Below are 72,089 nucleotides of genomic sequence, written 5' to 3'. Positions count from 1 at the left end.
AACCCTAACCCTATACGCCTACACATACCCAATCCTAACCCAGATTTAGCAATAACAAACCTTAAAACCCAATCCTTACTTTAACCATAACCCAGTCTACATTAAACAACATTGTAAAGAGTTTAATGGTTTGATGATGTTTTTTATTTTTCATTTTTTATTTTCTATAAATAAAATCCAGTTGGACCCCACTGTATTCCATGATTGTTGTTTATATTACCACCTGTTTAAATAAACAATGTTTTCATGTACCGCCGGGTTTCATACCCTAGATGGCGCCATCATACCACAGCAGCTATCGACGTACACGGATCGTAATTCGTACGGGTATATAAAAATAAATGTAAATACTTACCGATGTATATTGTTATAATGGACCTTGAAGGACACTTGCCCATATTATGCATTTTGTGCTGTTTATTTCTATTCTAGTATTGTATTTTGTAATAATGTGATCTCCGGAGAACACGGGAAGTTGTTCCTCCCGGGAGGTCACACGGAAAAAGCTATTACCTATATGTAATGATCTTGTGATGTCATTCCTGAAGAAGACTCCATTAGGTCGAAACGTCGTATCTTTTGTAAAGTATAATAAATATCTTATAATCGGAATACAAGGAATTTTATCATCATTATTATTATTACGTAATAGTTTATTTTTATTTAGGACAAATACATAATGTTTTTTTGGATCTTTTTCATCGCTCCAACACGATGAGCGAGTGGACCGAAGTGCGCTACAACAGACGTCGTGGTCGTTTCCACTCGCCACGAGGTAGGCCCCAATATCCTCGAGCGGAGGAATGGCAATATCCACGGAGCAGAGATGAATATCGATTATCACCACCGAGAGGCCGACGCCCCGATACACCACCGAGGAATTACCTGCAATATGGAGCCAGACGTGCCGACCCACCACCGAGGACCTGGCGTTCACCATCACCACCCAGATATCGACGGCCTTCCCCGCGGCCCAGGGAGAGAGATGACCTATACCCACCCAGAGAGAGACCTACCTACTCACCACCCAGGGTCCAACGTCCCCGCTCACCACGCGGATTCAGGCGTCCCCCTTCACCGTCGAGAGACTACCGTCCCAACCTCAGATCCGGGGGTCGGGACCGCTGGAGGCCCGAGGGCCGGATGGACCGTGCATCCCCTCTCCGTTACCGGAGAGATTACCCTCAGAAACTAAGCTGGCCAGTGCCTCCACCGAGGGCCCCTCAGCGCAACGACCCCAGGATCGACACTAGATCCTATGCGGACGTCACTCGTGGTCCGGACCGGGACCTGGACGGACACGAAATTAAACGAATTCCCGCAGATCCAGAATTAAAGGAATTGGTGACGGACCTATACGCCTTTATAAAGGCGATACACCACCTACACAATGTATCATCGATCGACGAGGGGTCTGCACCCCGCACAATCTCCAGAATGGTGGACACACTGTCCACCATGATTAAACCTGCTGCCCCCACGCCGACAACACGCCTCTTGATTGAGGGAGCGGCCAGAGAATGGGGCCACACAGTATGTACCATCCTCAAGCAGCACTACGAGGACGACATTGAGGCGAGGTTGGAGGGTTTCTCCAACCTTCTGCCGGACAACTGGAAAGACGCGTTCAAGATCGCGACCCGATGGGCCCGCAGAAACCTGCCGCGTCTCACCGGAGAAACCATCGCTGCAGCAGAGGCCCAACTTACAGCCAGAGCGGAGGAGGAGATGGACCCCATACTATCGCGTGAAACCCGACCGCCACCGAGCCGACCACGCCCACAACCCGGACAAGCACAGACCCCGGCGACATCAACCCGACGACGGGAGACGCAAGCCGCCCCCCCCATGGAGAGGAGAGGTCCTAGGAGGGCCAGGAACGCACCACGTGATCAAACATCAGAGGACGCCGGTGGACCACCTGACCCAGAACATCAACTGGCAGAGGAGACACCGGGACCTTCCGCCCCCCCTTCCCCCAACCACGCCCCTACTACACCTGTCCACAGGGGCAGCCTTTCCCTGTTCACAGACTCGTCAGACTCAGAAGGCCAGTCCGATGGCGAACACACCGACGACCACCAACCGGGACCCCATCAGACCTACCGGGTAACAGCACATCCCCACACATCACGTAAACTAACAGATTGGGAGTTAAAAGTAAATAAGAAATGGCTTGTAATGGGAGACTCGAACCTAACACGCATTCCTAACCATAACCATCCCGATCTTCAGATTGATAGTTTCCCGGGGGCCCACTTTCGCCACGCCCAGACTCTGTTGGAAAAAACGATTCCAGTGGAGGGAGTAACGGTAGACAAAATTATTCTGGCGTTCGGAATCAACAGTAGAGCCAATAAATCTAGAGAAACTACATTTAAAAGTGTACAGGCGGCCATCAGAGCGGCCGACAGAAGCTTCCCGGAAGCAGAAATCTATGTACAACAGGTTAACTTTAATAAGGCCCTCCCCCTAGAGGAACGGGATAATTTGATGACCCTTAACGCACTTATGGCTGATACCATGCATACCATACCCCTTCTCCCGGGGAAACTATTCTCCACTTTGTCCGATAATGTCCATTGGACACCAGCCACCGGCAAGGCCTTTTTAGACCACTGGATGGCGACATTAAACCCCGTGTCCCCCTAAGCCCAACACACACGGGGGTCAAACATTTACCGTTCAGAGTAGGACAAACTGTAATCAATTTATCCAAAACTTTTACCCTATCGGAGGCACAATCCACCCTATTGAATAAAGGCCTATCATTTATCTCCACATGTACTTTGGGACGGGACATTAAAAAACAGTATAAATGCGACTTGCAAAATTACCACAGGAGAATTAAACTAATAGACTTCTTTAAAAACAAAGCCGACATGGCAAAACCATTCATCAACCCCTCAGACTGGACACCACCTCCAGATACTGTTCCCATACATATACGCAAACTAATAACTATAGACAAACAAACGGTTAATGACAACTATAAAACAATGAGAGAGGCATCTAATACGTCACCCGGTGAAAGGGAGGCCTTGAAGCAACTACAAAACAATACATCCATAATTATAAAGCCGGCAGATAAAGGGTCATCGGTAGTAATACTTAGCAGGGACCAATACATATTCGAGGTTGAACGTCAACTAAATGATCACACTTATTATCGCAAATTAGATAACCCCATCTATTTAGAAACAATTAAACCGGTTACCCTCATTATAGACTCCCTCCTCAGAAGTAAATTCATAAATGAAAAACAACGCAAATATCTTATTGGGGAGGACGAACCCAAACCCAGACGTTTTTACGTACTACCAAAGATCCACAAAGATCCTGCAACATGGACAGTACCATTTGAAATCCCCCCTGGCAGACCGATTGTCTCTGACTGTGGCAGCGAGACATACTATACCGCTGAATTCTTGGATTACTTCCTGAACCCCCTCTCTACCAAACACCCATCCTATATCAAAGATACATACCATTTTGTAGAAACAATCAAATCACTAACAGTACCACCTGAATGCCTTTTATTTTCCCTGGACGTCAAAAGTCTCTACACTAACATCCCCATACCTGAGGGCATCCAATGTATAAAAAATACTTTAGAAAAATTCCCAGATCCTACACGACCGGACAGACAAATATTACAACTACTAGATATTAACTTAACCAGAAATGACTTCGTATTTAATGACAAGTTTTATCTACAAGTCAAGGGGACAGCTATGGGTAAGAAATTCGCCCCTGCGTATGCGAATATATATATGGCCCAATGGGAGGAGGAGGTTTTCTCCAAATGCCGTATTAAACCATTCAAATACTTCCGCTACTTGGATGACATATGGGGTATATGGCCTGGATCTCAAACAGAATTCCTACAATTCATGTCCACTTTAAATTCCCATAACCCATCGATCCAACTCACCCATGAAGTAAATAATACAATAGATTTTCTGGATACTACAACCTACAAAGGCCCAGATTTCCATTCTACGTCAACCTTAGATATAAAAGTATTCTTTAAAAAGACAGACACACACGCCCTCCTGTTTAAAAGTAGCTTCCACCCGAAACATACATATGAGGGGTTAGTTAAATCCCAAATATTAAGATTCCACAGAATATGCACTAAAGGTAATGACTTTAAAGAAGCCACTCGTGCACTATTCCAAGCCCTTAGGACCAGGGGATATTCTAGATCCTTCCTCAGAAACTGTTTTAAAACATACCTAAACAGAAAGGTGAGGAACCAGACCAATTCCATCCCACTAATAACAACATACACATCTATAGGAACAACACTTGGTAACATGCTAAAAGCTAACTTCAATAATCTTCTGTGCCAACATATACCATTCAAGGATAACAAAGTAATCTTGGCATATAGGAGAAACAAGAATCTAAAGGATATCCTGGTCCGAGCTATGCTATCACCCCTTGTTAACATGGAGGAACCTAGAGAACCCAACGCACAGTTTGTTAAATTACAATTTGTTAAAAATCAAATAAACCACTCATGGTTTCAAATAACCCAACAATTCACTTCTATCTCATACAACTGTGTTTACCTGATTCACTGTTCCCTTTGTTCCATCCAATTTGTGGGGGAGACGGGCATCACATTGGCAACACGTATGAGACAACACAACATAGACTTGAAGGACACTTGCCCATATTATGCATTTTGTGCTGTTTATTTCTATTCTAGTATTGTATTTTGTAATAATGTGATCTCCGGAGAACACGGGAAGTTGTTCCTCCCGGGAGGTCACACGGAAAAAGCTATTACCTATATGTAATGATCTTGTGATGTCATTCCTGAAGAAGACTCCATTAGGTCGAAACGTCGTATCTTTTGTAAAGTATAATAAATATCTTATAATCGGAATACAAGGAATTTTATCATCATTATTATTATTACGTAATAGTTTATTTTTATTTAGGACAAATACATAACGTTTTTTTGGATCTTTTTCATCGCTCCAACACGATGAGCGAGTGGACCGAAGTGCGCTACAACAGACGTCGTGGTCGTTTCCACTCGCCACGAGGTAGGCCCCAATATCCTCGAGCGGAGGAATGGCAATATCCACGGAGCAGAGATGAATATCGATTATCACCACCGAGAGGCCGACGTCCCGATACACCACCGAGGAATTACCTGCAATATGGAGCCAGACGTGCCGACCCACCACCGAGGACCTGGCGTTCACCATCACCACCCAGATATCGACTCACCACCCAGGGTCCAACGTCCCCGCTCACCACGCGGATTCAGGCGTCCCCCTTCACCGTCGAGAGAATCCGGGGGTCGGGACCGCTGGAGGCCCGAGGACCGGATGGACCGTGCATCCCCTCTCCGTTACCAGAGAGATTACCCTCAGAAACTAACCCTAACCCTAACCCTTAACCCTAACTCTATTCCAGAGCTACCGAGTAGGGACTTCACCACGGACAGCGACCACATTCACTGGTCTTACAGCACAGCGAAGCACATGCTGCATCATTGGGTGCAGAGGTTAAAGTGTGTAGCCCCGTGAACACTATTTTGAAAACGGGTTCTAAGAATGTTATAATCCTTTGTAAACATTTTGAATCCTTAACCCTAACCCCTAATCCTAACCCTAACCTTAACCCCTAATCCTAACCCCGACCCCAACCCCTATCCTAACCCTAACCCCAACCCTGACCCTAGCCCTAACCCCAACCCCGCCCCCAATCTTATTCCTAACCGTAAGAGTTTAACACTCCAATCGAACCCCAGCTGTTCTATGGTTTAAAAGGGAAAATAGCTGAGTGTCTATAGATGTATTCATTTGATGCCTTATAGCCCTCTGGTTTGGTTTTGGGGTGGAGGTGACCTTGTTGCCTTTCATATCTAGGCCCGTGCATTTAGTGCCACCACCTTCGGCGTTGGCACTCAGCTTCTCATACCTAACCCTAACCCTAAACCTGACCCTGACCCTAACCCCAACCCCAACCCCAACCCCAACCCTAACCCCTAACCCTAACCCCTAACCCTCACCCTAACCCCTAACCCTCAATAAAATCAATTGCATACAGGTTCCCCCTCATACACACCTCTTCACCATAGACATAGACAGCTTATACACAAACATAGATATTTCATTAGGTCTAGAAGCAATACAGAAAACCTTCAACAATAACCCGGACCCACTCAGACCTGACACCCACCTCCTCCAACTCCTACACATCTGTCTCACCACCAATAACTTCACCTTTGACAATAAAGAATATTTACAAATACAGGGAACCGCCATGGGCCAAAGATTTGCACCATCGTACGCCAACATCTACATGAGCGAGTGGGAGCGGGGAGCACTACACAAATGCACACACAAACCACTTTTCTATTACAGATTTTTAGATGACATCATAGGGGCATGGACACACGACATCTCACTTTTTCCACAATTCATCCACACACTCAATACTCACCACAACACAATCAAGGTCAAATACATACTAGACAGCACACAAGTCAACTTTTTGGACACCACGGTCACACTAGATTCCCACCCAGACCTCACACATAAAACACTCACCACCAGAGTATATTTCAAACCCACGGACACACACTCACTTCTTCACAAACATAGTTATCACCCCAAACATACTTTTAGAGGCATAATCAAATCACCCGTTACCATAGAATCTGCACCCACCATAAGGACCTCCATCACGCCATAAGCACACTCTTCACAGCACTCAGGACACGGGGTTACAGTAAAAGGTATCTCAGATCAATCAAATCAAGCACACTTTCACAACTCGCTCCCCACCCCCTTTACACATCACTTCATGCACTGCGCCCGACTCCACACCAGCTACCCCACCATCATCCTCTATCTTACACCCCACACAACATAAACAAACAGACACCACCAACCAACCTCTGGGCCCTTACCTCAACCCGATCCGCCCCCCTCCCCCCTCCCACCATCCCTACCCTAGCCCCAACCCTAACCCCACACCCAACACCAATCCTAACCCCTCCCCCTCTCCTAACCCTAACCCCTCCCCTAATCCTAACCCCTCCCCCTCTCCTAACCCTAACCTCAACCCCTTCCCCACACCTAACCCCTCCCCTAACCTTAACCCTAACCTCCACCCCCTCCATACACCTCACCCTAAGCCACAGATTCGCCCCACCACCATCCTACCTTTCGTCACCACCTTTTCCCATAGAACCCTCTCCATACACCAAAACATAAAATCCCACTTCACTACCATACAACAACAACACACACCATTACAACAATACACCATGATCTCAGCCTACAGAAAAAACAAAACCTCAAAGATCTCCTGGTCACCTCTACCTTCTCCCGCAAACCCGTTAATTCACCACCATCTATCACACACTATTTTAAACCACACAAATCCATCACCAACCCACACAGCCACACTACTCTACCCATTCTTCATCCCCCAAGTATTGACTCTCCCAACTTAGTCTACATCATCACATGCACCTACTGCCATAAACACTATATCGGAGAAACAAAACACACTATGATCACCTGCTTAAAACAACACCTCCGCAACATTAAACAACAACACTTACAAACCACCCTGGTCACTCACTTCACACAGCACCCCGTCACCCACCTCACCATTTCCGGCTTACAGTCAGACCCCAGTTGGTCCACCCCTCAACGCAGACACATTGAACACCTCTGGATCACCCGCCTACATACACTCACACCCACAGGCCTAAATGACAAATCCTAGCATACATTCACCACAGTAAGCATACACCCATTATGCATACACATCTACCACACCTATTCACCCATTTCCTACTCACGACACACAACACCTTCATCTTTCACTCACTTACATCCATCACACATCACACCCTCATCTACACCTCTCACACACTCGGTACAATAGGCCAGAGCAACAGCGACCACACAGTCCCCCCCAACCACTAACCATCTCACCTAACCCTAACCCTACTAACCCTAACCCTAACCCTAACCAGTGCATGATACACAACTCTATATAGTAAATGATACACAATTATGACCAGTACACGATGCACAAGTATGGATAGTACACGACACACAAGAGCACATGGTAAACAAGTTTACTTAGTACATGATACACTATTGTAGACCTACTGAGGGCCTTAAGGTGCGTTTGTTTTTTAGAGATCCAGGCAGCGGCATGAAGATGAGGCACAGAAGTCTTTCACAGAGAGCCAAAAAAATGTTGCCTCTCTATTGAAGGCTGCCCATCAACACAGGTACCCTCTGTCCACCTGACTGCAGGTAGAGACTAGAGCCTTTATTTAGCGCTCCTCTTAAACCAGAGCATTTGCTACAGTCCACTGGGTAGGCTGAAGAAAACCCTGACTTGTAACGGCTAATCCCACTCACACCCGGTGGTATGTGTGCCCTTTAAACTAGGGCTCAGATCGCTAAATCCAGTAGTCGTTAGGGCGTGACCTCAAAAACACATGTGCCAGGATTTAACAAATAAACCCCAGCAAAAAGTGTTATCTCGTTTATTTTTGGAGTGTTCACGTGTTGCATATACTAAAACAATTATTGATAATTCATCAATAATTGTTAACTGTCTAGGCTGTTCCTGCTCCAGGGGTTCCAGGCGAGAGTGGTGGACCAAATGAGGGACGTGCTTCAAAACATTTCCGACATGGAGACGGAGACACTGGTAGGGCTTATACTGTCTAACGCCCTAAACATAAAGGCCTCGCCGCTCTATAACACGCTAAACATTAAGGTACCGCTTGGTCTTCTCCCCCCTACTTCCCCCTACCTTATTTTGCTGTTAATCCAAAATAGGCACGTTCTTTCGGGATTGTGGCTTTTAGAAACGCTCGCTCCTTTGATTCAAAAATAAAAGGCAGGGGTCGTCCGTCAGCTTTGCGGTATTTATTTCACCGAAAGCAAAAGAAAACATGAAGGATCAACATAAACCTTTTCTAACAAATATCAAAAGAGCTGTCACTGAGCGGTTAAACCATTAACTCAAGTAACAAAGCCAAAACCATGTAGCATATTAATAAATTAATCAAACATAATGTCAACAGAATATGGCTCTAACACTGACTGTCGAGCTGATGTCTCTCTCTTTGCAGAGCCTCTTGAAACTTGACAGTAAAGCTTTGATTAAACACTATGACCGAAAGCGTTGGTGCTTATTTTTCTATATATATATATATATATATATATATATACGTATGTGTGCAAAGATGAGTGTATTTTATGTTAAATACAAATGGTATTTTAGTATCTGCACATATATTCCTTGTCTTCTATAAATTGGTACCTTCTGAATTAATATTCTTTCTAGACTCAAATAGGTATAGTAGAAATATGACATTTTGTCAGAATTAAGTTAAAGATCAATTACTAAGGATTGGTTAACCTTGACCTAAGAGTTTCAGATTGTTGTGTACTTATTTTTCCATGTCATTATTTTAGTAAGTATATTTCTGCTCGAAAAGAGTGGGAAAAAAATACTTGTTATTTTCTATATATGAAATAAATCACTCCTCTGGTCAGTCTGTTTTTAACAGAAATCATTGGATTTGTTTTTTTAACAGATATCATTTCTGGTGAACAGCCCATGCCTGCTACGGCATGGGCTGTTGTTGTTCCAGTGCTTCTCTTCATAACGTCTTCCACAGCCTCAATAACTCTGGAAGTTTGATAGCAGTGCTTCTCTTCATCATAACGTCTTTCACAGCCTCAATAACTCTAAGTTTGTCGGTTTTACAGCATCTTCAGAGCTAAATATAGAACTTTTTTTTCTCAAGCTCAACAATAGCCTGCCCATTTCCCCAACCTTCTGTCTCATGTATTCCATGTTTGTTGTAGAGAGACTGACCAAGTTGCAGTATGAGGAAATCATTTGGAGATGCTGATGATACCTCATCTTGCTTCATATTTCCAAGGACCTTCCACAACCCAGGAGAAATAGCTTGGGAGAATGTTGACTCTGCAACATCAGCCAGAACTAAGACTTTGGCCCTACCAGTTGGTCAGTGTTTGAGACTTCCTATTAAGGACATCCACGTATATGGCGCCAAAGCTCTTTGCGAACAAACATGCCTTTACAATACACACAGTGCACATCCATTTTGGCATTAAGTGAGCTGTTCGATCTTCCTGGTCTTCGTTTTAATTTCAGTGGTCCACTCTGATTCTGCATTGCCTCTTGATTATGTTGGTAATTACCTTTGTTCCACAGCTTCTCAAGTAAAACTTTTCTCTCATTAGAGTGTTTAGGGAACAAGAATGCTTCAGCAATATCAGGCTCTTCTTTTTCATGCTTCTTAAAGTGTCGGGAAATTTTAGATTGAGGTTTCCTGCAAACATAACAGTAATTTTTTAGAGTGCATGAAGAGGTGGATGAAGAGTCAGTTGTTGCCCTCTTATCAGAAGAACAAGACTCTGTAATAACCATCTTCTTTTTCTTCTTGAAACTTGGGAGCCTCTGAGTATTGCTTGTGGTGGGTTCATGTTCAGAACTGATTTTGTTGGAGTCAGAAGCAGTCTTGTCCTCCAGGTCAACATATTTTATAGGTTGTGGCACAGTCTTTTCCCTCTCCTCAGAAGACTGAGACAGTTGGACTTGCAATCTTACAATGTGATTCATTGACGGTGGCAAGGTTATGATCCCAGTCTTCATCAGAGCTGCATCCATCACTACTTGTTGCAGTTTCAGGAACGTCTTCATCACAGATGGAACCGTCAACACTGGAAAATTCAGTGACCTTCATATAAAAAGACAGAAGAAATCTGGATCAACTTTTTTTCCATTATCCAAACAGATCTCTCATTCATAGTTATATGATAACGTACCAGTGATTCGTTATTCCTGGTGAAGCAGGATTTGTGCCATGATGTTGAACATACTGAAACAAATTTACAATGGAGAATTAGCTGGTTATATTTTTTAAGCAAAGGTTTTAAACATCGAATAACTAACAAAAATTAAAGTAACTCAAGTGAAATCCTAGGTATGCTATTGAAACGATGAGGAAGTGTCTGAAAAGAAAGAAAAAAAAGCTGTTTCAGTAACAGATACTGACTTTTACATGTCAGACCAATCCATTTTAGGCTTGAGACGGGTCCTCTACAGTCTTGACAGTGATCCAAACTGGAGACAACTGCACTGGTTAATACATGGTGGCACTGAGGATTCAAAATGTAACATAAAAGTAAGAAAGTAAATATATATTGATTGTAAAGTTTGTTTTACGATTGAAATGTCCCGATATACTTTTAGGGCATACTAATAATAATAACAATGACAGAAATAATACAGTGTTTGTGTGTGTGTATCATTCCAAGTAATCTAAAACATTCCACCAGTTACTATTTGACCCAAAATGTGGAGGCAATGTAACACCCTCTTTAAGACACTGAACCAACATCTAAAAACCTCAAATGGCCAACATTATATAAAAGTTCAACTTGCCTTCTTGGTTGTCGACGAGGCTGGAGCTTCCTCGTTGGACTCAGGGTTCGATGCTCCTCCACAAGGTGTCTGAAATTGTAGAGAAGAAATGTATATTGTAGTCATAACGTCTGTAGAGATTTGAGGAACACTTGGATGAACAAAATGTTTTGCAGTTATGGAGGACGTGCGAACATGCTTGATAAAGGCGATAGGCTAGTAATGTTAGCGGCTGTCTTTACAAGTCACACTATTAGTAGTACAAGTCATAATGCAACCAGACGGCTGTGTATCTTTCCAAATAATCTAAAACATTCCACCAGTTGTTACGTATTTTAAACACATAGCTACCCACATAACCACTAGCAAGTAGGATAGAACACATAATCTGTAATTACCACACATCGCCACTATGTACTTCCTAGTGGCTATGTATGGTAATTACAGCTTATATGTTTGATCCTACTTCCTAGTGGCTATGTGTGGTAATAATAGCTTATGTGTTCGGTCCTACTTCCTAGTGGCTATGTATGGTAATTACAGCTTATATGTCGGATCCTGCTTCCTAGTGGCTATATATGGTAATTACCGCTTATGTGTTCAACCCTACTTTCTAGTGGCTATGTATGGTAATTACAGCTTATGTGTTCGACCCTACTTCCTAGTGGCTATGTATGGTAGCCCATGTTCTTAAAATGCGTAACACTACCAGGAACTCCTCGACCATAAAACCTTTAGTTCCTGGGCTGCAATGACCGTGTGCTTTTCCACGGGGGTCTGAAGTCCCTCCAGACTGTACACAAACGGCTGCTTTAATCTTAACATGTTCGCCGACAAAAAAACGAATCACACACAAGCGCTGCAGACGCATGATGTGTGGCAGGGCGATAGTATGGTGGGTGCTCATGTTCTGCTGTGACTGTTCGCTTCTTAAGTCCCAATCCCCCTGTCTGCATCAGTACAGTGCTGACTTCTGCTACAGCAATGTTTCACCCAAACTCCTTCTAGTGATTGATATCCATCTCCATAAGGTAGTGTCGTGTTCTTGAAGAAAGTAGTCTAATCCGGATCGCTTTTAACTCACTTTATTTGTTAAAGTATTTCGGTATGGTAACTATGAAGCAACAGGAGGGGAATTGCATTTGACACACGTGGAGTTACAAACGGCTGGCCCTCGTCTACCTCAGGGCTGCCATGTTTCTGACCTCATCTCACTCCCGCTCCCGATTTGTATCAAGTAGGCGTGGCCTATGTGAAGTAGGCGTGGCCTATGTGACGTAATGGCTCCGGCTTCCTCACCCGTCTAAAGGTGCTGCCATCTGTGGCTGGAGTAGTTATTGCAGCTTATATGTTTGATCCTGCTTCCGTGTGGCTATGTGGGGGCAGCTTATGTGCTTAAAGTACGTAACAGTAACAGACAAACTACAGAAGTACCTCATACAACACCATTGAACTATCCCTAGACAGTACTTTGACATTTGTACCCCTGAAATCTTCAATAAAGAAGTTATAAACAAGCCTCAAACTATGCTCCCCATATTCTTACAGTGTGCATAGGGTGAGTAGTGTTGTAAAATAACGGGATTCTGCAGCGGGAGCATTATAGAGGCAATTTACATATCAAATAAGCTCGTGACGTAAGGTAGCATTTTCTGATAGGGTAGCATGATTTGATAGACTCTACCATCGAGTCGTACTACGGTAGCAAAATCTGAAAAGGGAGCAGAAATTAGCAGAACACCGGTGCCCAGTATATTCCACTTCTCAGCAGGATTATGACACCATGTATTAAATATTAACATGCCGACATGATTTAAACAAGCCGAGGAGCCGTGTCGCTGCCGTAGCTACCATTACGGGTCTGCCATATGTCTCTGACCTCGTCTGACTCCCGCTCCCCGTTTGTATCAAGTAGGCGTGGCCTATGCGAAGTAGGCGCGGCCTATGCGAAGTAATTACAGCTTATATGTTTGATCCTGTTTCCTTGTGGCTATTTGGAGGTAATTACAGCTTATATGTTTGATCCTGCTTCCTTGTGGCTATGTGGAGGTAATGCAGATTGTGTGTTCGATCCTGCTTCCTTGTGGCTATGTGGAGGTAATTACAGCTTATATGTTTGATCCTGCCTGTTACGAGAGTGGCGTATGTGTGTGCGTGAGAATGTCTGTGTGTGTGTGTGTGAGTGACGTCAGCGAATGAGTCGACGAATGAGTGAACGAGCGAGTGAGCGAGTGTCAGTCTAGGAGGAACTAAATGAGTCCGGTTGTGTTTTTGGAGCATAGTGTACTGTTAAATAAAGTACCAAACGCCAAGAATCCGTGCCCGTGTCTTCCGACCTATGAACCGACCCGTGAACAGACCCACTGCCGGTCATAGTGAAGGGTGTTACCCCCGAAAGGACATCGGCCCTGGAGGGAACGTCTCCCCTGTGCTCCCCGGCTACGGTCTGAGAGCCAAGGAACAGGAAAGAGGTAACACTGCCTCCTTGTGACTATGTGGAGGTAATTACAGCTTATATGTTTGATCCTGCCTCCTTGTGACTATGTGGAGGTAATTACAGCTTATATGTTTGATCCTGCCTCCTTGTGACTATGTGGAGGTAATTACAGCTTATATGTTTGATCCTGCCTCCTTGTGACTATGTGGAGGTAATTACAGCTTATATGTTTGATCCTGCCTCCTTGTGATGTGTGGAGGTAATTACAGCTTATATGTTTGATCCTGCCTCCTTGTGGCTATGTGGAGGTAATGCAGCTTGTGTGTTCGATCCTGCTTCCTTGTGGCTATGTGGAGGTAATGCAGCTTATATGTTTGATCCTGCCTCCTTGTGACTATGTGTGGTAATAATAGCTTATGTGTTCGGTCCTACTTCCTAGTGGCTATGTATGGTAATTACAGCTTATATGTCGGATCCTGCTTCCTAGTGGCTATGTATGGTAATTACCGCTTATGTGTTCGACCCTACTTTCTAGTGGCTATGTATGGTAATTACAGCTTATGTGTTCGACCCTACTTCCTAGTGGCTATGTATGGTAGCCCATGTTCTTAAAATGCGTAACACTACCAGGAACTCCTCGACCATAAAACCTTTCGTTCCTGGGCTGCAATGACCGTGTGCTTTTCCACGGGGGTCTGAAGTCCCTCCAGACTGTACACAAACGGCTGCTTTAATCTTAACATGTTCGCCGACAAAAAAACGAATCACACACAAGCGCTGCAGACGCATGATGTGTGGCAGGGCGGTAGTATGGTGGGTGCTCATGTTCTGCTGTGACTGTTCGCTTCTTAAGTCCCAATCCCCCTGTCTGCATCAGTACAGTGCTGACTTCTGCTACAGCAATGTTTCACCCAAACTCCTTCTAGTGATTGATATCCATCTCCATAAGGTAGTGCCGTGTTCTTGAAGAAAGTAGTCTAATCCGGATCGCTTTTAACTCACTTTATTTGTTAAAGTATTTCGGTATGGTAACTATGAAGCAACAGGAGGGGAATTGCATTTGACACACGTGGAGTTACAAACGGCTGGCCCTCGTCTACCTCAGGGCTGCCATGTTTCTGACCTCATCTCACTCCCGCTCCCGATTTGTATCAAGTAGGCGTGGCCTATGTGAAGTAGGCGTGGCCTATGTGACGTAATGGCTCCGGCTTCCTCACCCGTCTAAAGGTGCTGCCATCTGTGGCTGGAGTAGTTATTGCAGCTTATATGTTTGATCCTGCTTCCGTGTGGCTATGTGGGGGCAGCTTATGTGCTTAAAATACGTAACAGTAACAGACAAACTACAGAAGTACCTCATACAACACCATTGAACTATCCCTAGACAGTACTTTGACATTTGTACCCCTGAAATCTTCAATAAAGAAGTTATAAACAAGCCTCAAACTATGCTCCCCATATTCTTACAGTGTGCATAGGGTGAGTAGTGTTGTAAAATAACGGGATTCTGCAGCGGGAGCATTATAGAGGCAATTTACATATTGTTGGGAAAAACGGTCTGGCTAGTTACTGGACCAGATGAAATGAGACGGAGAGGTAATAAAGTCTATCGGCACGAGGACCTTGGATTTATTAAGTAAAGTGGCAACGGTTATACAGAGTCATAAGCGTGAGAAATCGAATATGTCTAAGTCCCTAATCAGCGCTGATGGTTCGTCCGGAGCTTCGCCTCCGTGGAAGGTCTGCTTCGGAAGAAGGTGAAGAGTCTCAGAGTGATACAGTTTTATGCTGTATCTCCTCGTGATGAGGTGTGTGCGTTTGAGATGTGTGTGGTTCTGTGTGTTTTTACTTGACCTTGGTTCCCAGGCACTAGTGTATGCATGTATATCTTCTTGTGTTCCTCCTTACGGGGGAGAGCTTCAGAGCATTCATCCGTTGTGGTCCTCCCGTCCTTGAGGATGACTGGTGCATTGTCTGAGTGTCTACTATCTGCCGGGAGGAGATATGGGGCCCTGGCTCCGGCCCTGACCTGACTATATTCTCATGTATGTGTTATGTGTTAAAAGTTGACTATATTATAAGGTGACTGCCATGTGATGTGCTCAGCAGGTTATTTTGCCCCAACATATCCCCCTCAAGTCGTCGCAAGACGACTTTTACTCATTAGGGGTACGAGGGATAGGACTCCAGCGCGGGACTACCATCATAACATTATTAAACAATAACAATATAAATGCAACAATCACCCAAATACACTAACGATCACAGGAAAGAAATGTAACCACGAAACGTGTCCCTAAATAATAGCGAAGATAGCGAATGGCAATCCCCCTCAACCCATCCCCAGAGGACCACACACTAAGGATGTGAGGAGGAGTTGACTGGTCGTGTTACAACAAGCAATCACACGCATGGGGCATCCAGGGTAGGCCCGGGGCACGGGAACAACTGAAACCATGGAATAGTCCTGAGCGTCATCATGGGCAGGAGGTCGCAAGGCGCCACCTGAGCATTAGACCCTTTTATTCAACTGCGCTCAGGACCTCATCTGATAAACGGGCAATCAAGGCCCCTGGAATCTCGCCCGTGTGAATCCCCGAGCTCCATCTAGTGGGACAGCGATATAAACAACAACATTTACGTTCCCGGCGTCGGTTGCGTAGACGCGGGCATAGATATGGGAGCGGCTAAAAACAGTGAAGCGTACAGAAGCGAATACAGCCAGGGGTGCCCTCAAGCCGTAAGGGAGCGGGCCGCAGCCCCTGGTACCGGAACGCAGATCCCTGGTCCGGGCGTCGTGGGTGCTTCAGGTGGGAGGGGGGTGATGCCGTTGGCGGGGACGGGAATGGGGCAGCCCACCTGGAGAGGTTACTAGCACGTCACAGGCGGGGGGGGGGGAAGAGGGAAGGGGTGTTGCGGTGGGGTGTCAGCCGACGGTGATGGAAACAGGACGCCGGGGCCGTGCATCTGGAGAGGCCACTCGCACTCACGGGTAGATGTCCGGCTCGGCGGGGACACAGTCGTCGGCGGGGGCTGGGAGTGTCTCTTCGGAGGCGTAGGTTGGGAGTGTGTAGGGGAGCTCGTCCTCAAAGTCAGAGGCTGCAGGGCGAGGGAGGGTCCCTTGGAGGTCTGGTCGTGCTCGGAGTTCCGACAGGATGCGAGGCGCGCAGTTGTGGGGGGTGCCGTCTGTGTCTGCGGGATACTCTCCGGTCATATTTACTCCTTTCGTTGAGTAGCTCACCGAGGGATCTGTCAGGGCCTCGGTCAACCGGATCAGGGTAATGGCGACCGACAGGGTGAAGAGTGAGCTCTCCACTGCAGCCTTGACTCCGTGGGTGGTGTGCACTACCGTGAGGTTGTTCATGGTGAGGAACTGTGTCTTCCGTAGGGCGATGGCGATGGCCATGAGATGTCTGGCACAGTGAGGGAGTCCTAGGCCCGGAGTGGGTAGGGCCGAGCTGTGATAGTGGAGGATCCTTCGGGTGCCGGGCTTTGCCTGCCAGAGGGTGGCCGCTACATTTCCGTTTCTCTGTGTGACGTCCAGATGGAAGGGGGCCGTATAGTCGGGGGCTTGGAGGGCGGCGGCTGAGTGGAGGGCCTGTTTCAGCTGATGGAAGGCGGTGTCTTTTCCTGAGTCCCACTCCAGCGGGGCCCGTAGGTTTCGGGCCCCGGCTGTGGTGACCATCTGGCGGAGTTCGGACGTTCGCTCTGTGATTTCCGGGAGGTACTGGCGGCTGTAGTTGCACAGGCCCAGGAAGGCCAACATTTGCCGTACCGTGGCGGGTTTTGGGTAATTCAGGATGGTTTCTCGGGTATCCTGGGTCATGTCTCTGGTATCTTCTCCGATCAGCCTCCCCAGGAATTTCACCCTGGGCCGGACAGCCTGTAGTTTGGGCCGCTTGACCTTGTACCCTGCTTTCCCTAGGGTTTCGAGCAGGGTCTTGGTAGCATCCACACAGGTTTGTCTGGTAGGCGCGGCGAGCAGGATGTCGTCTACATATTGAACCATAACCACTCCGTCGGGAAGTACAGTGTCCTTGAGGTCCTTCCGCACACAGTCGTTGAATATGGTGGGGGTCGATCGGTACCCCTGTGGCATTCGGGTGTAGGTGAGTTTTTCTCCCCTCCAGGTAAAAGAGAAGATGTCTTGTGAGTCTTTGTTCAGGGGGATGCAGAAGAAGGCGTTGGCCAGGTCTATTGCAGAGAACCAGAGGTGGTCGGGGTTAACCACGTGGAGCGCCACCTGCGGGTTTGGCACCCTCTCGGGGGGTCCTTCCGTGGCGTCGTTTATTAGGCGGAGATCATGGGCCATCCTCCACGTGAGTCCGTCCGCCTTCTTCACTGGGAGAATCGGGGTGTTCCAAAGGGACTGAGAGGGCCGGAGCACTCCTACCTCTTTGAGTCCCTGTATGGTGGCAGTGATCCCTGCTTCTGCCTCGGGTCTGACCTTGTATTGGGGCTGATGAATCGGGGTTTGATCGGGTTTGAGAGGTATTTGGATGTTGTGTTGGGGGGTAAACCCCATGTCGTAGGCGCCGATGGCCCAGAGATTCTGAGGGAGGCCGTCTAGCATGATCTTTACGTCGGGGTCTTCGGCTTCCAGGGGGCTGGGGGTGTCGACCTCCTCAGGGGCGAGCGGTCGGTCGCACTCCACTCGTTCTGCCACCCCCCAGGAGGCCGTTTGGGGGAAGGAGACCCGGATCAAGCCTTTGTCAGGGGCTAGGTGAATGTGTGGGTTGTCGGTGGGGGCCCACTCTCGTACTTGAGTCGCTCGGCAGACCATGGGCCCCAGCTTCATAGCCGTGTGGTGCTTGGCTACTGCCAGGGTCACGTGTGGTCGGGACTCGGGTTTGAGGCGGTACCAATATTCTTGATCCGGGGTGAGAAGGGTGAGGGCCGCCACCCCCTCAGGTCCGATGAACATTGTTTCGTAGAGGCACTTCTGGCCGGTTCCCTCCATGGTGCGTCTCCATTGTTCGTCGTAGCTTTCGTCTGGGTCTCGAAGGACATTGAGGGTCGTGTGGAGGGGGTCGTGCGGTGGGTAGAAGTCCCCCTGTTGATGGATCCAGGGGGCCCACTCTCGGTATGTTTCTTCTAGGGGCTTGAGTCCGTCCGGGGTAGTCATGTTCCGGATCCAATATACGTCTGACGGGGGGCTTCGGGGCGGGGGTTCATGCACCAGCATCATCTGGAGCGGTTGGTCGGCTTTTGTCGTCATTGTAGTCCCTTCGGGGGAACAGCTGATGAGGCAGTTGATTTTGCTCAGGATGTCTCTACCCATGAGGTTGGTGGGACACTTGGGGGCATATAGGAGGGAGTGGTAGAAGGTTTGTCCCAGGATGGTGAGCGGCAAGGGGGTGGTGAAGGGGTTGGTCTTTTCTATTCCCGAGAACCCCATGGTAGTCAGGGTTCGAGTGGAGAGGGGCGGGATTTCATGGTTCAGGTCCCCGATGGTGGATACTGTGGCTCCGGTGTCGACCATGAAACGAATTGGTGTTTGGTTTACGAGTCCGTCCACCATTGGGGCTCCCGTTCCCAGGTTCACCACCTGGGTCCCTCTCGAGGCTCTCGGGTCCCGTCAATATTGGCCGTTGTATCCCGGGTCCTCCCAGAGAGGGTACATCGGGGTCCCGGGGTTTGAGGCATGTGTCGGTCCATTTCCAGGGTTACCGCGGGTCGGGCCGGGTTGCTGCTGATGATCCTGTTGGTCGTGTTGCATCGCTGGCTGTCCCGTTTGGGGGCACTCCTTCGCCCAGTGTCCCATGAGCCCACAAATGAAGCAGGGGTAGGACCGGGGGTTTGTGTTTGGGGTCCGGCCTCTTCCTCTCCATTTGAATCCGCCTCTTTGTTTGGACTGTTGGTTCTGATACATCCCGGGTCCCGTCTGTGTTGCTGGGTTCGAGGGTGGGTGTGTGGGGTATGGATACGATGGGTACGGGTACGGGTACGGGTACGGCGGGGACTGGGGCCCCCATGCTTGAGCGGGAGGGGCTTGCATCTGGGTCGGAGGGGGTCCGCTGGGCTGTACCAAGGGGTTGGGGGCAGGCAGCGGGGCCGGAGGCGTGGCCACTTCGAGGGGCATGATCTCGGAGGCGTGGTCTTTGTTGGACTCCTTCTTGTCCCGGTTGTGTTCCTGGGTTGCTTTCTTGACGTCCATGCGCAAGAGTCGTTTCCTCAGGTCGCGGTCTTCTTTGACGTCCTCGTCCTCCCGTTCTTGCTCCAGGTTCACGTGGTGTGTAATGGCCTCCTCCCAGTCCATGGCGTTCATTCTTCCGAGTCCAATCACTGTTTTGAGGCCTTCGCGGGTCTTGGTGCAGAGACCCGTCTCAACAGCGATCCGGAACATGGCCTCGGTGGCGGCGGAGGCTCCTGGTCGGGTTCCGAATCCGTCTTTCCATCGTTCAGTGGCTCTCGTGAGGTATTCGCCCGCTGATTCACTGGGTTTTCTTTTCAGGCCGGTCATGCATGCTGCTGAGTTCTGAGGGGGGTATAGGCCCCTCAGGGCCTCCCACCATATGGGGCGGAAGGGGTCGAAAGGGGAGTCGTCCGGTTCTCTGGTGGTTCTGGCTGCGGTTTCCACGTCGTTGACTGCCCGGGGTCCTTCTCCTCTCATGAGGACCGCTCGGATGTCCCCCATGGTGAGCCGGTCAGCTGTAGTCAGTCGCTCGAGGTTTCTGATCCACTTGCCCGCCCCCTGTTTGATCGGGGGAAGGTCTTCCACTACTCCCTTGAGGTCGCGGTGGGTCCAGGGAACGTACATCGCTCGTCCTGCAGGGGTGTCCATTAGCGGGAACATCAGTCCTGGACCCTCATCCAGGTCGCGGTTCGTCCGGCGGTCGAGGGCTTGGCTCCGTTGTGTCGGGGGGCCAGCTTGTGGAGTGCTGGTGATGGCCAGGGTCGCGATCGGGGTTGCGGTACTTCGGGCTTGTAATCTGCCCGGGCCAATTGTCCTGTGGATTGCGCCTCTTCCCCACCTCTGATCTCTGCCTTCGCTCCTTTCCCGCAGCTGTCGAGACAGGAGATGGACTTCTGTCTCGATGCCGAGGGACATTCTTTCCAGCGCTTCTTCTTTCCATCTCGTTCCCACTGGGTCCCACTCCACGGTGTCTGCGTCTTCTTCACCTCTTTGGTCTCTTTCCTCGTGTCTTCCGTGTCTCCCCTGGGGAATCCCGGAGTGTCTTCTCATTTCTGTTGTTGCTACTGTCACTTCCGTTTCTTCTTCTTTAGACGATAGGTTGATCAGGAAGGAGGCCAAGTCCAATGTGTTGGCGCCAGGTACGCCGATCCGCGTACGCATCCTTTCTGCTTCCGGTTGGGCTTCCCCTGGTGTTGGTGGCCTGGTTTCGGGGGCCTGGGCTTGGCTGTAGCTGGAGGATGGGGGTGTCCAGTTCTCGGTGCTGGATGGTTCTTGCCCCAATGGCCCGGCCCTTCCCGGTATCATCGGGCATGGGGAGGGAGCTGTTGTCAGCTTCGGGCTTTCCTTGCTTTGTGGGTGGTTTGTCCTTGTGAAGTGGACCCCTTCTTTGGCCCGTTCCGGTTCCGGGGGGGGGGGTCTTTGCCAGGTCACCGTGACCGGGGACTGAGATGTGGCGTGGGTTATTTCGATAACTGGGCACATGAGATGGGGGGACCCGGGAACCTGGAAGTCGGTCGGGGCATAGGGGAGGGAGTGGTTGTACGGAGGTGGGCGGGCCTGCTCATCGGCCTTCGGTAGGGAGGGATAAGGTGAAGCTGTCAGGCTCGGTTGGGTAGGGGTTACTTGGTCCGTTAGGAAGGGATTCCTGGAGGAGGGGGCTGGTTTTAGGGTGTGGGGCGGGAGGCAAGAGGCCAATGCTTTTAATACTAAGATTCTCTTTTGTCTTTTCCGGTCTTGGGTTTCGAGTGCATCCGTTCGTCCCGTCTTGGCTCCGGCGTTGTCGCGACGGACCTTTGCCCGCTCATACTGGCTGCCAATGTACGCGTGTATGGCGGCCCGGCCGGTGTGGTCGAGGGGTCCCATTCGGATCACGCCCTCTTTCTGCCAGGTTTTAATGTAGACATCACATCGGTTCTCCCATTTCTTCCGGTCTTGGCCTTTCAATATTTTTCCCGGTTCAGCGTTGAGGCACAACCAGCCCACCGCTCTGGTCCGTTGCTCGTCCGACATGGTGGGTGTGTTCGCCGTTCCTTAGCAGCCTGGTGTGGGGGTGGTCGGGGTCGTGGACGCCTTTGCACTGGAGGCCGGGTGCGGGGAGGTTTGTCTTTTTATCTTTATTATTCACCGGGATAATTCTTCTAGCAGGGGGTGATCGAGAGTCGGGGTTGGATTGGTATTGATGTTGTCCAGTGGGGGGCGCTGTAGTTGGGGAAGGGTAGAGTTGGAGTTGTCCAGCAGGGGGCAGTCTTGTTGGGGAAGGGTAAGGTTGGAGTGGTCCAGCAGGGGGCAGTCTAGTTGGGGAAGGGTAAGGTTGGAGTGGTCCAGCAGGGGGCGCTGTAGTTGGGGAAGGGTAGAGTTGGAGTTGTCCAGTGGGGGGGGGGCGCTGTGGCTTGGGAAGGGTAAGGTTGGAGTGTTCCGGCAGGGGGCAGTCTAGTTGGGGAAGGGTAAGGTTGGAGTGGTCCAGTAGGGGGCAGTCTAGTTGGGGAAGGGTAAGGTTTGAGTGGTCCAGCAGGGGGCGGTCTAGTTGGGGAAGGGTAAGGTTGGAGTGGTCCAGCAGGGGGCGCTGTAGTTGGGGAAGGGTAGAGTTGGAGTTGTCCAGTGGGGGGGGGCTGTGGTTGGGGAAGGGTAGAGTTGGAGTTGTCCAGTGGGGGGGCGCTGTGGCTTGGGAAGGGTAAGGTTGGAGTGTTCCGGCAGGGGGCAGTCTAGTTGGAGAAGGGTAAAGTTGGAGTGGTCCAGCAGGGGGCGCTGTAGTTGGGGAAGGGTAGGGTTGGAGTGGTCCGGTGGGGGGCGCTGTGGTTGGGGAAGGGTAAGGTTGGAGTGGTCCGGAGTGGTCCAGTAGGGGCGCTGTGGCTTGGGAAGGGTAAGGTTGGAGTTGTCCAGTGGGGGGCGCTGTAGCTTGGGAAGGGTAAGGTTGGAGTGGTCCAGCAGGGGGCAGTCTAGTTGGGGAAGGGTAAGGTTGGAGTTGTCCAGTGGGGGGCGCTGTAGTTGGGGAAGGGTAAGGTTGGAGTGGTCCGGCAGGGGGCGCTGTAGTTGGGGAAGGGTAAGGTTGGAGTGGTCCGGTGGGGGGCGCTGTGGCTTGGGAAGGGTAAGGTTGGAGTGGTCCAGCAGGGGGCAGTCTAGTTGGGGAAGGGTAAGGTTGGAGTTGTCCAGTGGGGGGCGCTGTAGCTTGGGAAGGGTAAGGTTGGAGTGGTCCAGCAGGGGGCAGTCTAGTTGGGGAAGGGTAAGGTTGGAGTTGTCCAGTGGGGGGCGCTGTAGTTGGGGAAGGGTAAGGTTGGAGTGGTCCGGCAGGGGGCGCTGTAGTTGGGGAAGGGTAAGGTTGGAGTGGTCCGGTGGGGGGCGCTGTGGCTTGGGAAGGGTAAGGTTGGAGTGTTCCGGCAGGGGGCAGTCTAGTTGGGGAAGGGTAAAGTTGGAGTGGTCCAGCAGGGGGCAGTCTAGTTGGGGAAGGGTAAGGTTGGAGTGGTCCAGCAGGGGGCGGTCTAGTTGGGGAAGGGTAAGGTTGGAGTGGTCCAGTAGGGGGCAGTCTAGTTGGGGAAGGGTAAGGTTGGAGTGGTCCAGTAGGGGGCAGTCTAGTTGGGGAAGGGTAAGGTTTGAGTGGTCCAGCAGGGGGCGGTCTAGTTGGGGAAGGGTAAGGTTGGAGTGGTCCAGTAGGGGGCGCGGTAGTTGGGGAAGGGTAGAGTTGGAGTTGTCCAGTGGGGGGCGCTGTAGTTGGGGAAGGGTAGAGTTGGAGTTGTCCAGTGGGGGGGCGCTGTGGCTTGGGAAGGGTAAGGTTGGAGTGTTCCGGCAGGGGGCAGTCTAGTTGGAGAAGGGTAAAGTTGGAGTGGTCCAGTAGGGGGCAGTCTAGTTGGGGAAGGGTAAGGTTTGAGTGGTCCAGTAGGGGGCAGTCTAGTTGGGGAAGGGCAAGGTTGGAGTGGTCCAGTAGGGGGCAGTCTAGTTGGGGAAGGGTAAGGTTGGAGTGGCTAAACTTTTGGCGGAGGGGGAGGTGTGGCTTCGGACTGAGCGAGAGAACTCAAAAAATGGCGGCCCTGATGCTATAACTCTGTGTGGCCTGTCTAACACACAAGAGCGGATGAGAGACTAGGGGGTAACTTTTGTCACTCTTGGAGGAGGAGAACGAGAAAAAGGAGGAAAAAACAGGGGGGAGGGAAGCAAAAAACAACAACAGGGCCTATAGACGTTATTCAATACATCCAGATATTCTTTATAGCCAATAATCGTTATCTATCTTTATTGATTAATCTGCGTCAATCAGACTAAACCGTCAACCAACGCGGCAAAGAGATGTTGTTTAGTATTGTGGTTTATCTATGCGACAGGTCCGGCAGTAATTCAAAGAAACACAGTAAAAGAGATATCATTTATCCTTGTCAACTTGTCTAGGTCTAGTTTTAACGGTTCAAACAGTAAATTGAAGCGACACAGTAAAAAAGGTTATTTATCATTGTCAATTTATCTATTTCCGCTGGTTACGCCATAGAGCAACGCAATACGTCAGAGAGACATTTATTCATTATTATCAATCTATCTATTCCTACATTTACCCGTTTTAACGGACAAAGATAGAGCGGATCACGCATACACACCCACTGATTCACTCACAGATTATCACGCATACACACCCACTGATTCACTCACAGATTCCCTCTTTCTCGCAGACGCACCCAGAAACATATCGACAGACTTCTCATTCTGTGTCCCGCACCCACAATCATCAGACACAGCAGAATAGCGTTAAGCATAGCAAAGCAAGCAAGCGTTGCACACATATTTCCATATTTTAGCCGGCCCAAAAATACGCTCGCTCTCTTTCTTTCTCTCTCTCTGGGCCTCTTACACACACACACACACACACACACAGCCACTCCGTCTCTCTCTCTCTTATTCTCGCGCATACACACACTGTTTCCTTTGCAAAGGGACTTTAACCCTGATAAAGGACTCTAAACTTCTCACCACATAGAATTATTTAATACACAGATTATTCCATCTGGGTTCCGAACCCGGCCCAGGCATCCCTCTGAGTCCACTCAATGGCTCAGGCATATATTCCATCTGGGTTCCGAACCCGGCCCAGGCATCCCTCTGAGTCCACTCAATGGCTCAGGCATATATTCCATCTGGGTTCCGAACCCGGCCCAGGCATCCCTCTGAGTCCACTCAATGGCTCAGGCATATATTCCATCTGGGTTCCGAACCCGGCCCAGGCATCCCTCTGAGTCCACTCAATGGCTCAGGCATATATTCCATCTGGGTTCCGAACCCGGCCCAGGCATCCCTCTGAGTCCACTCAATGGCTCAGGCATATATTCCATCTGGGTTCCGAACCCGGCCCAGGCATCCCTCTGAGTCCACTCAATGGCTCAGGCATATATTCTTTTGGCCATCGGTAGTCTTGTATCACTGACCGATTCTTATAGGCCCTATGGTCTCGAGGGTATTCTTTCACCATGCAACGAGCCGATATTCGATGTGTCACGCATTCGGGGTCAATCGGGTTTTACGGGGAAATGCTGGGGTGCAGTCCTATTAGTCCCCACGAGATATCCCGTAGCGAACCGTTCTCACAGTCTCATCTCCTAATGTGGTTCCTATATAACTATGCAGAGTTTGGATTTTATCAACAGGTTCTGCCTACCTTTTGTTGTGCGATCGCGAGGTGAGACTGCAGGAATCGGTCCGGTTCTCCGGGGTCCCGAGGCCGTGCCGCTCTCCGTCTCTCGTTTCCCAGTTGCGGTCCAATTCAGAAAAAATCACGTCGGGGTCACCAATTTGTTGGGAAAAACGGTCTGGCTAGTTACTGGACCAGATGAAATGAGACGGAGAGGTAATAAAGTCTATCGGCACGAGGACCTTGGATTTATTAAGTAAAGTGGCAACGGTTATACAGAGTCATAAGCGTGAGAAATCGAATATGTCTAAGTCCCTAATCAGCGCTGATGGTTCGTCCGGAGCTTCGCCTCCGTGGAAGGTCTGCTTCGGAAGAAGGTGAAGAGTCTCAGAGTGATACAGTTTTATGCTGTATCTCCTCGTGATGAGGTGTGTGCGTTTGAGATGTGTGTGGTTCTGTGTGTTTTTACTTGACCTTGGTTCCCAGGCACTAGTGTATGCATGTATATCTTCTTGTGTTCCTCCTTACGGGGGAGAGCTTCAGAGCATTCATCCGTTGTGGTCCTCCCGTCCTTGAGGATGACTGGTGCATTGTCTGAGTGTCTACTATCTGCCGGGAGGAGATATGGGGCCCTGGCTCCGGCCCTGACCTGACTATATTCTCATGTATGTGTTATGTGTTAAAAGTTGACTATATTATAAGGTGACTGCCATGTGATGTGCTCAGCAGGTTATTTTGCCCCAACAATATCAAATAAGCTTGTGACGTAAGGTAGCATTTTCTGATAGGGTAGCATGATTTGATAGACTCTACCATTGAGTCGCACTACGGTAGCAAAATCTGAAAAGGGAGCAGAAATTAGCAGAACACCGGTGCCCAGTATATTCCACTTCTCAGCAGGATTATGACACCATGTATTAAATATTAACATGCCGACATGATTCAAACAAGCCGAGGAGCCGTGTCGCTGCCGTAGCTACCTATGTGGAGGTAATGCAGATTGTGTGTTCGATCCTGCTTCCTTGTGGCTATGTGGAGGTAATTACAGCTTATATGTTTGATCCTGCCTGTTACGAGAGTGGCGTATGTGTGTGCGTGAGAATGTCTGTGTGTGTGTGTGAGAGACGTCAGCGAATGAGTGAACGAGCGAGTGAGCGAGTGTCAGTCTAGGAGGAACTAAATGAGTCCGGTTGTGTTTTTGGAGCATAGTGTACTGTTAAATAAAGTACCAAACGCCAAGAATCCGTGCCCGTGTCTTCCGACCTATGAACCGACCCGTGAACAGACCCACTGCCGGTCATAGTGAAGGGTGTTACCCCCGAAAGGACATCGGCCCTGGAGGGAACGTCTCCCCTGTGCTCCCCGGCTACGGTCTGAGAGCCAAGGAACAGGAAAGAGGTAACACTGCCTCCTTGTGACTATGTGGAGGTAATTACAGCTTATATGTTTGATCCTGCCTCCTTGTGACTATGTGGAGGTAATTACAGCTTATATGTTTGATCCTGCCTCCTTGTGACTATGTGGAGGTAATTACAGCTTATATGTTTGATCCTGCCTCCTTGTGGCTATGTGGTGTTACGTATTTTAAACACATAAGCTGTAATTACTATACATAGCCACAGGGGGTAGAACACATAAGCTGTAATTACTATACATAGACACAGGGGGCAGAACACATGAGCTGTAATTACTATACATAGCCACAAGGGGCAGGACACATAAGCTGCAATAACTATTTCAGCCATAGAGGGCAGCACCTTTAGAAAGGTGAGAATAGCGAAACCGGTGCGTTTTATAGGCCACGCATACTCAGTATAAAAGCAAGAATTGAAGCCCGAGGAATTTGAGAAACATCCGGCAAGCCATAGAGAGAGATAGGTAGAGTGGATTGCTGTTTGTCGCTCCGCACGTGCGTAATACAATTCCCCTCCTTCTGCTTGGTAGTTACCATACCGAAATACTTAAGTAAATAAAGTGAGTTCAAAGCGATCCTGATTAGACTACTTTCCTTTAAGAAGAACGCAACATTTGGCTGACCCCGACGTTCTAGGAAATAGCCGAGGCCCGGGGCTCGGAGGCACGCGGCCACCGTGACACTCTACAACTCTTCACAGGCGCCACAAACAAAGGTAAGCAGAACCTGTTGTCGTAAAGACCGAATCTGCATAGGATTAGATATAGCAATATTTAGGTGTAAGAGTTGTTGGAGCCACCGTCTGGTCGCGGCGCTCTCTAGTCCCGGCCCTGGGATTACAAAAGCATACGGACATAGTTAACCGATCGCGAGAACTCAGATAGAAATTTCTTTAAATAATACTGTACAAGAAGCAGAGGGCCAGAAATGTGTTACTGGGTTGGTTTGATTTGGTATCCATCCCATATAGGCCTAATGTTTGTACCGCGAGGGGACTTTTCCTCCGGTTTTTTCGTTTGAAGAGATTGTACCGTGATGCTGTCCCACGTGCAATTCTCCCTCTCTTCTTTATATTGTGACGTGATGCTGTTCCACGTATAATTATTTCTCTTCTCTATATTGTGACGTGATGCTGTTCCACGTATAATTATTTCTCTATTCTCTATATTGTGACGTGATGCTGTTCCACGTACAATTATCTCGTTATTCTCTATATTGTGACGTGATGCTGTTCCACGTACAATTATCTCGTTATTCTCTATATTGTGACGTGATGCTGGTTCACGTGCAATACTTGCTTTGTTACTACCGCATGGTTTCACGCGCCATCTTTCTCCCTTCCCCCTTCTTCACTGACAGAAATGTATTACTGGGTTAGTTTGATTTGGTATCCATCCCATATAGGCCTAATGTTTGTACCGCGAGGGGACTTTTCCTCCGGTTTTTTCGTTTGAAGAGATTGTACCGTGATGCTGTCCCACGTGCAATTCTCCCTCTCTTCTCTATATTGTGACGTGATGCTGTTCCACGTATAATTATTTCTCTTCTCTATATTGTGACGTGATGCTGTTCCACGTGCAATACTTGCTTTGTTACTACCGCACGGTTTCACGCGCCATCTTTCTCCCTTCCCCCTTCTTCACTGACACAAATGTGTTACTGGGTTAGTTTGATTTGGTATCCATCCCATATAGGCCTAATGTTTATACCGCGAGGGGACTTTTCCTCCGGTTTTTTCGTTTGAAGAGATTGTACCGTGATGCTGTCCCACGTGCAATTCTCCCTCTCTTCTCTATATTGTGACGTGATGCTGTTCCACGTATAATTATTTCTCTTCTCTATATTGTGACGTGATGCTGTTCCACGTATAATTATTTCTCTATTCTCTATATTGTGACGTGATGCTGTTCCACGTGCAATCGTTATTCTCTATTTCTCTCTTCTCCGGGTTTCTTCGTTTGACGGTATTGGGACGTGATGCAGTTCCGCGTGCAATACTTGGTTAACACTACGCCGGTTTTTTCGTTTGAAGAGATTGTACCGTGATGTACTTCCACTGCAATTCTCTCTCTCTTCTCTATCTTGTGACGTGATGCTGTTCCACGCACAATTATTTCTCTATTCCCTATATTGTGACGTGATGCTGTTCCACGTACAATTCTCTCGCTATTCCCTATATTGTGACGTGATGCTGTTCCACGTACAATTCTCTCGCTATTCTCTATATTGTGACGTGATGCTGTTCCACGTGCAATACTTGGTTTGTTAGTACCGCATGGTCTCACGCGCCATCTTTCTCCCTTCCCCCTTCTTCAGCGACCAAAATGTGTTAATGGGTTAGCTTGATTTGGTATCCATCCCATATGGACCTAATGGTTGTACCAAGATAAGACTTCTACTCGGGTTTTTTCGTTCGAATGTGTTGAGACGTGATGCTGTTTCGCGTGCTATTTTTTGGTTATTTGTGTGTTATTTGTACCGCAACCTCGGATACATAGTTGCATATTCTCACGTAGGCGTGGGACTCAGTTCCCCGGAGGCCATTACACATGCTTCATCGGCAACGATCCAATGCATTGTGTTTGTCTAAATACTGATTAGGACGCTTTACAGTAATTCAATTTTGTCTACAGACGCTGTCCTGTCTTGGGTGAAACACCAAGGACTTTGTGTTCAGAGGGATTGCACCAATTTGAACGAGTAGGACCTCTTTGTTTAAAGCAACACCGCCATTTTGTAACGTGAGTGCATGTGACAGTGTTCTGTAGGACAGTAAACGCCATCTTGTTTTCTGTAAGCACCGCATGGTCACTTACCTGAAACGATAAGGACAGGCAACCCAGTTGAGGTGTTGCACACCCCCCTCTCCCGAACCCCCACCCTCTTGCGCTCTCCCCCCCTCCCCCACCCGCGCCCTCTCCCTCCCACACCCGCGCTCTCTGCCTCCCACACCCGCGCTCTCTCCCTCCCACACCCGCGCTCTCTCCCTCCCACACCCGCGCTCCATCCCCCCCACCCGCGCTCGCTCTCCTCCCTCCCCCACCCGCGCTCTCTGCCTCCCCCACCCGCGCTCTCTGCCTCCCCCACCCGCGCTCTCTGCCTCCCACACCCGCGCTCTCTGCCTCCCACACCCGCGCTCTCTCCCTCCCACACCCGCTCTCCCCCCCTCCCCCACCCGCGCCCTCTGCCTCCCCCACCCACGCTCCACCCCCCCCACCCCTGCGCTCGCTCTCACCCCCCCCCCCCACTCCCTTTCCTCTCGCTCCCCGTTATACAACCCCCTGCCCTTCTTACAGGGGTACCTGCGCGTATGATTACACTCAATGTGTATATATTGCTATTAACTACTTTTTTACGTCATCAACTACCAGACCTTTCACCCAAACAAATAGAGTTTGTTTAGTTTGTTAATAATTACGTTTGTGGTTTCGAACACCACCATATTAGTCGTGCTTCGTCAACTCGGTAGCTGAACACCCCACCTCAACGCCACCACTACTGGTCTACAACCGACATCTGCACCAAGAATACCGTAACGCTTCGTTGCTCTCCAAGGAGCAACTCCCACTACACACCCACACCTAGCCCCAGTACATACACCCCATAAGAAGACATTCATGGCCTCGCCCGACGTGCAGCCTCCCCTAAAGAAAGCTAAGCCTACTCCAGACACCCCGGCCCAGATGAGGGCAGCAGTGGCCAGGTATTTGGCAGCCAACGCCCTAAAGGACAGACCGCTGTCCACTGAACAACAGCGAAAATGGAAGAAGAAAGAAGAAAAGTACAGAAAAGAGTGGGAAGTTGTTGGAATATGGGCCGTTGGAGCAAAAATTACCACCGCCCTAACTGCGGCGGCCTGGGACTATGCCCAGAAGGAGAGCGAATGGGCTAATACGAGACGCACTACAAATCAAAAAGTGTGGGAAAAGGATTCACCAGACTACAGGAAGAAAAGAGAGGGGTACACCTTCACCCTACTCAACGCGTATAATGCGGCAATCAACGTGGAAACGCGGAGGAGGGAAGGACTAACAACCGACCTTTCGCCCCCACCGCCTGTACGATTACTTGAACCATCTCATAACATGTTACCTGCGACTCCACTCACCCTGGAACAAGCGGATGCCGAGGACACGGGAACACCATGTGAAGCAGGAGACACCAGCCTCCAACCCTGCGCGTACCCCAGCCTCACGACTGACCCACCTTTCCAAACCATCGCAAAGGCACCCCCCCCATACGGGTGCTATGACCATCTAGCACCACAAAAGTCACAAAACCTCGCCCTTCAATACCCAGTACTCCATATAGCAAAGGGGCCAGTGGATGTCTCATACAATGGCCAAATCCAACCGTCATGCCCGGAGGGACGTCAAGAAGACGATGGTAAAGACGGGTACAAAGCCTCGATGACGACGATGGGTTGGACCAACCGAGTGATAAGTGGGAGAAGTGGCCCGGGGGCCATAATTAGTCGAGAAGATGACTACCTCCCAAACTCAACCTACCAAAGCATCCAACAACCCCCTCCACACCAAGTCGACCAACAACCCTCTCCCCACCAACACAACCAACAACCCCTTCCCCACCAAGGCGACCAACAACCCTCTCCCCACCAACACAACCAACAACCCCTTCCCCACCAAGGCAACCAACAACCCCCTCCACACCAAGTCGACCAACAACCCTCTCCCCACCAACACAACCAACAACCCCTTCCCCACCCAAGCAACCAACAACCCCTTCCCCACCCAAGCAACCAACAACCCTTTGCCTACCAAGGCAACCAACAACCCCTTCCCCACCCAAGCCACCAACAACCCCTTCCCCACCCAAGCAACCAACAACCCCTTTCCCACCCAAGCCACCAACAACCCCTTCCCCACCCAAGCAACCAACAACCCCTTCCCCACCCAAGCAACCAACAACCCCTTCCCCACCAAGACAACCAACAACCCTTTCCCTACCAACACAACCAACAACCCTTTCCCTACCAAAGCAACCAGCAACCCTGTTCCAACCAAGGACCTCAGGGACAAGGATACCAAGGGACCCATGGTCCCTATACCAACAGCGAAACAACGCAAGACGGCACAAGGAACCCCATGAAGATTGAATTAAGTACAGGGGCCACACAGCAGACCCACAACGCTCACCGAGGATCAACCGGACCGGAGTCAAGTCAACACTCTTACGACCTTACCCGACACGACTCACCGCACGACGCCGGGGACACTAGGAACGAAAGAGGATACAGACGCGACACAGAAGACAGCCGCCACGACGAAGAGTGGCGGCCGGCCCCCATACCCGACCCCAGCCGCAACAAAAAACGCCGAACCAGGGGGGAGCCCCATACTATGAGGACCAGGTCGAAGGATCCCGGTACCCGACGTCAACAGACACCGACCCAATCTGATGTGGGATCCTCTGACGACGATGTACCCAAACCCAGACAATTTGACTTTCCGAGCCCGAACAACAGCGATACACCCCGACCCAAACAAAGCGGGTCTCGACCTCCCCTACAGCCGGACTTCATGGCACCCCTAACCACAGACGCAATGGGGAGGGACACGTATACAGCATGGGGACACCGGGACATGGCGGCCCTTGTCACACGCTTGCCATTACTTACGGCAGGGGCGGCTGCCTGGATCAGGACGTTCGAGAAGGAGACATCAGGGGATGTCCTAGCCATAGGTGATATACGAGCCATCATCGGCAGGTCTCACAGCTCCCTTAAAACTGTCGAACTGGAAAATTTGACCCAGACCACTCAACTGCCTGACAGAACCTCTTTCGACATATATCGAAACATCTTCTGGAGGAGCTTGAAGAAATTATATCCACCCGACGTTAGCAAAGTCGGAATCGCCGGCCTGACCATCGCACCTGGAGAATCCGTCTATGCATACGTTGAGAGAGCCGAAGGGCTGTGGGCGGACAGGAATGATTGCCACCCACACAGTAGCACCCTGGCAACAAGTGTTTTCCAGAAGGCGATCATGGATGGACTACCACGTGAGGTCCAGAAGGCACTTAAAACCGTGGTTGGACTGTCCGTCAAACCAAAAGCAGAGTGGATGGAACACCTAGTTCACCACTTCAATCTTAGCGAGGAGAAAAGATCGACCAACGACGAGGATCATGAGGATATACGAAACCAATTAGCAAAGATGCAGCTAAAAAAAGAAGTGGAGGAGTCTCTGCTGCGCAAGAAAGCCAAATGTGCCCAGGAGCCCTTAGCTATGATGTCCCTAGTACCCCAACAAATGACACTGGTACCTCAGAAGACCCTGGCACCTGTATACTCACACCAAGAACACCAACCCCCAACACGCCCTGCAAACAAGACCGCCGCCCTGCAGCAACAACACCAGGGTTACGGAGGTAGACGAAGAGGAAGAGGAAGGGGGCAACGTGCAATTCAATGTTTCCATTGTAAACAACTGGGACACTGGATCGGGGATTGCCCCTCTTACCAATCCGACAGGGTGCAACGTACATCTCAATGTTTCCATTGTAAACAACTGGGACACTGGATCAGGGATTGCCCCTCTTACCAATCCGACATGGCCCAAGTACGAACCACACCACACCAACAACAGCGACAAACCTACGGGTCTGCGACCGGACCAGGTGAACCCATGTTCAGCTTACAGCAATAGGGATGCCCAGAGGACGATCGGACGAGAACGGAACTAGGCCTTGGACTACCTACAGTGAACGCATATGTAGGCGGCCACCGATGCACGTTCTTAGTGGACTCGGGAGCATCCGTATCAACTATCGGAAGTCTCGCAGGAAGACCACCTCCACTATCTCGCCGCTCACTAAAGACCATGGGGTTCTCTGGGAAACCCATGGAACAACCTTTCACAACCCCACTCGACTTCGACATACTGGAACAAAAAGGATCTCATTCGTTCTTATATGCCCCATCCTGTCCCATCAATCTATTTGGCAGAGACCTAATGGGTTCCCTACAGATCACTTTGGCCTGCGACTTGGGAGGCATCACCTTGTACCACCCCACAAACCCGGCACCGGCAGATGCACACATGTTCATGTTAATAGATGACCCAAGGCCGGAAGCTCATGACGATACCACCATCTACTGGCAGGAACTAACAGAGGTAGCACAGACGACTCCGGGACTGGGAAGCACATATCGAGAATGGGAGATGTGGATTCGAGAAATCGGGGAATACAATGAGCTATTAGACCCACTGCACTGCACACTCAATATCACACACGAACAAGATCTGACCTACGATGAACCATGGTACGATCAGAAGAATGGGAAACTGGAAGACCTAAGATGTGGAGATATATTCCTGGGACCCGAAGGAGTGGCAGCAGGAGTCGACCTCACACAAGAACAACTATCGTGGTTCCAACTGGACCCAGAAAGCGTCCCTCATGTCTCCCTCTTGGTCAGCACAGATCATCAACCCAAACAACTCGGACCAATGGTAAAGAGAGCACAGGCCATCCGTGAGTGGCACTCTACGGACAACAAATACCTTTTCAGGAGCCCGAATGCGGAGTTCTGGAGAATATCCTCAAGAACCACAGACAAGGTCATTGGTCGAAAAATGGACGGACATCGGCTAGTGATCAAGGACGACACCACCAAAGACGATCCGGAAGACCCAAAAGTGTCCAATATGCTCTCACGCATAAATGAAACGGTGTGGGCTAAAGGCCCATATGATGTGGGACACACCCCACAGCACAACGTTGTGGTGAACGTTGAGAACCCTCATCGACCAGAATGGAGACATCAATACAGAATAAAGGACGACGCTGAGGAGGGAATCAGCGACACCATAACAGGACTACTGGCGGCAGGAGTGCTGGAGAAGACCACCTCGGAATGGAACACACCGATCCTACCGGTGACGAAAGCGGATGGACTGACCTGGAGGATGGTGCACGATTTGAGAGCCATCAACATGCGGACCGTGGCCCCGCCGGAAAAAGTCCCGAACCCATATGTGGCCCTGATTCTTGTAAGCTCTGACCACCGATGGTTCACGGTAGTGGATCTTGCAAACGCTTTCTTCTGCCTCCCCCTGGCAACTGAGTCAAGGCCCTTCTTCGCTTTCACGTATAGAGGGCAGCAGTACACATACACGAGAATGCCACAAGGTTTCCGATGCACCCCCACCATCTTCAACGCCTGCCTCAAGGAGGACCTCATGGAATTGGACCTCCCTCCTGGGACAGTCCTCATTCAATACGTGGACGACCTCCTCTTGGCAGCTGAGACGAAGGAAGCTTGTCTACAAGCGACCGAGGTCTTACTGCAAACGATAGCGGCCAAAGGCTACAAGCTGAAGAAAGCCAAACTACAACTGGTAAAAGAAGAGATTACTTTCTTGGGGAAAGTAATAGGAGGGAATAGTAGAGAAATCAGCAAAGGACACAAAAGCGCAATCGGAAACTACCCAAAGCCAATCAGGGTCCAACAAATGCTAGCATTCCTAGGACTGACAGGATACAGCCGGACCTACATCCCTGATTACACCGGCGAAACAACCAAACTACGACAGCTCATCACCAAAGCAGGACACAGGAATCTGAAAGCCCCCTTGGAATGGAACCCTGAAGCAGAAGAAGCATTCACCAGACTAAAACAAAGCATGTACAGTGCCGCGGCCTTAGCTGCCCCAGACTACAAAGAACCCTTTCACCTGGATGTATCAGTAAGAGACTGCGTGGTCAACGGAATCCTGTGGCAGAAACACAGAGGACAACGAAAAATCCTGGCATACCACAGCTCTGCTCTAGAACCACCAGAAAAAGGACTCCCTGAGTGTGGAAAAGCTATATGCGCCATCGCCAAAAGCCTGGAAAAGACGGCCTACATAGTAATGACACACCCCGTGGTGGTCCACACCATCCACGGGGTAAAAGCATACCTGGATAGTTCAGACTACACAATCACCACAGCAACCAGGAACGCTAAACTCCAGAGAATCTTGGGGAATCCAATGGTCACCTTCACCACCCAAGGTGTCAACATGACAGACACCATGCCCGGACCCAACGATGGAGAACCCCACGTATGCTCAGAAGAAATAAAAAAGGCAGTGAAGATCAGACCAGGATTGAAAGCAGAACCCCTACATCCGGTGGACGTGACCTTGTACACCGACGGATGCTGCTACAGAGCCGCCAATGGAGAAAATCTGGCGTCTTGGGCTGTAGTGGAACAAACCAAACAAGGAATATGCAGCACTCTGGCCAGTGGCATATTAGAACAACCCGCTTCAGCACAAAGAGCCGAGCTGTATGCCATGTGTGAAGGACTACGAATAGCCAAGGGGTGAACACTAAATCTATACACCGATTCCAACTATGCATACGAACTGGCCCACCTAAACGGACGACAGATGATGGACAGACAGATGACCACCAGTGCTAACACCAAAGCAAAACACACAGACTTGATCTTGTTGTTAGCCAAAACAGCCCAACTACCTCGAGAAGTCGCCATAATGCACTGTCGAGGACATCAGAAGACACAAACAGCAGAGGCAAGAGGAAACCACGCGGCGGATGAAGCAGCTAAGAAGGCAGGCGGATACGTCCCAGTAGAACATCTGAAGGAAGGAGGATACACCCCGGTGGTACACCTGATGATACTCAACGAGGAACCAACCCTGGACCCAAATGAACAAATGGTCAAAGAAATGCAAGAAGGAGCAGGACCTTATGAGAAATCGGCATGGAGAGGAAAAGGGGCCAGGGAGAGCCCGGATGGAATACACTACTCCTCCAATGGAAAGCCGGTTATCTCCTCCAAGGCCCTGTTGTTCCTCCTAAGAAAAGAACATGGATTGGCCCACGAAGGAAAAGCCAAGACCCGGGAAAGGATTGAAAAATACTGGTGGCATCCAGAGCTCAAAGCTGTATGCGACCAGTATGTCCAAGACTGTCAGACGTGCCAAACCTGTAACCAAAGACGGGGATTCAAGATAAACCAAGGACAATTCCCCGTGCCCCAGCTCCCGTTCCAAGAAATCTACATAGATTTTACAGATATGGGACAAGAGAACAGAGTAGACGGAAAAAGGTTTATGTTAGTAGCCGTCGACAGGTTTTCTAGATGGGTAGAAGCAATAACAGCTAAGAGGGAGGATGGAGACACAGTGATCAAATGGTTAACACAAGAACTGATTCCCCGATGGGGATATCCAAAGTTAATCTGCTCAGATAATGGAAGCCACTTCGCCAACGCCCACCTTCAGGAGGTAGAAACATACTTAGGACTAAAACACAGGTTCGGCTCAGTATATCACCCCCAATCACAAGGCCTGGTAGAACGTGCAAACCAGACAATTAAGAATCAGGTGACCAAAATACTCAAGAGTGACAGACAGAAGAAACTCAGAGACAGCACAGAGGAGGTAGAAACCCGAAACTTAGGTCGCATGCAGGTGAATCTGTTGACAGGGAAAGTTAGAGAGAGGATAGTAGGAAAAAAGATGACCTGGGTGACAGCTCTGCCATTAGCATTAATGGCCATACGCTCCTCCCCCTCTAACACCACCCTTCTCAGCCCCTATGAACTAGTCAAAGGACGTCCCATGCAAGGACCATACAGTCCACCATCCAAAGGACCCCCATCAGACAGGTTTGATGAAGTAATGCAAGAGTACCTACAAGCACTAACCCAAGCCTCGTTAAGATTGTACTCCCAGATCACAGACCAAAAGCAGTCCGACACAGAGGACCCCTCACCACCGTTGGTGACACCGGGCGAGTGGATCTGGGTGAAAAAGCTCCACCGAAAGAACCTAGAGGATCGGTGGGAAGGACCATACAAGGTACTCTTGGCAACACCCTTTTCTGTTTCTGTAGAGGACCGACGTGGGGCCCAGTGGCATCACCTAAGCCGGTGCCGCAAAGCAGATACCCCTGGCCGATCGTGGACAGAGACTTTGACCGACCTAGCTGCACTCCAAGCCAAGGACAAACACGTCCCACTCCGAGACGATGGGCCGGAATATGCACCTCGGGAAATACCTGGCGGGACTCATACTGATGGTCCTGTTCCAGGAGGGAGCAGGAGATAATCCCGCCCTACATGAGGACCCCGTCAGGTACCCACCGTACAAACCAAGAATACCAGGTCATGTCTTGCTAAAGTACTGTCGGGGGGTAGAAACTATCTTTGAATTAGATTTCTGTCAACTACTGCCCTGTGGGACCCGGACGGACCGGGTCTATTTGGCAGAAAAGTACATGTGTGTAGGAACCGGACCAGGTGGAGACTTCCAAGGAAAATATGCCTGCCAGACGTGGTCACAGGCGTCGTGGCTTACTCACCCTGGGTACAAGGAGGGTTATTACCCTCTGACGACCAGCTACAACATACTCCAAAAGGGAATCTCCCTGACCAGAAGGACATATGGATATAAGGAAACCTGGACCAGTGATGGTCTAGCAGTCAAGGGGGAGACAATATTCATAAGGTTAAAGGCAGAATTAATCGTTCCTGAGAACAAATCGCAAGAGAAAGACAAAGGCCTGGTCTTTCTAGTGTTAAGGGTGGATACAAGGGGAGAGGACCTAAAAATAATAATCCTTCTTTCTGGATATTCATGCGGGCCCAATAAATAACCACCTAAAGGAACGCATTATTTTTTAGAAACGTCACATCTCTCACCCACCCCGATATTACAAACTGACGAGGTGGCTCGAGAAGAATATTGGGAGGTACAGACGGGTGAGCTTAATCAGAACATGTGGTTGAAATGGATGAACTATACGGCCCGGGCTCAGGGTAAAACCAACTGTATTATTTGTGCCGCAGGACGTCCCACCTTAACCACAGCCCCCGCTAGGATCACCCCTCTCAACTCACCACAAGGTTTTGCTTGTCTATTGGAGCTGTTCGTAGACGGCCACATCCCGGGGTGCTCGATTCCAATAAAAACCAGATTACAGATCATGTATCCTCAGACCCCGATTAGAGCTATTCCCCCCAGATTCGAAGTTAATCTAACTCCAGACTATCATTGTATCACAGGGAAGGGAACAGGGAGAAAGGTAGGATCCCTTCCCCCTGGGACATGTAATACCACTAGGGAAATAGAAGAGTTGTCCAATATGACCCATGCTCGTAGTGATATTTGGTGGTACTGTGGAGGACGGACCCTCAGGGGAGTTCTCCCCTTTAACTTCTTAGGCACATGCGCAATAACACAATTGGTAATGCCCATCTACATTTTACCCAATAGCAAGACTGTAATGGATCTCAAATTATCTAGGAGTGGTGATTTCCCGGATTTGACCCGTCGGAAACGGGAGCATGTAACCGTCCCGGGTAGTTTTGATAAAAACATATATATAGATTCAATAGGAGCACCCCGAGGAGTCCCAAACGAACATAAAACCCATAATCAAATAGCGGCAGGATTTGAAACGATTCTATTCTGGTGGTCTACTATTAATAAAAATGTTGACTGGATAAACTACATATACTATAATCAACAACAGTTTGTGAACTTTACAGAAGAGGCAGTCAAAGGACTGTCCGAACAATTAGATGCCACCTCTAGGATGATCAGAATAGGCTAGCCTTAGACATGTTATTAGCAGAACGAGGAGGACTGTGCGGAATGATTTTATGATTTTATCCCAAATAACACAGCTCCTGATGGGTCAGTGGCCAGGGCATTGGCCGGACTACAATCCCTCAGGTTAGAATTGGCTGAGAACTCCGGTATCAGTGACCCTTTCACTGGATGGATGGAGAACCTGTTTGGTAGATGGAAGGACATGATCCAGTCAGTGCTCATCGCAGGAATAATGGCAGCTGCCGTGTTAATTGTGGTCGGCTGCTGTTGTATTCCCTGCGCACGAGGACTACTACATCGATTGATCACCACAGCAGTGGGCTCTACGGAAGGATCAAGTGCCATTCAGGCATACGTAGGAGTCAGATATGATTCGGTGAACATGGACGAGATATCACCTGAGGGGCCCGACCATATCCCACTGCAATAAGTAGAATAGTCAACACCAGTAGTAAAGTCTAATTCTAAGATAATTAATATCCCGAATATACTTGAATAACAAATTGTTAAAACAAACAATGCGGGATTTGTTTGTTATTGATAGTATTGTTTGGATGTGAGTGCAACCCGTTATTTCTGTATCACTGCACTGCCAATGGGACTGTTGATTTTTTGAGTTAGTTGTTTACAGGTTTCTTGCTGTTGACATGACCGAGTGGATGAATGAACGCCTGAAGGAGGCTCACATGATGTGCTAGTAACCTCTCTATGTGAGCCGCGCCCTTGACAAGGAGGGACAAACGTTGGGCACATGAACTACAAGTCCTGAGGACAACTAAGGAAGATCACCTGAGCCATTCACAATGTCCAAAACCCCCCACATGTACCAGCGCACCAATACATGAAGATCACCTGAGCCATTCACAATGTCCAAAACCCCCCACATGTACCAGCGCACCAATACATGAAGATCACCCGGGCCATTCAAATCTATGCAAGCCTACAGACATTTTTGAAATTTTAATTGACGTAATTTTACTTGTTTTTGTATGCTACTTGTTTTTGTATCTTTTACTTCTAATGTTTTTGCATGCTACTTGTTTTTGTATCTTTTACTTATAATGTTTTTTACATGCTGAAAATTTATATTACCAGGAAGTATTACTCCAAATTTCTATGAATACATTTATCTATGTGCCTTTTGACCATATGATTGTATGATAACCAGGTTATATGCTTCCTATTGTGTTGTTGACAATAACCTGTATTTCCTATGAGACCCACCAAGGTAAATTCCGTTTCAGAATTAGGGGGACGCGAGGTGGTTTCTCTCCCCTCTGGAGTTTTTTCCACCTCGGTTGGTGGTATTGATGATTTTCCTACTTTGACTATGTTTTCGGTGTGGTAAATGATGTTTATGACTTAAAATATCGTATAGTATGGTCATCTGAGATGACCAAGGAGGGACTGTTACGTATTTTAAACACATAAGCTGTAATTACTATACATAGCCACAGGGGGTAGAACACATAAGCTGTAATTACTATACATAGCCACAAGGGGCAGGACACATAAGCTGCAATAACTATTTCAGCCATAGAGGGCAGCACCTTTAGAAAGGTGAGAATAGCGAAACCGGTGCGTTTTATAGGCCACGCATACTCAGTATAAAAGCAAGAATTGAAGCCCGAGGAATTTGAGAAACATCCGGCAAGCCATAGAGAGAGATAGGTAGAGAGGATTGCTGTTTGTCGCTCCGCACGTGCGTAATACAATTCCCCTCCTTCTGCTTCGTAGTTACCATACCGAAATACTTAAGTAAATAAAGTGAGTTCAAAGCGATCCTGATTAGACTACTTTCCTTGAAGAAGAACGCAACAGTGGAGGTAATGCAGCTTGTGTGTTCGATCCTGCTTCCTTGTGGCTATGTGGAGGTAATTACAGCTTATATGTTTGATCCTGCTTCCTTGTGGCAATGTGGAGGTAATGCAGCTTATATGTTTGATCCTGCTTCCTTGTGGCTATGTGGGGGCAGCTTATGTGCTTAAAATACGTAACAGTATATGGGTCATTCTACGAGACGGTTGCCTTTTCCACTTTGTAATTTTCATTTTTTTTTTTCAAGGAAAAACTGTTTTTTAAACACTCACATTATGAAAGACAAAGTAGACCTTCAACAAAACATGTTTGCCCACCTCAGGTATTAAATCCCTACAAATTATATCTATTTTATTACATCCCGGCAGTTGTTTTTTTACCACCCCGTAACGGACAAGATACACACCATTTAAAACATAAATCATGAAACAATTTTCAAAAATGTCATATTTTCCTATCAGAATAATGTCCTTTTTTTGATACTGAAAGATAAAGGCTTGTTGTCTTATTGTAGTTTTTCATGATATAGATTATTTCCCTTGAGATATGAATTTCGCCAATCAATGGCTTACATTTTTGAGCAATATATGCTATTATACTTCCCATAGTCAAATAAAAGTAGCATGTATTAATTGATCCACATAAAGACATCACAATCCCACATTTATTTATAAGGCATTTCATTGCCTTTCAATGTTTTTTTAAATAAAAAGAGACCGTTATGGGGTGGTAAGTCATGTTACAGGGTGGTAAGTCATGTTACGGGGTGGTTGACTTTGACTATTCCTATGTAATATATTGTGTTTTTACCAACAACATTATTAATTTGGAGTATACATGTGAACATGGGATGACTTAATAATGCAATATCCAAGTTATATATAAAGGTATTTATTAAAACAACACATAAAAGTGCAAATATGCTAGTCAACAGGACTGTAGGGATATATTCAAGAATTCAACAATCAATTCGTCAAGACAATCTCATAGTCATTAGTACATCAACATTTGATGACCAAACTGGAACATTAATTAAAATAATCAAGTGATAAAGTAAACATTTAATAACTCAGAACTCATCTTTTCTCAATAGAAGTCATCAGAAGTAAATTAAAGAGAAACTTACATACAAATTTGGTCTGATCCATCAGTTAATTAGAAAACAGTATTTCTCAATCAATTTAATTACCACAAAATTATCACAAAATGTATTATCAGAAAATGTATCATTGCACGAGAATCTCGTTAGCATTGGATCACTGCAGTGTTGCGGAGAGCCGCTTCCATACCTCCTTCTCGATTCCAACATGACGGGATGTCACAGGCTGTGGTGGTTGAATCAGTTCCTGTACATCATCAAACAAGTACCACAGGATATCATCAATTAAAGGCCAGAAGAATTTGTTATTTCCTCCTTTGTGCAGGCATTTCACCTGTGCATGCGTCTCATCAGTATTTAAGATTATGCCTGGATACAGGTCACTGTCATACTTGATCACGCACCAGCTCCCAATGACATTTTCACTCTCCCAATCGATGCCTTCTCTCGCCACCTCTCTCTCCACTGGTACAATTGGGGCATTTGGGGCATTTGGGGCAGGCTTGTGAAAACTGAAATGCAAGGTGTTAAAGCACTGACAGTTTAGCTGCTTCTTGGTGGAGCACATGCAGCTCACCTCTCGATAGAGGACCTCACCTGGAATATATGTCACAACTTGGTGACACTTCATTATAGATGGCACTGGGGGAATCTGATTTTGCATCTGCTGCACTGCATGATCCACAGCTTCCGCCGGAATAAAGAACAACTTAATGCTTGTGGTTGTGTTTGAGAGGGCCAAGAATAATGTGTGTGCATCAGGGATGTCACTGCCAGTGTTGACCAACTGGTCTGCCGTTCTTTTCAAGGCTCCTCCCACGCCATCAGGAGCCCCCTTCCCATGACTGGCTTCAAAAAAGTTCCACGTACCACCTTTCAGCCCTCTTCTTGCAAGCTCAGTACTGAAAAGGTACAGATTCCTTTTCTGTTTATATTGAGTGTATGGCCCATCACTAAGAAAATGAAGGACAGACACCAGAGGGTAATTCGTTTGCACATGATCCAGCACTGGAGCCATGTGCTCCCATATAGCCGGAGGACCCTTTTGTTTCGAGGGTGACACAGAGCAAAAGGGCACGACCTCTTTGTCTCCACCTAGATAGAGCACACCAGTGTGTAGCGTGGCCTGATTTTGCGAGGCGCCAAAGCGAACAGACTGGATCTCTGAGCTGTATTTGCAAGAGTAATTCTCAGAAAAGTCAATGTGAATTATTGCCTCTTCTTTTGTCAGGTTTTCTTTTAACTTTCTGCAGTAAGAGTACTGCTGAATTATGTTAAAAGTGTGCCTCTTGAATTTGTGTAGAAAGGCATGGAACAAATCCACCAGATTTCCTTGGGAATCTTCCACCAGCTTCTTCAATGTGTACCTAACAGTGGTTCCATCCTTCATGTCCTCTCTTTCTTTCTGAGCTGTGGCCCACTGAGGGAAGGTAACTGTCTTCACAGCATCAAACTGAGGGAGCTGGATAATTTTGTTTTTGCATTCCACACACTCATCGTACATGCAGGCCTTGTTAGAGAAATCACATGTAATCATCTTGGTTAAACTCTCAAGATTGGTTGTCTCAATTAGTTTCGAGTGATACATCTTCATGACCACAAATTCAAGATTCTCATGAATCTTGCACAAACAGGTTTCACGATCTGACAGAGTGGGATGTACAACCCAAAATGGACGCAGTCTACAGAAAAGGGAGTAGGAAATGAAGTGCTCCTGTTCTGCAACGAATTTTCTGTGCAGGTTCTTCATTGTATCCATTAGAAACCTCTTTTGTTTTTTCACCTTGCCTCGGGTGATGGTTTGCTTGCGTCCAGTAGTTATCCGGCTGACATCGTCTCTTCTGTAAAAGGAATGCACCTCTGCTTTCAAGCCAGGACGAAGTCTACTAGTGGGTTTTCTTGTGGTGCTGCTGATGGTTTCACCTTGGAGAAAGCGGCGCTTTTTTGAAAATCCTAGTAGCTTTTCTGCAAATGTTTGGAGTCGGTATCTCTTCACAATCCCTCCAACAGTTACCTTTGCGATAAGCTGTTTTTCGCGTTCTTTTCTTGCTGTCTTGTACTTGTTTTTGATATCTTCTATTAAAGCTTCATGGTAGAGGAGTTTTTTCCTGATTGTTGGTGTTAATCTTCCACTTTTTGTCAATTGTTGCACTTTTGAGCGTGGAGACTCACTTTTATTTGATCGTTTGTATTTTTTTCTGTATTTATCTGAACGCTTCCTCTCCTTCTCCAGCAATTTTGTTAATTTCTCTACTTCTTTCTTGAGGCGATCTTTATTCTTCCTCCACAGCCGCTTCCCTGCTTCATGTTGCCTAAAAAATAGCAAATTCAGTATGTCAGTCAATATACATGGTGGCTTTTTATCTAGGCTACTCACCACTTATATTCCCCCTATAACTGAATGCTACCTTGAAGGTCCTGCCTGCTGCCTGTCTGCAGATCCTGGCTGTACATTCTCTGGGCTTTCAGGAGGGGTATGGAAAGCCCCCAACATTGCCTTTTTCTGCTTTCTCCTTCCATTCTGTTCCCTCCACTTCTTTCTTAGCTCTCTCTGGTCTCTTTCATTTAAGTTTTTAACTAACTTCTTCTGCCCTCCTTCTACATCTCGTCTCCATCTCTGCTGCTCACTCTCTAGGTACATCTGCCTCCTCTCTTGATCTGCGTCCCGGCGGGCACGGAATCGTCTTTGTCTTTCTGCATTACTTAGTGGAGCCATGATAATCTGCAAATTATGTAATGTAATTATTCGTTATAATATATTATTATAATATATAATATGATATAAATGATATAAACAATGAATTTTCATATTTAAATGGCAAAAATAACCCCTCTACAACTCCCTTTACCACCCCGTAACAATATACAGTGTTACGGGGTGGTATGTTACGGGGTGGTAAATTTCACCTTAAAATGGCTGCCGCTTACCATGTGGTCAACTAGCTGAGCTAGCAACTACACTAATCAGACTTAAATATAATTTTCTAAACATTACAACTGGATTTAAAAAAAAATTAAAACAGTTTCCCTATCTATTATGCGTTACGGGGCTGTAAGACTAAGCTTGACGGACCCTGTCTAACACACAAAAACAGCAAATAAACAATTTAAAATAATGTGGGAACTTGCCTGCTCTTGACCTTGACTCCTGCAAGGGTTCGAATGATGTCACTTCCTCTCTCTGATATCATTTAAAGCAACAGTGCATTCTTAATAGGCAGAAACTGTAAGCGTTACGGGGTTGTAAGACAAAATGGGGACATGACTTTTAATGACTTTATAATGACTTTTTTTGCATATAATAATGTTTTATTTTGAATAAATCTATTGTATAGTGTCAGGGGCATAACTTTAATCCTTAGTATAATAAAGGTTTTGTTTAGAAATAATATTTTTTAGTTAAAAAGGTTAATGCAAATTCCATGTTGGTCATTGCGGACATGGCAAAACCAGCCATATCCTTACTAATAATGTCTAAAAAGTGTTTGTTTTAATTTTGCAATGTTATTTAAACATTAATCATGTAATTAAAAACAGTACCATTTACAACCTTGAACTTTTGGAACACATTTTGACAATGTTTTACATCCTTTGAAGATCATGAAATGCTGTGGACTCAAATGGCACCCGTTTCGTAGAATGACCCATATGTCTTATCAATAAAATGCGAAGTAAAAGTGTCTTTAGCTAACTTATTGGCTGGTCAAATGGTTCAGACGTTAACTAGAAAGGTAACGTTTGCTAACATAAATTCCAACACAGTAGTTTATTAAGCTAACATTAGGTTAAAGATATGCATAAGATCAGTGGAGCAAAAAGTGGTTATGCACTATATGCGACGCATAGGGGCTAGAAGCGGTGGGGGTGAAATTATTTGGAGAAGTCTTTTTTCTGTATTTAACAGCGTCTGTGTAAATAATCAATAACAGAGGCATGCCACTGATTAGGCGCCCCCGCTCCTTGTTCCCCACCCCACAATGGAGCGTGTGACAGGGTGTTAAGTATATTACTGAATATAAGTGCAGGTGCAAAGCCATGTTAAATAGCCTACACATAGACGTGATTATATGAGCATGCGTGCCTGGGTGCACTGTTTAATGTCATGTGATCATGCGCAGAATAAAACGGTCCGAGTAGTTCCCCGACCAAAGAGTTGATGGCGGCTGTGTGTGTTTTTCTCCGGTGAATATTTGAAATGTCTAACGTAACAGGTTATTGGCCCAGTCATGCAGGCCAAAGATGGTTTAGACTTTCATTCGACGGCGATGAGAAAAACTATGAGCTGTGGGAAACGAGGTTCCTCGCGCACATGGAGTTACGCGGCCTCGGAGAAGTCATCACGGAGGACCCGAAGATAGACGGGGAAGACGAAGAAGCCCTCGCAGAAGACGAGACCAAGAACGGAGAGGCATATGCAGAGCTGGTGCAATGCCTAGACGACAAGAGTTTATCCTTGGTAATGAGGGACGCAAAACGTGATGGAAGAAGAGCGCTGGAGATTCTCCGCGAGCAATACGCGGGAAAGGACAGACCGCGCGTTGTGAGTTTGTACTGTGAACTTTCCTCGCTCCATAAGGCTAGCAATGAAACGGTAACTGATTACATAATTCGAGCAGAAACTATATTCACGTCATTAAGAAGAGCAGACGAGCATATTAGTGATGGGTTTCAGATAGCAATGGTAGTAAAGGGGCTACCTGATACATACAAGCCATTCGTCGTCCACATCACCCAGACAAATGACATTGTAACGTTCAGCGAGTTTAAAACAAAACTCAAAAGTTATGAGAGCACTGAAAAATATGGGCAGAGTGATGGAAATGTAGAAGAAGACAACGTGATGAAGACTGGCGGCACAACATGGCCACGTGGAAGAGGAAGAGGAAAGAAAATGAACCTGGCTGATGTCGAGTGTTACACATGTGGTAAAAAGGGACACATGGCAAGGACATGTCATGACGGATTCCAAGCGAGAAGGGAAGAACGAAAATGGGACACACCACAGCGAGGCAGAGGGCGCGGCCGAGGACGAGACCGTGAGTATGTGAAGAAAGCTGATGGAGAGACGGAGGCAGAGCCGACATCGTTCTGTTTCTTTAAAATAAGTGACTGTCCGACACAACGAGGAAACAAGAAGGGCCTCATGGTCGACTGTGGCGCCACAACACACATGATCAACGACCCCAACAAGTTCATGACAGTTGATGAGAGCTTCCGACCCGAAGACCACACGATCGAGCTTGCCGATGGAACCAAGGTGAGCGGGATGGCGAAGATGAGGGGAGACGCCGAAGTCTACCTACTGGACAGCGTGGGACGACGGGTGAAGACGAGGCTCAAGCAAGCACTCTACATCCCATCTTTTCCTCAGAACATCTTTTCAGTCAAAGCGGCGACAGCCAACGGAGCTGAGTTTCGTTTCAAGAACAATGATGACTGGCTGATCCACAAAGACGGTACCAAGTTCAAAATGGATTTGTATGGTAGGCTGTATTACCTTAGCACAGTAGAAGATGAAAACAGTGATGAAGTGAAGGGGTGTTATGACATTCAAACGTGGCATAAGATACTTGGTCATTGTAATTTTGATGATGTTTCAAAACTAGAAAAGGTGGTAGAAGGGATGGTGATAAAAGGGAAACATGACAAGTCCAATACAAATTGTGAAATATGCACACAGGGCAAATTTACACAAAACAGAAACAGACAGGCAGACGCAAAAGCTACAACTGTACTAGAATTAGTACATACAGACCTATGCGGTCCAATAGAACCAGCTGATAAAGATGGGTACAGATATGCTGTAACATTTACTGATGATCACAGTGGGATGATTTTTCCAAACTTTATCAAAGTAAAGAGTGACACGACAAAAGCTACTGAAAAATTCCTAGCAGATGTAGCTCCATATGGAAAAGTAAAGTGCATAAGATCTGATAACGGTACAGAGTTTACCGGGCAGGAGTTCCAATCTTTACTTAGGATTAAAGGGATAAGGCACGAGACTAGTGCACCCTACTCTCCTCATCAGAACGGAACTGCAGAGAGGGGTTGGAGAACCCTATTTGAGATGTCACGATGCATGCTATTGGAGAGTAACCTCCCAAAGCAATTATGGACATATGCTGTACAGACAGCAGCTCAGATCCGTAACAGGTGTTACAGTAACCGACTAGAGCAGACACCTTACCGTGTTTTCACAGGAAAAACACCTAACCTTTCTAATATGAAAATATTTGGCTCTGAATGCTACACATACAAGCAGGATAAGAAGAAGCTGGATTCTAGGTGTGCAAAGGGAATCTTTGTAGGCTATGATAAATATAGCCCATCATATAATGTCTATTTTCCTGAGACAGGAAAAGTCCTTAAACATAGGCTGGTGAAATCCATCAACAAAGGTAACGCAGATAGCCAGACTCAGACAGATCATGACATGGGAGACAACATTGAGTGTTATGGAGATACACCACCAAAGATAGCCAACCAGGGTCAGGAACAACCTAAGGGGTGTAAAGAACCCAGTGTTGAGACTGCTGAGACAAGTCCCACTCAGACAGATAATACTCAGATAGAACAGGAAGAAAGCAGGTATCCTACCAGGCAAAGGAAGGCTCCAGACCACTTAAAGGAGTACCAGTGTAAAGCTGAGTGTAACAATGATGATGATGAAAATGTTGATTATTTCTACAGAGTGACTTATGGTGTACCTAAAACACTTAGAGAGGCTATGGACTCTAAGAAGTCAAAAATGTGGGCTGACGCAATGGAAGAGGAGATGACCTCTTTAACAGAGAATGAGACTTTTACTCTGACCCCACTGCCACGGGGCAAGCGAGCAGTGGGAGGTCGCTGGGTATATGCAGTAAAAGAGAGTTCAGATGGATCTGAAACGTGCAAAGCCCGATATGTCGCAAAGGGATATAGTGATGGTGATTGGGCAGCCGATCAAAATGACAGGAGAAACACAACTGGATACTGCTTCAGCTTAACTGAAAATGGTCCAGCTATATCTTGGAAAAGTAGAAAACAGCCTACAGTGGCACTGTCAACTTGCGAAGCTGAGTATATGGCACTAGCAGCCACTACTCAGGAGAGTATGTACCTTGTACAACTACTAGCAGGAATAGACAGCAGCAACCAGCATGTACCAGTGAAGGTATACGAAGACAACCAGGGGGCGATAGCTTTATCAAAGAACCCAGTAAGTCGACAGAGAAGCAAACATGTAGATATAAAGTATCACTTTATAAGGTCTGCACACAAAGAAGGGAAAATAGCTATAGAATACTGCCCTACTGCAGACATGGTAGCTGATGTCCTTACCAAACCAGTGGTGAAGGCTAAGCTTGAGAAGTTCAAGAGGTATTTGTTTGGAGAGTGAAGGGTACTGACAGATGTAAAGTTTTTATTTTGTTATTAACATTGTCAATGAGCCAAATGTTTATTATATATTATTATATTCTGGAGTTCTGTAAAAAAAAAAATAATAATAATAATTGTTTTGTTTACTATAAGAGGGAGCTATAAACATGTCATTGAGTGGGAGTGTTAAGTATATTACTGAATATAAGTGCAGGTGCAAAGCCATGTTAAATAGCCTACACATAGACGTGATTATATGAGCATGCGTGCCTGGGTGCACTGTTTAATGTCATGTGATCATGCGCAGAATAAAACGGTCCGAGTAGTTCCCCGACCAAAGAGTTGATGGCGGCTGTGTGTGTTTTTCTCCGGTGAATATTTGAAATGTCTAACGTAACACAGGGACCTAAAGGTGGAGAGTCAGAAAGGAAAGCTCTCTGGGGTAGAAAACGGAAGATTGAGAAGGAGAAAGATTGCCTAGGGATGAAAAATAGCTCTTCAACGTGGTTGAATAAATAAATACACAATAAATAAATTTACCGACTGTTGTTTTATATGGCCGATTGTATTGATTCATGCACGCTGATAACGGCCGCGACTCGCGGATTGTTACTGCAGATTAACGTGTCACCTCAAGTTTTTGAGAGAGAGAGAGAGTGTGTGTGAGCGAGAGCTTGAGATAAACTATGGGTGAATAGAGAGTGTATTTCTATGTGTTTGATTGATAGTTGTGTAGCAATGATAATGAAAATCCTGTTTGCCACAATCTTTATAGTTTATTGTAAGGGAATTGGTGTGATAGATTTGAGGCTCTATTTTATTTTCTGTCTTATTTAATGTATTTTCTCTCTCATTCCCTTGAAAAAAAGTTGTATCAACAAGCTGGTTTTTGCCATTTAACCGTTTTCTAAGCTGTTTTTTAACGTTTTTCTTGGTAAATACCTACACACTTTCTATGGGTAAAGTGAAGATGTTCTGATGATCAAATTCATAGTCAAGTTTTTTCTCGAAAGTTTCTGAAAGCCATGAAATGTAGGCCTTGTTAAGAGTCACTTAATAGCATACATATACACAATAATAATCATCAGCTTTGTAAATGCTTAATTTTGAATATGTATTATAAGCTATTAATACATTATTACCTTACATTGTAAAGAAAGAAAGGAGTGAAGAATATTGATTTTGTTAATGTTATAAATGGAAAACTTAACTCGGATTTTAATTTGACTTGTCATAAGCCCTATAAAAGTTGCCTCTCACATGGCATATTAACAGATTTTGTTTTCATGTATGAACATTTCAGTGCATTTTAAAACAGCCAATTCACAGAAATTTAACAGACTGAGACCTAGCTATATGGTCTGCAGTTCCAAGATTACAATTAATCATATTTGATTCTTGCATTCATAGAACTAAACTATATTTCTAATGATTTACTATGCAATGAAGATCATAATGTGGGCTGAATATATTCCTCTTTTCTTTTTACTGTCTACAGATATGAAGAGTACATCCATACCAAAGTGCTTTTGGATCTTAAACAGCCTTCAATCTCCCAATTCATCGAACCGAGAAGTGTGCAACTATACAACTGCAACCATCCCAGCAGAAAGGCATTACACACTCAATACTGTCGGACCTAATTATAAATTGCAACATGCCATTGTCCATCGTTGAACATCAAAGCTTTCATCAGTTTTTGTCAATAGTGGACAACAAGTACTCTCTAGTCAGTCGAAGAACATTTACTTCAAAGATTGACAGTCTGGTGGAAGATAGACAAATCAAGCTAAAAAATGAACTAGCAATGGCAGAAAATGTGTCAGTGACTGTAGACACATGGTCAGACCGCAGGATGAGAGGCTTTCTTGGAGTCACAGGACATTGGATCAACATCGAAGATGACAGTCTTCAGTTGAAATCTCAGTTGCTTGCATGCAACCGCTTCAGAGGTTCCCATACAGGGGAAAGAATTTGTGAAGAGTTTGAGCAAATATGCGAAGAATATGAAATCAAAAAAAAGGTCGACCACATCATCTGTGACAATGCTGCAAACATGAAAAAGGCGTTCTCTACATGTTTTCCTGGACAGGAAGATGAAGATGACGACCTTGGTGATTTCAACATTTGGAACGACCTGACTGTGGAAGAGCAGGAGAGGGTTGAACATGTCTTGCGTGCAAAGTCCCAGACAAGACTTCAATGTTTTGCACACACCCTTCAATTGACTATAGGTGATGGCCTAAAATACACTAAAATAATCAGTGCAGCTCTCTCCAAAGCTTCAAGGTTGAGCTCTTTGCTCCACACGAGAGATTGAAGAGAAAAAGATTGTCACTATAAGTGCTGTGGTATCCTGCACCCTTTCTCTAAATCACCACTTGGAAAATCAAAAAGAGAGAGTGCACTATTTGAGTCGCTTGATCCGTAGCCTGCAAGGATCCCTCCAAAGAAGATTCAGAGGGATCTTTGTACATGTGAGGATGGCAGATGACCAGAGTGATGGAGCAACCTTGCCCTTCTCTGACCCTCTACACCTAAAAGCTGCTCTGCTGGATCCTTCATTCGGCACCATATGGTTGGCCCATGATGTTTTGGCCCCTGAAAACGTCAAGGAGGATGTGTCTGTGATGATAAAAAGTATGTTATTTTTTCCGTAGTAATCCAATTTTAATGTCAGACCTAAGAAGAAATAGGCTGTAAGAGAAATGTTCAGTATGTTGATATATACACACTGAGCACTTCAGTTTTTGTTTACTTTGTCAGAAAGGTGATAATTCTACTTTATAGTTATTATTGAGGTTGTAGTGGGTGATAGTGGTGTATTGGAGAGTGTTATATTGAAAAGTGTTCCTAATATTTTCCCTCCCACATTTATGTTAATGAATGACAAAATTGACATTTTGATAGAAATATTTTGTGATTATTGTTTTTGCTTGTTTATCCGACTTGATTCTCAGAGATGCTGGCACGACCACGACCACAACCAGTCCAACCACCGATGAGCAGGACCAAATTACACGTCAGAGCCAGAGCGTCAGACTGGGCTGTTCTCAGCATCCCGCAAAAAAACTTAAGATGGATTCAAATTCCAGTCCCCAAATTCAGTTGAACCACTACTTGGACATTTGTGATGGGAAGAGTCGCCCTCAGTTTTGGGCCATGAACAGGCGCACCCTCCCCTCTTTGTTCAAGGTGGCGGTAAGTGTTATGGCAGTCCCTGCATCCAGTGCACCTGTTGAACGTGTGTTCAGCCATGGTGGGGTGATAATGCAACCCAATTGTTTCCAACTCAGTGACAAAGTACTGTCAGATTTTATTTTTTGCAAATGCAATGCATTGTAAATCGATGTATGTTGCGAGGCAGCAAGATCGCTACCAGCTTTCAGGCTTGTGTATTACTATTTCCCCTTCCTACAGTATGTGTATGTGATATTACTTTTGAAATATTCATTTTTTTCATTTCTTTTTTTTTTTTTTTATCACTTAGATCTTTATTGACAGTTTTTCACAGTAACATGACAACATTATATCAACATCAACAAATGGAATGGCTATAGAAATAAAAATACAAATAAAATAAAATAAAACAAGAAAGAAAAACAAAAAACAAGAAAACAAGAAAAACCTGCCTGGGATGTACCTTCATATTCTCATATCCTGAGTTTGTAATTATGTACTACTGTTCCAATCCGATGTCTTCATTTTGAGTCCTGTAAAGTGCCCATTTTTCCTATTTACAGTTGAATTGTGTTTCTTGAAGTCACAGTTTGTGTGTCAGTTTCTCCATTACAGCTATCTCTTCAACAATAGTAAACCAATGAGTCTTCGTTGGTGGTGTTTCTTTACACCAATGTCTGGTGATAGCTTTCTTGCTCGCTACCAGCAGTATTTTGATCAAATATATATCACTCGCAATAATATTCTCTTCCTGAAATTTACATAGATAGAGCACCAAACTACTTTTGGGGACCTCATATCCTAGTATTTGCTTTAATACTTTACAAACCATCTCCCAAAATACAGTTATTTTCTGACAATTCCAAAAAACATGTGCATGGTCCACATTATAAGACCCACATTCCCGCAAACATTTCTGACTCTTGTTAAGCTGCTTACTTTTCACTTTCGGTGTTATAAAGAAACGAATGAGATTCTTCCATGAGAATTCCCTCCAAGTTCGTGAACTGGTGGACGAGTGATGTGCCCTCCACATGTCATGCCAATCTTCATCTGAAATTTGTACATTGAGTTCTTTTTCCCAGTTCGTCTTAATATATTTAGTTGAATGTTTGTCGTTAGTATTCAAACCTCTATACATTGCCGAAGTTATTCTTATGTTACTTTCCTGATATGCTTTTATTATGATTTGGATGACACCGTTCACCTCCTTGGGAGAATCTGACTCGATTTCCCTTTTGAAATAGTCCCTCATTTGAAGGTATCTATAGAATTCATGAGCTCCCAATTCATATTTTCTTCTTATACTTTCAAAACTCTCCAGCCTCCCGTCTTTTACTAAAACACACCAAGTTGTTATTCCCTTTGTAACCCAGTGCTTGAATCCTGGATCATACATTGCAGGTTTGAAATTTCTATCATGTGCTACCCATTTTAATATATTAATGTCATTCTGAATCTTATATTTTTTCAAAATTTTAAACCATAGACCTAGCGTGTGTACTGTTGTTGGGTCCATTTTATTTTTGAGTTCTTTGTATAGTTTGTTATGTTGAATTGGGATTTGGTTTACTTCTCTTTCTATGTCTTTCCATTTTGCTCTAAATTCTGACCTACACCAACAGTACACAGGTCTCAATTGAGCAGCATAATAGTATTCCTTTAATTTTGGGAGACCCATACCTCCTCTCTCTTTCCTTAGCTGAAGAGTTTTGTATCTGACTCTAGGTCTTTTGCCCCCCCAGACAAATCTGGAAATCATTCTGTCCCAATTAGCAAATTGACCCCTGGGGACCTCTATTGGTAAAGATTGGAATAGATAGAGAAATCTGGGCAATATATTAAGCTTAACTATCTCAATTCTTGAGTTTAGATCAAGTGGGAGGGTAGACCATCTTGCTATATATTTTTTTATTTCTTGATCTAAATTGTTATAATTTGCTTTATATAGGTCGGTGGAGTTCTTAGTGATCGTAACGCCCAAATATTGAATTGACTTTAGGTTCCACTTAAGGTCATATATTTCCATGATCTCTTTTGGTGGGGTATAATTAAACGATAAAATCTGTGTTTTGGAAACATTAATTTTATATCCTGACAGATGGCCATACGTGTGTAGTAGCTTCATCAAATTAGGGAGCGACGTGTTGGGTTGTTCGAGGAAAGCTATTAAATCATCCGCAAAAAGTCCCAATTTATGTTCTACACCCTTAATCGTGACCCCTTTAAGTTCTTTATTTTGTCGGATTGCTTGAGCTAAGGGCTCAATAAAAATCGCAAACAGGGTCGATGACATACAGCATCCTTGTCTGGTCAATCTCTGCAGATATATTTTCCTGGACAAACTTCCATTAATTTTAATTCTAGCAGGGGGTTTTTGATAAAGTGTTTTAATCAATTGTACTGATTTAGTATTAAATCCGAATCGTTCCAACACCTGATAGAGGAATTTCCAATTCACACAGTCGAATGCCTTCTCTGCGTCAATGCTAACCAGTACAGTGCTTTGTTTCTCTCTTCTGGCATTGCCAATTATTTGTAGAGTTCGGCGTATACTATCTTGGGTTTGGCGGCCCGATATGAATCCTGTTTGATCTTCGTCAATTAATTCTGTAATGAAGGTATTTATTCTTTTCGAGATAATTGACGTATATAATTTATAATCTATATTCAGTATTGCGATCGGTCTATAATTTTCGCATCTATCCTTATCTTTGCCTGGTTTTGGAATGACTGATATAATTGCTTCTGCCCATGTTGGTGGTGTTTTGTTTTCTTTTAGAGTCCAATTAAAGGAAGTCTGGAGAGCTGGTAGCAGTTCCTCCTTAAAAATCTTGTACCACTCTGCAGGATAACCATCGCTCCCTGGAGATTTATTGTTTTTCAATGATTTTATAGCATAAATAATCTCTTCCCTTGTAATGTCTGCTGTTAATCTTTCATTTTGGTATGTGCCAATCGACGGTAAATCCAATTTGTTTAAAAAGGTTCTAATTTCTTCCTCGTTCGCAGCAGCCGGTTGTGTATATAATCTTTCATAGACCCCCCTAAATACTCTTTCTATATTTTCCGGCTCGTCTATCGTCTCATTGGTGCATGGATCCTTAATTGTATGTATGGTATTAACTGCTTGTTGTTTTCGTATACGTTTTGCTAGGAGTTTAGTTGCTCTTGGGCCAATTTCATAATAATTTTGTTTCATAAATATGTTCTTTTTTCCATATTCGTCCATTCATATATAATTTATCTTAGTTTTGGTATCCCTAATTTTTTTACATATATTCGGGTTGTTTGTCTTTTGATATTGCTGTTCCAGTTCTCTTAACCTTAAAGAGTGGTTCTGGAACGCCTCTGCTTTAAGTTTCTTTATTTTAGAGGTTTTAGCTATTACTTCCCCTCAAACAACCGCCTTCAGGGCATCCCAAACAATGTGTGGGTCAACTTCTCCGTTACTATTGTCTTCCATATATTGCCCAATTTCTTTCTTTAATTCCTCCACTAAACTTTTATTATTCAGCATTCCCACATTAAGTCTCCAGATTTTTTGTCTTTTCCTGGCATTAAGATGTAATTTTAGAAACAGGGTATTATGATCTGATATATCTGCCCCCCCAATGATACACTCGGTTACTCTGTATCCGTCAACTTTATTTATAAAAAAATAATCAATTCTTGTGTGCACATTGTGCATTGCCGAATAATGTGTGAAATCCCTTTCAAGAGGATTGAGGTTCCTCCATATGTCCATCATTCCCATCTCTTCCAAGGATATCTTTACAAATTTTGATTTCTGTTTTTTGCTCCCTTTCAAACTTGTATCCAGACATTGGTTCATGGTTATGTTGAAATCCCCCCCACAAATTAAAACTCCTTCTGATTCCGTCGCTATGACATTAAATAGTGTTTTAAAGAATTGCTTATTGCTTTCTGGAGGAGCATATACATTTATCAACGTTACAGTCTCCGTGTCTAGTTTGCCCTTCACTATTACATATCTTCCCTCTTTATCCTTAATTACCTTCTCAGAAACAAATGTAGTTGAATTTGGAATTAATATTATAACTCCTCTTTTACGACTTTGTTTATATGTACTGTAGTATGAATTTTTATAGCCTAATTTCTTAAATTTCTCATGTTCTGCTTGGCACAGGTGGGTCTCCTGTAAAAAAATAACATGTTTTTCTTTTTTCAATTTTGTCAAGACCAGTCCTCTTTTCTTAGGCGAATTTAGACCATTTACATTTAAAGACATTATCTTTAATTCATGACTTACCATATTGCTACAGTAATGTGTGTACATATTTTCCCAAGCAGCTAAAACTTACGTGAACGTGAACATAAACAGAAATAAGAACAATATGAACATTATCGAACTTCCAAATGGGGGTCATTCCTCTCCTCTCCCCCAAGTCCCTGTTGGTGGGTGGATGAGAAATCCTCTCCTGTGAGGGCTCATCCCTAGACCCGGAGCCATATCCGTAGAACGGCAATACCCCCAGCCTAGAACTGTCCAACATTGATGGCTCTCCCTCGCCCTGTCGGCGTTTTCATACGTTAATGAACTCAATTAAATGAAGCCGTGCGTGTTACCTTGCAGCGCTGCTATCTTCCACTCTGTCTGGGGCATTAATTGTCGGCTCTCCGCTGGAAACCTTGCAACTTTTCCTTCGCTCGTTGTGCCGCCGCATCCGTCATCGCTCTCGGGCGTCCTGCTCGTTTCCATCCCCGTTCACCTCGGTTCCACTCCTCCGCAGGCTCCGCGTCATCACCCGGCACGTCCACAGGTATTCCCCTGGCTGTCAGGTCCTCCGCTGCCTCCCGCGCGCTGTTGTAGGTCCGCACACCATTGTTCCAATGGATTCTTATTTTCGTGAATGGGGTTTGGAAACGGATGGCTCTTTCTTTCAGGATCTTCTTGATATTTAGATATGTTTTTCGTTTTTGCACAATCTCAGTGGGGTAGTCGTGGTCAAAATGTATTCTTTTGTCGCCCACCTGTAGCCCCTTCTTCTCCCAGACTTTCTGTAGGACCATCTCCTTGGTTTCAAACAGAAGGAAATTAACTACTATTGATCTCGGAGTGCCGCCTGGATACGGTTTTCATGTGAGAGCTCTGTGTGCTCGCTGAATTTGCAGATTGGTTCCGTCGGGTAACTTCAGCTCCTTTTTTAGCAACTTGCCCAGGTATTCGGCGACAGAGGCTCCTTCTGTGTCCTCGGGCAGGCCAAAAATCCTCACATTGTTCCTCCGTGATCTCGCTTCTAGATCTGTCAGTTTGTCCTGCATCTGACGTGTCTGCTTCATCACCTTAGCGAGCATGTCGCTCGCCCCTGCGTTACATTCTTCCAGCTCTGCTATGCGGGCCTGTGCTTCGGTTATGTCCGTTTTTTGCTCCTGTAATTCCTCATTGTTTTCCGTGAGCTTGTGGTCAATATCCTGTCTGAGATAGGCGATTTCTTGCTTTATTTAATTTTTAATTTCACTTTTAAGCTCGTCCTTGAATGTTTTCAGTTCGTTGTGGAATTGTTGCTTGTGCTCTCTTATATCCTTACCGATGCTAGCAAGTCCTTCTCTCAGTGTTTTAGCTTGGTCCATTTTCCCCGTTGCGTCACCCTCGTGTTCCATTTGGTTTTGTTCAATCTCTTCCAACGCACTGTTTTCCTGAGTTTTGTTCGAGTTTTTGGTATTTCTACGGCCTCGACGTCCACCCATAACCCGCTTTATTACATTTGTATGTCGAGTTGTTGAGTTTCAGTGGGTTTATTTGACCGACCTGGGCGAGCTCAAAACTTAAGCGTCTTTTTTCATTTCTGATGCCATGTGTTGCAAATAATATTCTACAACATGTAGGGAGATTGACTGGTTGACTTGAACTGTTCTCGGCCACCTAGAGGTTCTATTTGATTCTGTTCATAGGTTGGAGGTAATGATCATAAAAACATTTTCAAACTGTTCACATAATTGTTTTGGAAGGTTTTGCAATAGTTTGAGTTATTGTTAATGTGAAGACATTGTTATTGTTAATGTTTAGATAAAACTCAACTTATGAACCACTCTCTTTACCGATTTTTAAATGTGGAAACTGGGTTAGATCATCAGATTTTTGTATGACTTGACTTGTGACTTGCTTGACCTGAGCAATGACTTGACTTGTGGCTTGCTTGATTCTCACCACAGTGACTTGGGACTTGCTTGTGACTTGCACATGAGTGACTTACCCCACCTCTGGCGCACACTCTCTCTCTCTTCTGAAAAACGCTCCCATATAAAATGCATTGGTTTACATTTCGTTCTGTGTAGCACGGAAACATCGGAGAAACGCTCCCATTCAGAATGCGTTGGTTTACATTTCGTTCTGTGTAGCACGAATAAAGTCGGACAATCGTGCTCTGGGACACGATTCAATAGATTAACGTCTGTGCGCATGAGCACGAAATCGCCTGATACCGGGTTGTGCAGTCAGGTACACATAAAAAACACAATATACACAAGGACACATGACAAAGAGATAGACACGGGCTAATATAAGTTAAAAATATAAGTTAAAACACACTTATCTAGTCATCAGATTCAAATACATTTACAGGTATGTGCAAAGAAGTTTGCAAATTGAGCAAACAAATTGCGCTAGGGATAAAAGAGTTCTTTGTCCTATTGGACTTAGAAAGAGGGACTCTTAGTCGCCGGTCTGAGGGAATGGCTTTAAATGAACAATGAAGGGGGTGATTTTTACAGTGCAACATAGCCATTGCTTTCTGAGTAACCTGCTTCTCATAAATGTTCAGCAAGGATACTTGTGGACAGCCATCAACTTACAATATGGCTGAGGTTGTTTTTGTCCCTAAGGCTGATGCCCCCATACCAGGCAAAAAAAGAAAAAGTGAGAACAGATTCTAAAAAAGATTTATAAAATAAAGACAACATAACCTTATCGACATTGAAGGAGTTAAGATTCCGAAGGAAGTAAAATCGTTGTTGCCCCTTCTTGCAAATAGTATCCAGTCCCTCCAGAAAAACGCGATTATGCGATCGCATAATTCAAGGCATAATCAGCCAAAGTCTGCATATTCATGCGGGGGCCGCATGCAGTTTCCATTTATGTATGTAGGTGGTGGAGAACAAGATTGGTTTCTTCTAAAATCAATGGCCATATTTTTTGTCTTTGAGATGTTAAGCTGAAGAAAAGACTTGGCCCATGTTGAGATTCATGTTTATGCTGTAAACTAACAATAACTGTCATCAGCAAATTTCAGGATGTGTCTATTAATATGCTGACTTCTACAGTCATTAGTGTAGAGGATATACAGTAGAGGGGAAAGTACACAACCCTGGGGAGAGCCAGTGGAAGAGACACGCCTTTCCGAGAGACCATTTACCTTTACTCGTTGTGTTCTGTTAGTTAAGAAATCCATAATCCAGCTCACAAGATTACTCTCAAGATTAAATTCTGATAGTAGTCTACTGACTAAAACATGTGGCTGGATAGTATTAAAAGCAGAAGAAAAATCTAAAAAAAAAACAACCCTGGTGTGTGTGCCCGGACCGTCTAGATGACTGTACAGGAGATTTAGTAGTGTCATCTGGGCATCCTCCACCCCTCTTCTAGCCCTGTATACAAATTGCCTTGGGTCCAGGTCCTCACCCACCCTTAACAACAAAAGAGACTTCACAATCTTTTTAAATGACTTCATGACCAGTGAGGTCAGTGCCACTGGTCTGAAGTCATTTAAACCTTTTGTAGTGTTGCTCTTTGCCACTGGAACAATAATGGACGGCTTCCATGCCTTTGGGACCCTTCTCTGTTCCAAGTGTAGCACTGCATATATTTACATGTAACTAGGGCTAGATTCTAGGTTTTTTTTTTAGGAGCAGTATGTGATTAAATGAATTATGACACACCAAGACTGATAAGTTACCTTGAACTGTGTTTCATTTATGTAGAAATAAAATGGTGAATCCATACATCAGAGATATCACAAATACACATTTCGGCATATAAACCATATAAACCAAAAAAAAGAATAAATCAAATATGTAGAAAAATAAACTACACCAGCATTATGGTGGACAGGAGGGTGGTCCTGCAGCATGAAATGCTACGGCTCGAAGATGTCTTTTACAGGTAGCTCGCCACCTTGTTCTTTTCTCGGTTCCACCACACAATCTCCTCCTCATAAAAAAAACCTGGCCGAGTCCTCCAACGAATAACAAGAGTCCCGTGAAACAATCCAAAAAACAAAACGAAAAGTGAGGCCCAATGCTCCCCAAAACCTTGCTTTGTTTCCTCTTTTCTCTATCCTTTTTTAACTCTTTATTCTATTCTCTTCATTCTATTCTCTATCTACTTCGCTTTCTGTCTGTGTCGCTAGTTTTTCCCCGCAGAAAAACTGCCTCGTACTCGTTCCTCTCTCTCTTCCACTCGCTCGCCCAATCACTCGCAAGTGATGCTACTTCGCTCTGATTGGTTGACTACGGCTGCACTTGCAAAAAGGGGTATTACACTAATAACTACACTAACTATATTATTATAATATTATAATATATATATTATTTATAAATATATTATCAACTTTCCATTTCTTTATGTCAGTTAACCTGGGTTACACTAAGCAGGGTCGGGCCTGGTTAGTACTTGGATGGGTGACCGCCTGGGAATACCAGGTGCTGTAAGCATATTTATTTTTCAACTCGAGCTCATTGGCTGCAATGGCCTGCCGTGCCCTGATCTTTAGCGCCCACTGTTTGGGAGGATTTAAGCAACATACAGACACTGACAACGTCTCTCCAAACTCTATTTGAGAAACATGCAGACACTGTTGTGACGCTGGCAGCAGGGAGCAGCAGAGAGCTGCATCGACAGTGATCCATTGCAGTCTATCCCAGGTGTTGCAACGCTACATTTCTTCAAAAGATCACTCAACCGCACACGCAGTGTATTGCATTGCGTTTTGATATGGTACTTTGAGTCCGGAATAAAGTATTCATTCATTGCTTTCCTTCATTATGGATCTAATCATTGTTTCTGTACAAGTCCCGTCTCTGGCCACGGCAGCGCTCTCAGTCCTTATGTACTCCTGCTGTTTAAAAGCTACTTTGGATGCGGCAATACTCGCTTACGGCCATACCACCCTGAACACGCCCGATCTTGTCTGATCCCGTTCAGGTGTGCAACCAGGAAGCAAATTAGCAGAGAGAGCAGGTGGAGAGAGCAGGAAGACTTTTTTTTGTGTTGGAGTGATAGTTAGTGAGTGAGTAAGATTTTTTGTGTGTTTAGTCTTGTTTCCCCCAGCAGCTTGCTGTTCGGGGGAACGTCTTTATTTTTGTTTGTTTGTCTGTACGAGTGAAACAATGGATGAGAGAGAGCGAGTGGAGAGGAGTTGGACGGATACAAAGGCAACTGACAGCGGACCGTCAAATACAATGAGACAAAACACGGAGGACAGCATGAAGAACCAAACAACAAAGAACACCGACCAAGGAAAGACACAGACTACGAGAAGGAACGCGGGCAACGGCATGGTGCAGATACCGGCAACCAACGCAACCATAGGAAGTGCAACGACGAGAAAGAACGCGGACAACAGTAAAAATACCTCGGAATTTCTTCAAAGAAAAGAAAATAAATTTGAGAAGGAGCTTACCTTGGCGGTAGAGATCGTCGGAGATGAGATGGTGACTATGATGGAACTGTTAAGTGAGGTAAAAAAAACGTGCGGGGTGGTGAATGGATGCCGTTTTAAAATGCCCAAAAAATACGACATTACAATGGCCGATGTTGAAGGGAAGGATAAGCTGTTAGATGGGATTAGAATAAAGAAGAGCACGGTAATGGCAAAATAAATTAGAAATGATGAACTGGTTGTATCTTTCTTAAACTTGCCAATGTATATTGAAGATGGTGTCATTCTTGCAAAGCTCGCAGAATGAGTTAAGGCAATATCGCCGATTAAAAGAAGAATGTGGCCAGGAACGTACATTGCCGATGGAACCAGGTTCTTAAAAGTGCGGTTCACTGAAACAGTGAAATCGCTACCCTACTCAACCAAGTTTGAAACACTAGTGGGGGGAGAGTACTTCCGCGTGATCCATGACAGGCAGATAAAAGTTTGCAGACTATGTATAAGACCGGGACACATCTTCAGAGAATGCCCAGAATTCAAATGTCACAAATGTAGAAAACAGGGACACTATGCAAGGGAGTGTGTTCCAGAAGCAGCGGAGAGAGAGGATGTCAGCGTCACGGAGGAGGTCAATGTTGCAAGTGAAGGTGCATAGAAGAATACACGGAGTCGGGCTGTGTCTCATAGTAATATGTATTGAACGAGTTAGCGCATAACAGGACTGACGCGTGACGACTGCCCGAGTCCATATACACACAAGCCCACTAGAGGAAGCTGTCGGCTACCCTACAACATCTCCCTTCCTTTAGTATAACACAATACCAAACAATAACATGGATAGTATCAGTCTTTAGAACATTAGTGCTCATATCCACATATCAAAATAGTGCAATAGAAATAGTGTATCAAGACGAGACAGTAAATCAATAGGAACCAGGAACTTTGCAGAACTATAACCACAAAATAGCAGTATCAAAGCATGCACAAAACCACCGAATAAGAACATTCGAAGTGACCATCTTTTCTTTTTTTTTTTTTTTTTAAACAATAATCCACTGTCCCGCATGTGTGTGTGTGCCTGCGTGTGTGTGTGTGCGAGCGCGTGTCAGTCTCAGCTCAGTGTATGACCTAAAGGTCAAGTCTTAAGGTCAAGTCTTAATATGCAGACACACATCCTCCTCTGTGTGTTTCCATATCTGTGCGAGGCGTTGGCAAGTGACGTTGAGGTAGTCTGCTTGCTGAATGGCTGCTGCGTCACACTGCTCCTGCTGCATGCTGCAGACCATTTCACGTCTGTACTGAATGTCCATCCTCTGTGGTGGGGTGGGGGCCCTGCTGAGCGTGTCACTTATGTACATTTCAGGGCCTGGCTTGTACACCACTGTGAGGCAGTAGTTCTGCAGTGTAAGGAGCATGCTCTGCAGGCGCTTTGGTGCACTGAGAAGGGGCTTAGAGAAGATTGACACTAGCGGGCGGTGGTCAGTCTCTGCAGTCACATCGCCCCTCCCATATAGGTAGTAGTGGAAGCGTTGACAAGCGAATACGATGCTCAGGCACTCCTTCTCGATCTGTGCATAGTTTTGCTCCATCTGGCTTAGCGCTCGGGAGGCGAACGCGACCGGCTGCCCCCCCTGAAGCAGGCAGCAGCCCAACCCGGTCTGACTGGAGTCACTCTGTATGGTGACTGGCTTGCTGATGTTACCGGTCCCAAGTGGCCAGGACGGGAGGTAACAAATAGATTGTTTGAGAGCGGATTTTCCTGAAAAGCAGGTAGACGTTAGTACCGGAATGAAGCAACAAAGCTCTTTAATTAACAATTATCCCAAATACCACATATATCACATATAAATATAAACTATTCCCTGGCTAAAGTGCATGTTCAAATGTCAATTGTCCCTTAGGAGGTTCCTTGTTAGAAATGAACATCAAAAGTACAATAAAAAAAAAGGTGAGGCTCACATGTACCGTTTCTCTCCACTCTTAGTTCACCTCAAAATCAATACAGAACTCCTTTTTATCAAAATCCACATTAAAGTTGAAGTGCCCGTTTCAGCTTATTCGCTGGTTGTTTTGAGCTATCTCTCATAGTGCAATTTAATACAGTTTTGTTCCTATAATATAAATAAACATACTTTGGCTTTAAACCACAATAAGACAATAAACAGCACCTAGAGAATTTACCATAAACCACTGCCTGAAATACAATGGATGACTTGTCTGCCTAACAGACCGACTAGACATTTAATTATAAAACATATCAACACTTTTCTTATGGTCTACCTCTAAGATATCCTATTGTAACATCATCTAACTCTTAAACACATTAAATATATTCTTAAACATGTACGTCAGGTATTCAGGGCCAAAGTAAACATAAACATACTAGTCTGCAGTGTGTGTGTTTCCACAATAATATACCATGCGAACGGGCCAACTGCCACTGACGTTAGTACCGGAATGAAGCAACGAAGCTTTGTTCCCCTTTTCCGAAATCCGTCTGGCGAGGAACCGGAAGTGCCCGTCAACCATAGAATTCCGGACTATTACCCACTTTGGTTCCACCCTTCCGTTTCCCAGTACTAACGCTTTGTCTCACAACAAATACTTCCTCCCGGTCCCCACAACAAATATAGTACTCAATAAGTACTCAAAAATATAAATTAATGATCACAGATTTTACATATAAACTCTTTCAAAATCACATCTTAAATAGTGGTCTGGTTTTGAGTGTACCACACACTCCCCAACAAAAAGAAGTGGCTCCTGACACCTGATTTGAATTCAAATCAAATCAAAACTCTACACCTTCAAAACTTAGTGTAAGGATCTCCCCAATGTTTAGAAGCAATGAGTCAGTGAGTATAGATATGGAGGGATAATCGATGGGGGTTGCAAAGCATGGGCATAGGGATAGGGGTAGAACATGTGGCCATAATGGATTGGTTGAATGTCAACTGCGTTCACAGTGGGACGTAACTGGTAGGCAGGCTGGCCAAGGGAGGGGTATGTGAACACGTAGCCAGGTCTCCTTTCTCTTACTGATTGTCTAAGCGCGACTTGGGGTTCAGGTTGCGGTTCTGGGGCATACTCCTCTTGGTGAGTCACTTGAGGTTCCTCTTGTTCAGTGTTACACTGAGCCTGACCCATGTCCTGTTGAGACTGATTCCTGTCCTGCTCACTTTCACTGTTTTTCTGTCTCTGGGCTTATTCTGTAGACAGGGTTATCCCCAACCTGCTCCCTCACAATGTAGATTATCTTCTCCCAATATGGCCTGAGCTTACCCGGCCCACCTCTCTCATTGAGGTTACGTACCAGGACTCGGTCTCCAGCTTGAAGAGTCACACCTTTGCTCTTTTTATCATAGTGGGCTTTCCCTTTGGCGCTTGACTGTTGGCTGTTTGCGTTTGCTATTCGATAAGCCTCAATCATCTTTCCTGCCCATTTTTCCACATATCCTGTTGGTGTTTCATCTTCTTCCTCGGCTATTAGACCAAAGAGGAGATCAACAGGGAGGCGGGGATGACGGCCATACATTAAGTAGTAAGGGGAGAAACCTGTGCCCTCATGTTTTGTGGAGTTGTAGGCATGTAGCACGTGAGGTAGGTGGTCTTTCCAATTTTCCTTTTCTTTCTCTCCTAGGGTCCGTAACATTTGCAGCAACGTGCGATTTAGTCTCTCGGCAGGGTTGCCTTGGGGGTGATAGGGGGAGGTTCTTGAGTGGCCAACACTAGATAACTGCCTGAGTGATTTGAACAGTTTGTTTTCAAATTCTCGACCCTGGTCGTGGTGAAGCTCAGTGGGATATCCAAATCTGGGAATGAAGTCGTTGAAGAGTCTGTCAGCAGCTGTCTTGCCCGCCTTGTTGCGAGTGGGGTAGGCTTGTGCCAACCTGGTGAAGTGGTCTATCACGACCAATATGTATTCACATCCACCACGACAGGCTTCTAAGAGGAGGAAGTCAATACACACGAGTTCAAGGGGCGAGTTAGATGTGATACTCCCCATGGGTGCTCTTTCATGGTTGGCTGGTGTCTTTTGCTTTATGCAAGGGCATCTTCTGGTTATGTAATCTTCAATCTCCTTTTTCATGAAAGGCCAGTAGAAGTGTAGCGTGGTGCAGAGTGAAGCGACCCTCCACTACACATTTAATTTGAAAGTTGTTTATTTTGTTCTGCGAGAGCAAAAATAGGTAGATTATTGTGTATTAAGTTGATTATATCAATGGGTATTCCCATGAGTAGAGAATGATTTTTACCTTATTCTTCATTGATGCCATGTTCCCCCAAAAGCTCTCAAAGTCAAACATTGCTGGGTTTTCGGGCATGGCAATGTCCATGGACTGGTAGTCCAGAAACTCCTCATTCAGTTTGTCACGCTCCTCAGGTCCATTGTATGGGAGAAGTTCAGGAAACCTAAAAAGAACACAATGTGCACTGATCTGGTAAAGTAGTACAACTGAAACAGGGGTTGTTTTTCAGATGTGGTCATCAAACAAGGAAATGTGTTGTCTTAACTCCCTGAGTCTAAATCCCCCTCTGGGGATTTGAAAATCTGTTCCAAACACACATCTGAATCTCTGAGTTTTGTACTAGAAACATATAAGTGACATCATTAGAAACTTTGAATCGTATAGTTTCCAAATATATATGTTTAAAAGAATGTATCGATGGGACTTTGTAAAAATAATAAAATAAAATCCTAGGATTTTCACATCTCTTGCCTGAAGCAGCCCATTCATGAAGCCCATTCATATTTGCATTTTAAGAGCCACTGGCTTCATTTAGTCTGACTTTTTTCCAAATTGTAGTAAAACTACATAACATTTTTTAATGTTCTTCTTACTTTTATGTAGCCAGCACCTTTGTTTTCAAGGTTCAAACTTCAAAAGTCTTGGGTAGATATATTTATAGTGTTTTTTACATATATATATATTTTTTTAAATAGTTGTGTTCACATTGAATTATAATAAAAAGTAATTTCATTACATCCACTTTACTCTCATATCATATTGAGATAACTTGTGTCAGGATTTGGCATTATAGATAAAAAGTACTTTAGTGGATACCCCAACTAACCTGTCGACAAAGTAGAAGGCATCTTCCACTCCACACTCTGTTCTCTGCTGGACATCCAGAAACATGGCATGTTTTATTAGAGGTTCTTTCATGGGGAGTTTCTTTATGGCATACTCCACAGCCCTTTCCAGAAACGCCACTGCTGCCTGCTGGAACCTCTGCACTTGCTGCGGTGATATGTCTCCTGCTTCAAGGAGCCTGTTGAGTGTAGCTCGAGTAGTGAAGCCAATCATCAACCTTTCTCCTACAAGAGACAAATCAACAACTTCAGAGGTCATTAACAATGCTGTATGCACCAACATGTTAGTATGAGACGGGAATAAGACTGTGTTGAGTCACTTTAGATGACCGCCATCAAACACCACAAATAGCTGACTTGAAAGCACCCCTTTAAGTATCTTCATCATATCAGTGATTGATTGAATAGTTTATTAGACAGAAATGCATACAGCATAGTCAGTCACACATTTGGGCTAAACAAAAAAGTCCTGGGGACATGTTTCCATTGTGGTCCCATGTGTGTGACGAGATGACTGCTGCCCTCTAACAAACAGTGTGTTGAGTGAGATCAGAGTGTGGATAGTGCATGTGCATATTCTGATGTTAAACTTAGACAATTACTAATTACCTGGCAGTTGGTTGGATGGCTCCTTAAAGCGGATTTCATGCAGTTCCAGGTGCTGCAATGCTGAAGGCTTCAGAAACTTTGAGAGCAGCTTGCGGATGAAACCCCTCATCTAAAAATTTCAGAAAAGATGTACAAATGTACATTTATTTTGTGCTAACAAAAAAGGAACAAACATAGTACATCATACTAGCAAACTGTATCCCAACCTTCCCAATTTACCTCATCATGTAGAAGGAAGATGGACGACTTCTCTCTCTGGAGGAGGAGGTTGAAGGTGGAGAAGACTGGAAATGTTGCTTGATAAAAGAGCAGATACACCTCTGTAATTGGGTCAGAGAACGCCTCCACAAGCCTCCTGAACCTTGGCTGTTTGTCATCTGTGGGGAAAAAGAGAGAGAAAAAAAAATGTACATACATTTACTTTTCAGTCTGTTCTAATAACCATGCATTTGGATCATTAAAATGTGATGCCTACTTAATGACTTAAAGTAGCTGGCCAGTGGCCCATACTGCTGCAGGATACGAGTCAAACACTTCTCCAGGCTCAACCATCGAATGGAAACGTGCATGAGTATTTCTATGTACTCACTTCCATGGAGCTCACAGAATTCTATGACAAGAATGGAACGTCTTAATGCCAATTTGATCAAATTCTTCTGAATTTGTACTACATTGGGACTACAAATACATACCTGTCAGGTAACCTTTACGATTGGTACTTCCTTTAAACCACTATCCGACATCAACAGCGAGATCCTCTGGATCAAATCCACACACCTGCAATACATGATTATTTATGGTCTCAAGACGTTGCTGTTATTGGTTCATGTCACTGCATAGCATATAACAACCTGTTTGACTTGACGTTAGGCATAACGGATACGGTAGGTCTTAAGCACACATTATTCAACTCACCTCCAAAAAGGCCTGGCCAGCCTGTTTGGCAGTATTGTGGATGATGTGGCAAGGGCACCCATGGATGTAGATGCTGGCATGTTCTTGATGAATTCTGGATGCGATGGAATTCCTTGCTCCTGTATTGACAGGAGCATTATCAACAGACAGACTGACACAGTTTCTCCATGGTATGGAGTTTTTCTTCAAGGCCTCATCCATCTTCTTGTAGGTCACTTCAGCCGTGCCACAGTTTGGACCGCTGGTTGGGCACATATCCAGGAACCTGTGGACAACTTTGCTGAGGTCACTGTCATATACCCGCACAGTGAGCGGGTTCATCTTCTCACGTCCTGTAACGATAGGTACATATATGTCAGGTTAAAGTCATGTTGATTTGTTTTTTTATCATCCTTTTGTGTGTGGTGTCTTAAGCTGCTGGGACCTTGAATTTCCCCTTGGGGATCAATAAAGTATCTACATGTATCTATATCAGACTGAAATTATGTGTGTGTGTGTGTGTGTGTGTGTTCTCTGTGCTAGAAAGTGTGGGAAATGTAATGACCTGTATCATTTGATCCATCTGTGATCAATGTGAAAGGATTGGTCCTCATCTTCATGACCAGTTTGTTTTTAAAGTGAGGAGCCACTGCTTAATTTATTATGCAGGACATTTTTGTGCGTGCAGCCTTGAAGTTTTTTGCAGTAGGGGAATCTCTGAAACACTCTTTCAATAAGGGGCTGAAGTGATCTGCTACGGCAAAAGGCACATTGTGTTCTACCATGGAAACCGCTACCTTGACCTCAGCTCTCCTTGTCTGCAACATAAAGGAGGTAATTAAAAGGCAAACCATGTAAAAACATTAATACAACATCAAGTGTTTTTTGATTGAATGAATGTCTTAGCAGCAGACTCAAGGTCCATGAACATGAACTATGAACATTAGATTAGACAAGGCATTTGTTTCATTTAATATGTATTTATGCTGATATAACCTACAAGTACAAATCAGCTACTAGCAGTGTTCATAACACTGCTAGTAGCTGAATAGCATGTACCTTGATTTCCTGAGCGGTCATGCCACCAACAGTGGCTGGGTTATAATAAGGTTCAATGCTGACCGGCTGTTCTTTTGTTCGATGTGATTTGCTTTTTATGTGTCTTTTGATATCAGCCTTTCCTTGGTGGGCACAGCTGTTCTCTAATCGGCATATGGAGCACCAGAAGTAGGAGGTGGTTGTGCCTATGGTTATGAAGGGCCATTCTGCTGTCCACTCCCTTTTAAAAGTGCACCTGTAGATGGCTGCTCCACTCTTGGCCTTCCGCTTCTTCCCTGTATCTACCCTCATCTCCACTGTTTTCTCTGCTGGCTCTTCTGTCTCATCCTCTGTCTCTATTTCTTCTACATCTTCAGCCTCACTGTCCTCAATCTCTTCTGATCTCTCTTGATCTTCTGTCTCATCCTCTGTCTCTATTTCTTCTACATCTTCAGCCTCACTGTCCTCAATCTCTTCTGATCTCTCTTGATCTTCTGATCTCTCTTGATCTTCTGTCTCTTCTGTGCCCTCTGCACTCTCATTTTCAGGGGGCGCCGTCACTGGCACTGCCCAGAATGACAGCAGATCTCTCTGAGGTCTCTGAGGTCTCTTCCTCTTACCTAGCATCTTTTCAAAAACTAAAGATAGCTAACATGTTACTGTTTGATTGAATACCGTTTATACTTTTACAATGGTTCTCAAAGTGGATTCCAGGGATTCTGGGTTCCTTTGAGGAAACTCAATAAGAAACAGCGAATCAACAGTGAATAAAATTGATTTTACCTACCGTCCGTCTTCCAGCAAGCAGTAGGAGAACGTCGAGCCGGTTTTCAAATTGACGGCAGCGCTGTTGTGTGTGAAAGATAGCTAGAGAGACGCCGAGATCCGCCTTACGTTGCTTCTGATTGGTTTACATTGCGTGGTGCCTTCCCGTGGTTGGTTAGATTTAGGCACGAAGGACTGATGGATTGGTCTGGAATTGGTTATCTCGGTCAGTCAATCAGAGTTACTCGAATTACGGCAAGGCGAGGACCAAAGTTTATTATCATGAAAAAAAAGAAGAGAGTATTGAATGGGGAAATATAAGCGTGAGAAATGTCAAGTATGGCGTGTGGTGTGAGAATGGGTCAAATTGCGTGACTGTCACGCTCAAAGCGTGAGACTTGGCAGCCCTGTAACCAGTTTCATCATGTATCTATTTTAACCTATTCATGTATTTATTTATGAACTGCACGAGCAGTCCGGGCTGACCGGCTCATAGTTTTCCTGTTGCTCGCGGTTACTACGCTACCAGTGCTAACTACAGGCTAGCCGTTTTCCGTATGGTACATTGGCTGAGTAACGTCTATAACAACAATACATAACGTCCGAACGGGATAATAAACCAGCACATAACACATTCACCCACTCGTTACACAGTTCTAACTCTCCCTTCTTACCTGCAAAGAGCAAAAATAGGTATTTTATCACCACAGTTCGCCACACACACCTATTAACTTCAGACTCAAGTGTGTGTTCTCATTCACTGAACAGATTCACGCGTGACTTCCTTATTCCTGAACACACCGTGTAGCGAACGCGGTCGGAGTTAAGTACTGCATACTGCTAGGAAACTACATTTTTCAGACAATAAACCACTCTTTTCTCACCATAAACACACCGACAATTATTACCACACTCTGAACATGAGCTGTGCTAAATGGAAATCATATTAAACATGTAA

The sequence above is a fragment of the Pollachius pollachius genome (assembly GCF_949987615.1).
Source record: "Pollachius pollachius genome assembly, chromosome: 6".
Classification (NCBI taxonomy): Eukaryota; Metazoa; Chordata; class Actinopteri; order Gadiformes; family Gadidae; genus Pollachius; species Pollachius pollachius.
The sequence above is the reverse complement of the archived record's forward strand: the minus strand, read 5'-3'. Positions refer to the sequence as shown.